The 72,089-nt window shown below is 47.5% G+C and overlaps 1 protein-coding gene and 1 long non-coding RNA gene across 2 annotated transcripts in view; one reads left to right on the top strand and one right to left on the bottom strand.

Moving 5' to 3' along the window:
* The window catches only part of COPS5 (COP9 signalosome subunit 5), an 83,597-nt gene extending 57,302 nt beyond the window's left edge, over positions 1 to 26,295 (top strand). The window contains exons 7-8 of the mRNA XM_063923865.1: positions 23,186 to 23,334; positions 25,993 to 26,295. Of these exons, the coding sequence (XP_063779935.1) occupies positions 23,186 to 23,334; positions 25,993 to 26,077 (234 nt within the window). The 3' untranslated portion in view covers positions 26,078 to 26,295. The remainder of the gene's footprint in view (positions 1 to 23,185; positions 23,335 to 25,992) is intronic.
* Positions 26,296 to 41,961: 15,666 nt separating this feature from the next.
* Positions 41,962 to 55,909, bottom strand: LOC134929345 (uncharacterized). The gene is made up of 3 exons (XR_010178494.1): positions 55,701 to 55,909; positions 54,992 to 55,104; positions 41,962 to 42,260 (listed from the first exon to the last, which is right to left on the bottom strand). It is a non-coding gene; the product is annotated as an uncharacterized LOC134929345 (long non-coding RNA).
* Positions 55,910 to 72,089: the final 16,180 nt, after the last annotated feature.

The raw sequence follows: 72,089 nt of genomic DNA, 5'->3' as shown, positions 1-72,089 counted from the left end.
TATATTGATGTATTTTAACCCCTGCCATTTTTACACAAAAAAGCGGGAGATAAGGACGGAGCCTATCTCCTCGGCACACAAGCGCCATTTTCCCTCACAGTTCCGCTGGAAGGACGGCTCCCTGACTCTCCCCTGCAGTCCTGCTTCAGAATCAGGGTAAAAAAGAGAAGGGGGGGCACTATTGGCAGCAAATGACAATATAAACAGCAGCTATAAGGGAATAACACTTATATAAGGTTATCCCTGTATATATATATATATATATAGCGCTGGGTGTGTGCTGGCAGACTCTCCCTCTGTCTCTCCAAAGGGCTCGTGGGGTCCTGTCCTCTATCAGAGCATTCCCGGTGTGTGTGCTGTGTGTCGGTATGTGTGTGTCGACATGTATGAGGAGGAAAATGATGTGGAGGCGGAGCAATTGCCTGCGTTAGTGATGTCACCCCCTAGGGAGTCGACACCTGACTGGATGATCGTGTTCAAACAATTAAGTGATAATGTCAACACATTGCAAAAAAACTGTTGACGACATGAGGCAGCCGGCAAATCAATTAGTGCCTGTCCAGGCGTCTCAGACACCGTCAGGGGCCCTAAAACGCCCGTTACCTCAGTGGGTCGATCCAGACACAGATACGGAGTCTAGTGTCGACGGTGATGAGTCGAACGTAATGTCCAGTAGGGCCACACGTTACATGATCACGGCAATGAAGGAAGCATTGCACATTTCTGACACTACAAATACCACTAAGAAGGGTATTATGTGGGGGGTGAAAAAACTACCAATAGTTTTTCCTGAGTCAGATGAATTGAATGAGGTATGTGATAAAGCGTGGGTTTCTCCCGACAAAAAACTGCTAATTTCTAATAAATTATTGGCACTATATCCTTTCCCATCAGAGGTTAGGACACGTTGGGAAACACCCCCTAGGGTAGATAAGGCGCTCACACGTTTATCTAAACAAGTAGCGTTACCGTCTCCTGATACGGCCACCCTCAAAGAACCAGCTGATAGAAGGCTGAAAAATATCCTAAAAAGTATATACACACATACTGGTGTTATACTGCGACCAGCAATCGCTTCAGCCTGGATGTGCAGTGCTGGAGTCGCGTGGTCGGATTCCCTGACTGAAAATATTGATACCCTGGATAGGGACAATATATTGTTAACTATAGAGCATTTGAAGGATGCATTACTATATATGCGTGATGCACAGAGGGATATTTGCACCCTGGCATCAAGAGTAAGTGCTATGTCCATCTCTGCCAGAAGAACGTTATGGACGCGTCAGTGGTCAGGGGATGCGGATTCCAAACGACATATGGAAGTATTGCCGTATAAAGGGGAGGAGTTATTTGGGGCTGGTCTTTCGGACCTGGTGGCCACGGCAACGGCTGGAAAGTCCACCTTCTTACCCCAGGTCACTTCACATCAACAGAAAAAGACACCGTCTTTTCAAACTCAGTCCTTTCGTTCCCATAAATACAAGCGAGCAAAAGGCCATTCCTTTCTGCCCCGGGGCAGAGGAAGGGGAAAAAGACTGCACCATGCAGCCGCTTCCCAGGATCAGAAGCCTTCCCCTGCTTCTGCCAAGTCTTCAGCATGACGCTGGGGCTTTACAAGCAGACTCAGGCTTGGTGGGGGCCCGTCTCAAGAATTTCAACGCGCAGTGGGCTCACTCGCAAGTGGATCCCTGGATTCTACAGGTAGTATCGCAGGGGTACAAACTGGAATTCGAGGCGTTTCCCCCCTCGCCGGTTCCTGAAGTCTGCTCTGCCAAAAGTCTCCCTCCGACAGGGAGGCAGTTCTGGAAGCCATTCACAAGCTGTATTCCCAGCAGGTGATAATCAAGGTACCCCTCCTACAACAAGGAAAGGGGTATTATTCCACGCTGTTTGTGGTACCGAAGCCGGACGGCTCGGTGAGACCAATTTTAAATCTGAAATCCTTGAACACTTACATAAAAAGGTTCAAATTCAAGATGGAATCACTCAGAGCGGTGATAGCGAACCTGGAAGAAGGGGACTATATGGTGTCTCTGGACATCAAAGATGCTTATCTCCACGTCCCAATCTACCCTTCTCACCAAGGGTATCTCAGGTTTGTAGTACAAGACTGTCATTATCAGTTTCAGACGCTGCCGTTTGGGTTGTCCACGGCACCTCGGGTCTTTACCAAGGTAATGGCCGAAATGATGATTCTTCTTCGAAGAAAAGGCGTATTAATTATCCCTTACTTGGACGATCTCCTGATAAGGGCAAGGTCCAGGGAACAGTTAGAAGTCTGAGTAGCACTATCTCAGATAGTGTTACGTCAGCACGGGTGGATCCTAAATATTCCAAAATCGCAGCTGATTCCAACGACACGTCTTCTGTTCCTAGGAATGATTCTGGACACAGTCCAGAAGAAGGTTTTTCTCCCGGAGGAGAAGGCCAAGGAGTTATCCGAGCTAGTCAGGAACCTCCTAAAACCAGCCCAGGTGTCAGTGCATCAGTGCACGAGGGTCCTGGGAAAAATGGTGGCTTCTTGCGAAGCAATTCCATTCGGAAGATTCCATGCAAGAACGTTTCAGTAGGATCTACTGGACAAATGGTCCGGTTCGCATCTTCAGATGCAGCAGCGGATAACCCTGTCACCAAAGACAAGGGTGTCTCTCCTGTGGTGGTTGCAGAGTGCTCATCTTCTAGAGGGCCGCAGATTCGGTATTCAGGATTGGATCCTGGTGACCACGGATGCAAGCCTGAGAGGCTGGGGAGCAGTCACACAGGGAAAAAACTTCCAGGGCTTGTGGTCAAGCATGGAAACATCTCTTCATATAAACATTCTGGAACTACGGGCCATTTACAATGCCCTAAGTCAAGCGAAACCCCTGCTTCAGGGTCAGGCGGTATTGATCCAATCGGACAACATCACGTCAGTCGCCCACGTAAACAGACAGGGCGGCACGAGAAGCAGGAGGGCAATGGCAGAGGCTGCAAGGATTCTTCGCTGGGCGGAAAATCATGTGATAGCTCTGTCAGCAGTGTTCATTCCGGGAGTGGACAACTGGGAAGCAGACTTCCTCAGCAGACACGACCTTCACCCGGGAGAGTGGGGACTTCACCCAGAAGTCTTCCACCTGATTGTAAACCGTTGGGAAAAACCAAAGGTGGACATGATGGCGTCACGTCTAAACAAAAAATTAGACAGATATTGCGCCAGGTCAAGGGACCCTCAGGCAATAGCGGTGGACGCTCTGGTGACATCGTGGGTGTACCAGTCAGTGTATGTGTTCCCTCATCTGCCTCTCATACCAAAAGTACTGAGAATCATAAGAAGGAGAGGAGTAAGAACGATACTCGTGGTTCCGGATTGGCCAAGAAGGACTTGGTACCCGGAACTTCAGGAGATGCTCACGGAAGACCCGTGGCCTCTACCTCTAAGAAAGGACCTGCTCCAGCAGGGGCCTTGTCTGTTCCAAGACTTACCGCGGCTGCGTTTGACGGCTGAACGCCGGATCCTGAAGGAAAAAGGCATTCCAGATGAAGTCATCCCTACCCTGGTCAAAGCCAGGAAGGATGTAACCGCAAAACATTATCACCGCATTTGGCGAAAATATGTTGCGTGGTGTGAGGCCAAGAAGGCCCCTACAGAGGAATTTCAACTGGGTCGTTTCCTCCATTTCCTGCAAACAGGACTGTCTATGGGCCTAAAATTAGGGTCATTAAGGTTCAAATTTCGGCCCTGTCGATTTTCTTCCAGAAAGAACTGGCTTCAGTACCTGAAGTTCAGACATTTGTAAAAGGGGTACTGCATATACAACCTCCTTTTGTGCCTCCAGTGGCACCTTGGGATCTCAATGTTGTTTTGAGGTTCCTTAAGTCACATTGGTTTGAACCACTCACCACTGTGGACTTAAAATATCTCACATGGAAGGTGACGATGCTGTTAGCCCTGGCTTCAGCCAGGCGTGTGTCAGAATTGGCGGCTTTATCATATAAAAGCCCTTACTTAATTTTTCATTCTGACAGGGCAGAATTGAGGACTCGTCCTCAATTTCTCCCTAAGGTGGTTTCTGCTTTTCACATGAACCAACCTATTGTGGTGCCTGCGGCTACTAGGGACTTGGAGGACTCCAAGTTACTTGACGTTGTCAGGGCCCTGAAAATATATGTTTCCAGGACGGCTGGAGTCAGAAAGTCTGACTCGCTGTTTATCCTGTATGCACCCAACAAGCTGGGTGCTCCTGCTTCTAAGCAGACTATTGCTCGTTGGATTTGTAGTACAATTCAACTTGCACATTCTGTGGCAGGCCTGCCACAGCCTAAATCTGTAAAAGCCCATTCCACAAGGAAAGTGGGCTCATCTTGGGCGGCTGCCCGAGGGGTCTCGGCTTTACAACTTTGCCGAGCAGCTACTTGGTCAGGGGCAAACACGTTTGCTAAATTCTACAAATTTGATACCCTGGCTCAGGAGGACCTGGAGTTCTCTCATTCGGTGCTGCAGAGTCATCCGCACTCTCCCGCCCGTTTGGGAGCTTTGGTATAATCCCCATGGTCCTTACGGAGTCCCAGCATCCACTAGGACGTCAGAGAAAATAAGAATTTACTTACCGATAATTCTATTTCTCATAGTCCGTAGTGGATGCTGGGCGCCCATCCCAAGTGCGGATTGTCTGCAATACTTGTTCATAGTTATTGTTAACAAAATCGGGTTATTGTTGTTGTGAGCCATCTTTTCAGAGGCTCCTTCGTTGTTATCATACTGTTAACTGGGTTCAGATCACGAGTTGTACGGTGTGATTGGTGTGGCTGGTATGAGTCTTACCCGGGATTCAATATCCTTCCTTATTATGTACGCTCGTCCGGGCACAGTATCCTAACTGAGGCTTGGAGGAGGGTCATAGGGGGAGGAGCCAGTGCACACCACCTGATCCTAAAGCTTTTATTCTTGTGCCCTGTCTCCTGCGGAGCCGCTATTCCCCATGGTCCTTACGGAGTCCCAGCATCCACTACGGACTATGAGAAATAGAATTATCGGTAAGTAAATTCTTATTTTCCCCAGTGTCTATAATAACTTGCCCCCGCCACCCCCCTCCTTCCACTGTGTGTATAACTGCCGCCCCCCTTTCCCTGTGTGTATAAGTAATAACTCTCCCTCCTTCCCCTGTGCTATACCTGTTGCAAAGTGCATAATGTGTTTTACCTGGTGCAATGTGTATAATGTGCTCTGCCTGGTGCAATGTGTATAATGTGCTCTGCCTGGCGCAATGTGTATAATGTGCTCTGCCTGGCGCAATGTGTATAATGTGCTCTGCCTGGCGCAATGTGTATAATGTGCTCTGCCTGGCGCAGTGTGTATAGGAGGATCTATGTGGTGCAGTGTGTATAGGAGGTTCTGCCTGGCGCAGTGTGTATAGGAGGTTCTGTCTGGTGGAATGTGTATAAGCGGCACTACTGTGTGGTGGAATGTGAATTGGCACTATTATGTGGCCACACCCCTTCCCCACGAAGCCACGTCCCTACATTTTTGCTGTGCGCTTTTGGCACGCACTGTCCATTCTTTCGGATTAAGGAGTGGGAACGCCAATTCACTTTCTGCCAAAGGGTGCCAAAATGTCTAGTTACAGCTCTGGTACAGGGTGTCCTGTATGCTACACAGTCCAGCAGCATTGTCACTCCATTCTCCCTCCCCCTTCCTCCCCCATGCAACACTTTTGTAGTTTCCAAATCAACTCTGTGTTTTTATGTTTGAATCATTCATAAGATTATTAAGAACCACAATCTCATTATCCATTGATGGCACGACTATCTCCTCTAGCCCCCAAGTACGCTGTCTTGGTGTAATCCTTGACTCCTCCCTCTCCTTCAAACCACCCATTCAGCACCTCTCACAAACCCGTCATTTTCATCTCAAAAACATTTCCAGGATCAGACCTTTTCTCACCCAGGATGCCACTAAGATCATTATTCACTCACTGATTATTTCCAGACTGGACTACTGTAATCTCCTCCTAACTGGCCTCCCTGACAATTACCTCTCTCCACTCCAATCTTTCCTCAATGCTGCTGCCAGGCTCATCTTCCTCACCAAACGCACTACGTCCACCTCCTCTCTCCTACAAGCCCTTCACTGGCTTCCCTTCCCTTTCAGAATCCAATTCAAACTTCTCACACTCACTTACAAAGCCCTCACCCACTCCTCTCCCATTTACATCTCTGGCCTTATCTCCCTTTACTCTCCCACCCGACCTCTTCGCTCTGCTAATGCATGCGACTCTCCTGTCTTCTGATTACTCCCCCCCCCCCCCCCCCCCCACTCCTATCTTCAAGATTTTTTCACGTGCTGCTCCCTTTCTCTGGAATTCTTTACCTCTCCCCCTCGCTCTCCACCTCTCTACAAAACTTCAAATGGGCTCTTAAGACCCACTTCTTTACCAAACCCAGCCTCCCCTTAGAATGTAAGCTCTCACGAGCAGGGCCCTCTTTCCTCATGTGCTTATCTTTTTCTTACTTTAATAATCCTCAACTGCCCAAAACCCGCAGTTTTTTGGCCCCCTTGGAACTTCTCTGTCGTTTACTGGTGTAGTTATGCTTAGTTACCCTGTACTTGTCCTATATTGTCTTCAACTGTAAGTCACTGTTTTCCTGTTTTGATTGTGTACGGTATATGTACTCTGTCATTGGGCGCTGCGGAACCCTTGTGGCACCATATAAATAAAGGATAATAATAATAACCTTAATTTCGATGGGACCCAGAAAAGAATAGGTAGGACCCCAATGTTTAAAAATGAGGGGTCCATGTGACCCACTTTTTTTTCGGCTCAGCGTGATCACCAGTCTTGTAGGCTGTTCAGAGTGGTGATGCATTGCACCATATACTGTAAGATAATACATATACTTTGTGTGCATTACATTTTCTCTGTAACAGCAGCCTCTTCCTCCACCCACCTACCTGTACTGTACAGATTAGCACAATGGGGTATAGACAGGTCCAAAGGAGCCAGTGCACTTTAAATTTCTTCAACTGGGTGTGCTGGCTCCTCCCCTCTATGCCTCCTCCTACAGCTCAGTTTAGAAAAAAGTGCCATCAGGAGAGGATGCACACTCTGCAAGCTCCAGAGTTTTTTCTTCAATTTCTTTTAAAGTTTTATTTCTCTTACGTCCTAGAGGATGCTGGGGACTCCAAAAGGACCATGGGGTATAGACGGGATCCGCAGGAGCTTGGGCACACTACAAAGACTTTAACTGGGTGTGAACTGGCTCCTCCCTCTATGCCCCTCCTCCAGACCTCAGTTAGACTTTGTGCCCAGGAGTGACTGGACACACTCCAGAGAAACTCTGTAGAGCTCCCCTAGTAAGACTTTTGTTAGGTTTTTTATTTTCAGGGAGACCTGCTGGTTACAGGCTCCCTGCATCGTGGGAGTGAGGGGAGAGAAGTCAGACCTACTTTTTCTTAGTTTAAGGGCTCTGCTTCTTAGGCTACTGGACACCATTAGCTCCAGAGGGTTCCATCACTTGGTGCGCCTAGCTGCTTGTTCCCGGAGCCGCGCCGTCAACCCCCTCACAGAAGACAGAAGCCGGGTGAGTATTAGGAGAACAGAAGGCTTCAGTGACGGCAGAAGACTTCAGTAACGGAAGGTACAGTGCAGCGCTCCATGCTCCCACACAGATCACCAACGGCACTTGCAGGGCGCTAGGGGGGAGCACCCTGGGCAGCAGTTACCGGGGTTCATTTCTGGCGAAAAAGCACAGTATACGGGTTGGGACGCCGTATACATTACCCCCGCCAGTGTGCAAGTTTAAATTTTAGCGGGCTACAGCGCGCCGGGAAGTGGTGGGGCTTGGCCGCACATTGCTCTCCAGCGACATTTTCTCGTATCTCTACAGAGCTGCAGGGACGCTGGCCGGACCTCCACGCTCCCGCAAGTACACAGGGAGGAAAACCAAGGGTGGGGGGGGGCACATAACTTGGTGCTTTCATTTATGTTTATCAGCGCTGATCATATATACTAAGTTTTTTTTGGTGTATGTGCGCTGGGGTGTGAGCTGGCATACTCCCTCTGTGTTCTCCCTAAGGGCTTCTCTGTGGGTCTGTCCCCGGGCTTATGGACTGGGTGTTCCTCCCCAGAGGAAGTTATGGGGGTGCAGAAAAGGATTTGGGTGTGTCTCTGTCGTCACATCCGACTGCTGATTGGATGACTATGCTGAGTACGCTGAATGCGAATGTGGCTTTATTATCTAAGAGGCTGGATAAATCTGATTCTCAGACCCAAAATGGAGACAGTCGGTGGAGGATGCTTTGTCTCAGGTACAGACAGTCTCAAGGTCAGAAAAGCGTGCTTGTGACCAGATGGCAGATACAGGTACCGATACGGACTCTGACTCCGATGTCGATTTGAATGAGACTTCTTTGCATCCATGGGTTGTCAAGAGTATTCAGTATATGATTATTGCCATTAAAGATGTTTTACGTATACGGTATATCTGAGGAACCTGCCGTTCCTGACACAAGAGTTTGTTTATTTAAAGGGAAAAGACCTGAGGTAAAATTTCCTCCCTCTCATGAGATGAATGAGCTTTGTGAATAGGCTTGGGAGTCGCCTGAAAAACGGTGGCAGATTCCCAAGCGAATTTTGATGGCATATCCTTTCCCCTCTGACGATAGGGAAAAATGGGAGTCGTCTCCGAATGTGGACAAAGCTCTTTCGCGATTGTCAAAGAAGGTGGCGCTTCCGTCTCCTGACACCGCTGCTCTCAAGGATCCGGCGGATCACAAACTGGAGACAACATTGAAGTCCATTTTCGTCAATACTGGTGCATTGCTCAGACCTGCTGTGGCGTCGGTATGGGTGAGTAGTGCTATTGCAAAGTGGGCTGAAAATTTGGCTTCTGATATGGATGCTCTTGATAAAGATAATAATCTTTTGACTCTTGGTTATATCAAGGACGCTGCAGATTACCTAAAGGATGCTGCGAGGGATGTTGGCCTCTTGGGGTCAAGAGCCAATGCCATGTCGATTTCGGCCAGGAGGGCCCTGTGGGTTCACCAATGGAATGCTGATGCCGACTCCAAGAAGAATATGGAAGCTCTCCCTTTTAAAGGTAGTGTCTTGTTCGGTGATGGCCTGGCTGACCTGGTGTCGACCGCTACGGCGGGTAAGTCCTCTTTTCTTCCCTATGTTCCCCCACAGCAGAAAAAGGCACCCCATCAGCAGATGCAGTCCTTTCGGCCTAATAAATACAAAAGAGGTAAGGGCTCGTCCTTCCTCTCTTCAAAGGGTAGAGGTAGGGGAAGGAAGTCGCCTGCAGTGTCAGGCACCCAGGACCAAAAGTCCTCCCCTGCCTCTACCAAGTCCACCGCATGACGCTGGGGCTCCCCTGGGGGAGTCCCTGCCGGTGGGGGGCCGTCTCCAATTCTCCAGTCAGGTCTGGGTTCGTTCCGCTCTGGATCCTTGGGTCTTAGACATAGTGTCCCAAGGGTACAGACTGAAGTTTCAGGAGATGCCCCCCAACCGTTTTTTCGTGTCAGCCTTGCCAACTTCTCTTCCCGAAAGAGAGTTGGTAAGGGATGCGATACAAAAGTGGTGTCGGTTCCCCCGTCAAATCGGGGGAAAGGGTTCTATTCGAGCCTCTTTGTGGTGCCGAAGCCGGACGGTTCGGTCAGACCGATTCTGAACCTAAAATCCCTCAATCTATACTTGAAAACTTTCAAGTTCAAGATGGAGTCTCTTCGAGCGGGGATCTCCAGCCTCGAGGGGGGAGATTTTATGGCGTCAGTCGACATAAAGGATGCTTACTTGCACATCCCGATATTCCCTCCTCATCAAGCCTTCCTGAGGTTCGCGGTACAGGAGTGTCATTACCAATTTCAGGCGTTGCCGTTTGGGCTTTCCACGGCCCCGAGGGTTTTCACCAAGGTAATGGCAGAGATGATGGTCCTCCTGCGCAAGCAAGGGGTCACAATTATCCCGTACTTGGACGTTCTCCTGATAAAGGCGAGGTCCAAGGAGCAGTTGTTAAGAAATGTGGATCTCTCCCTGTCTGTTCTGCGACATCACGGTTGGATACTAAATTTGCCAAAGTCTCAGTTGATCCCGACCACTCGGCTGCCCTTCCTGGGCATGGTCCTGGACACGGAGATACAGAGAGTGTTTCTTCCAGAGGTCAAAGCTCTGGAATTCCAGACCATGGTCAGGGAGCTCCTGAGGCCGACGAGTGTGTCGATTCATCAATGCACTCGGGTACTAGGGAAGATGGTATCTGCTTACGAAGCCATTCCGTTTGGCAGGTTTCATGCCCGGGTGTTTCAGTGGGATCTACTGAAAAAATGGTCCGGGTCTCACCTGCACATGCACCGGCTCTTCCAGAGCCAGGATAGCTCTCCTGTGGTGGCTGCAAGGCTCTCACCTTTTAGAGGGACGCCGATTCGGAATACAGGACTGGGTCCTGCTGACAACAGATGCAAGTCTCCGATGCTGGGGCACAGTCACGCAAGGAAGAAATTTCCAGGGAAAGTGGTCAAGCCAGGAATCTTGTCTCCACATAAATGTTCTCGAGTTGAGAGCCATTTACAACAGCCTGCTGCAAGCAAAGAACCTTCTTCAGGGTATCCCTGTCCTAATCCAGTCGGACAACATAACAGCAGTGGCGTACGTAAACCGCCAAGGCGGAACAAGGAGCAGGGTGGCTATGGAGGAGGCCACAAGAATCCTTCGCTGGGCGGAACAGCACGTGTGCGGTCTGTCAGCAGTCTATCTCCCGGGAGTAGACGACTGGGAAGCAGACTTCCTCAGCAGACACGATCTCCATCCGGGAGAGTGGGCTCTTCATCAAGAGGTATTTGCAGAAGTGACAAAGCGTTGGGGACTTCCTCTGATAGACATGATGGCGTCTCGCCTCAACAAGAAGCTTCAGAGGTATTGTTCCAGGTCGAGGGACCCCCAGGCCAGCGCAGTGGACGCCCTGGTTACTCCGTGGGTGTTTCCGTCGGTGTATGTGTTCCCTCCACTCCCTCTCATTCCGAAGGTGCTGAGGATCGTTCGACGAACAGGGGTTCAGGCGATACTCGTCATTCCAGATTGGCCACGGAGGGCCTGGTATCCGGATCTTCAAGAATTACTAGTGGAAGATCCCTGGCCGTTTCCTCTACGAGAGGACCTGTTGTTTCAGGGGCCCTGCATGTTTCCGGACTTACCGCGGATGCGTTTGACGGCGTGGAAGTTGAGCGCCAAATCTTAGCTCGGAAGGGTATTCCAGGGGAGGTCATTCCCACTCTCCTTAAAGCTAGGAAGGAAGTTACGGCAAAACATTATCACCGTATTTGGAGGAAATATATTTCATGGTGTGAGACTAAAGCAGCTCCGGTGGAGGAGTTTCACTTGGGTCGGTTTCTCCATGTTTTGCAGGCAGGCGTAGATGCAGGCCTGAAATTGGGTTCCATAAAAGTGCAGATTTCTGCTTTATCTATTTTCTTTCAGAAAGAGTTGGCCGTCCTTCCCGAGGTTCAGACTTTGTGAAGGGAGTGTTGCATATCCACCCTCCATTTGTGCCGCCGGTGACGCCGTGGGATCTTGAAGTTGTCTTGAAATTCCTAATGTCTCACTGGTTTGAACCTTTGCGTAAGGTTGAGTTAAAGTTTCTCACTTGGAAAGTGGTCATGCTTTTGGCTCTGGCGTCGGCCAGGCGAGTGTCAGAATTGGCGGCCTTGTCTCACAAGAGCCCGTATTTGATTTTCCATTCGGATAGAGCGGAATTGAGGACTCGTCAACAATTTCTGCCGAAGGTGGTTTCTTCGTTCCACATCAACCAACCTATTGTGGTGCCTGTGGCTATGGATGTTGTGGCGGTTCCAAAGTCCCTTGATGTTGTAAGAGCTTTGAAAATTTATGTCGCCAGAACGGCTCGTACCAGGAAAACAGAAGCTTTGTTTGTCCTGTATGCTTCCAACAAGATTGGAAATCCTGCTTCTAAACAAACTATTGCTCGCTGGATTTGTAATACGATTCAACAGGCTCATTCTTCGGCTGGGCTACCGTTGCCGAAGTCGGTAAAGGTCCATTCTACTAGGAAGGTGGGCTCTTCTTGGGCGGCTGCCCGAGGGGTCTCGGCACTTCAGCTTTGCCGAGCAGCTACGTGGTCGGGTTCAAACACATTTGCTAAGTTTTACAAGTTTGATACCCTGGCTGATGAGGACCTCATGTTTGCTCAATCGGTGCTGCAGAGTTGTCCGCATTCTCCCGCCCGGTCTGGAGCTTTGGCATAGACCCCATGGTCCTTTTGGAGTCCCCAGCATCCTCTAGGACGTAAGAGAAAATAGGATTTTAATACCTACCGGTAAATCCTTTTCTCCTAGTCCGTAGAGGATGCTGGGCGCCCGTCCCAGTGCGGACTGTTACTTGCAGTTGTAGTATTACTGGTTGTATTTGTTTACACATGGGTTTTGTATTTGTTTATTCAGCTTGTTGCTGTTGTTAGTTCATACGGTTATCTGGTTTCATACTACTCCAGTTGTATGGTATGTTGTGGTGTGGGCTGGTATGTTTCTCACCCTTTGTTTAAACAAAAATCCTTTCCTCGAAATGTCAGTCTCTCCTGGGCACAGTTCCTATAACTGAGGTCTGGAGGAGGGGCATAGAGGGAGGAGCCAGTTCACACCCAGTTTAAGTCTTTATAGTGTGCCCAAGCTCCTGCGGATCCCGTCTATACCCCATGGTCATTTTGGAGTCCCCAGCATCCTCTACGGACTAGGAGAAAAGGATTTACCGGTAGGTATTAAAATCCTATTTTTTTTTTCTGCTTCACAATGGTAAAACAGAAGTTATGCTGTGTATGTAATGCTAGATTTTCTCCTAGTTCATCTGGCTCAGTATCATGTAGTCAGTGATCTCAGAATGCTGATATCACTGTGGGGGAGAGTCCAGAGCCCTCCTGGTTGGGGGCTATCAAAACTATGATGTCTGATATGTCATCTCAGCTCACTGCAAATGCCAATAATACCCCTATTACACTTGCAGAAAAATCCCGGGATATTGCACGTGAACGCGCATCATCCCGGGATTTTTGTGAGTGTGACTGGGTACAGGGACAATTTCCGGACGAGCGTCCCGGGATTTCAACCCAGATCTCGACCTGGGTTGAATCCGGGACCGTCCCGGGAAGCTGTGCAGTGTGAACGGGTATACCGGGTCAAGGCAACCCGGCACCCATTCTCTGCATAGGAGGAGGCGGTGCTTGGAGAAGATTATCTCCAAGCACCGCCTCCGGTAGCATCAGCGGTGACGTCACCGACCCGGCAATATGCCGGGTCGGCTCGCTAATGTAAAAGGGTCATTCCTGGGAATGACCCGCCCCTGTGAGTGTAAAAGGGGTATTAGACTCAGGACTGCAACAAGCAGTGGCTTGCCTAACTGCTAAACATCGTCCTCTCAGATACTGATGATGATATACAGGATGATGTGGACCCCATAAGTGGGGATTCCACCCCTACCCAGGGTATTGAACCCCTCATATTGGCTATTAGGGATGTGTTAAAGCTCCCCCTGGAGGATGCTAATACAGGTTGAGAATCCCTTATCCAAAATTCAAAATCCCACATTTTTGGATCCCCTACTGTGATAATGACACATGTATGATATATTTTGGATGGATAGATAGATTACATAGATATATAATTTAATATATCTATATAGGTATCATTATCTCAGTAGGGGAACCAAAAATATGTGATTTTCAATTTTGCATAAGGGATACTCAACCTGTACTCTGCAGTCATTTTTCCTCCCACAAGACAAACTGACAGTCACATTTCCTGATTCCAAGGAATTTGATGACTTATTTTTTATCTGGATTCTTCCAGGCTATTTTAAATATCAGGTGTCAAAGCGGTTTTTGCATACATTCATTCCCCTTTGCCCCTTAAGGCAGAAAATTCTGGGAAGAGTCTCCAGCAGTAGATGTCTGTCTCTCGCCTTTCTAAAAAGGCGGTACTCCCTGCTCCGGGCTCCTTTATAGTAAAGGACCCGGCAGATAGGAAAATTGAGACCACTCTAAAATCTATTTACATTGCTGCAGGTGTTGCTTAAAGGCCGGTCATTGCAGGTTGCTGGATGACACATGCAATTCATTCCTGGGCTAATCAAATTAAGGAAGGTCTCTCGGGTGATATGACCTTAGTTAATACTGTTAATTTCCTGAATCACATTCAGGACATGGCAAGAGTCCTCTGTGACTCCCTTAAAGAGATTGGCAATATTAATGCTAGGACCACAGCCATGGCTGAGTCTGCGCGCAGAGCCATATGGTTGTCGGTGGATTGCTGATGCGGACTCAAAACGTAATGTGGAATATCTTCCCTTCACAGGTGAATGGCTCTTTGGAGGTGAATTGGACGCATGGATTTCCAAAGCTACTGCTGGGAAATCCATGTTTCTCCCTTCGGGGGCTCCACCTGCTAGACGTACCTACCTGGGACCGTCGACTCAGTCCTTTCGGTCCTCCAGATTTCGATCTAGGGCCAGAGGGGCCTCCAACGCAGCTAGAGGCTCCAGAGGAAAACCTTAGAAACCAGCCGTTGCCGGATCTCAGGACCAGAACACCAGTTCTACTGCCGCAAAGCCTTCGGCATGACTGTGCCCTCCTACCCCGAGGGAATATCGTGGTGGGAGCTCGGTTACATCAGTACAGCAACATCTGGGACGGTTCCTGCCATGATGCTTGGGTAAGGGACCTTATCTCTCAGGGTTACAAGCTGGAGTTCGACGGTGCTCCTCCCCAACGATTTTTTAAATCAAGCTTACCAGCTTTGGAAAATATGCGTGGCACGCTACTACTGGCCATAAATGAGTTGGTCCAGTCTTAGGTCATTGTTCCAGTGCCCCTACTACAAGGAGGACTGGGTTACTACTCCAGTCTGTTCGTAGTGCCAAAACTAGACTGGTCTGTGAGACCCATTCTGAATCTGAAGTCCTTGAATCCTTACCTGAAGGTTTTCAAATTCAAGATGGAATCTTTAAGAGCGGTAATCACAGGCCCGTACCAACAGGAATTCCTAGTGTCCCTGGATATCAAAGACGCTTATCTACATATCCCATTTTGGCCTCCTCATCAGGCCTATCTGAGGTTTGCCCTACTGAACGATCACTACCAGTTTCTCTAACGTCCTAGAGGATGCTGGGGACTCCGTAAGGACCATGAGGAATAGACTGGCTCCGCTGGAGATAGGGCACTTTAAGGTGGGCACTGTACATGTATATAACAGAGCCCCCGCCATTTTTTAGTAAGTTTGAGCGGGACAGAAGCCCGCCGCCGAGGGGGCGGGGCTTCTCCCTCAGCACTCACAAGCGCCATTTTCTCTCCACAGCACCGCTGAGAGGAAGCTTCCCGGACTCTACCCTGCTTGGCACACGGTGTAAGGGGGTTTTAAAGTAGAGGGGGGGCACATTATTGGCGTTTACACATTAAGCAGCGCTACTGGGTAAACATTTTGTGTGTTTCTCCTGGGTCATATAGCGCTGGGGTGTGTGCTGGCATACTCTCTCTCTGTCTCTCCAAGGGGCCTTCAGAAAAGAGATTCCCTGTGTGTGTGAAGTGTGTCGATACGTGTGTGTCGATATGTTTGACGAGGAAGGCTCACCTAAGGAGGAGGGGGAGTGCATGATTGTCAGGTTGCCGTCGGCAATGCCGACACCGGACTGGGTGGTTAGGTGGAATGTCTTGAATGCAAATGTAAATTTACTGCATAAACGGTTAGACAAGGCTGAAGCTAGGGATCAGTCAGGTAGCCAGTCCATGCCTGTCCCTGTGGCACCAGGACCGTCGGGGTCTCAAAAACGCACCATATCCCAGATCACTGACATAGATACCGACACAGATACTGACTCTAGTGTCGACTATGAGGATGCAAAATTGCAACCAAAGGTGGCAAAAGGCATTCGTTACATGATTATGGCCATTAAAGAGGTTTTGCATATCACTGAGGAACCCCCTGTCCCTGACACGAGGGTACACATGTATAAAGGGAAAAAGCCTGAGGTCACTTTTCCGTCCTCATTTGAGCCAAGCGAATCTGGGAATCTCCAGATAGGAGACTACAAGTTCCCAAAAGGATTCTTATGGCGTATCCCTTTCCACAAAAGGACAGGATACGATGGGAATCTTCGCCTAAGGTAGACAAGGCGCTGACACGCCTATCCAAGAAGGTAGCACTGCCTTCTCAGGATACGGCTTCCCTCAAGGATCCTGCTGATCATAAGCAGGAGGTTACCATGAAGCACATTTACACACATTCCGGTACTATCGTTAGACCGGCTATGGCATCGGCCTGGGTTTGTAGTGCTGTCGCAGCATGGACAGATTCCTTATCTACGGAACTTGACACCCTAGATAAGGATACCATTCTAATGACCCTAGAGCATATCAAAGATGCTGCTTTATATATGAGGGATGCTCAAAGAGACATTTGTTTACTAAGCTCCAGAATAAATGCTATGTCTATTTCTGCTAGGCGACTCTTGTGGACCCGACAGTGGACGGGGGATGCCGACTCAAAGCGGCATATGGAGCCATTGCCTTACAAGGGGGAGGAGTTGTTTGGAGAAGGCCTCTCGGACCTTGTCTCTACTGCTACGGCCGGTAAATCGAATTTCTTACCTTATGTCCCCCCGCAGCATACCAAAAAGGCACCTCATTATCAAATGCAGTCCTTTTGTTCCAATAAAAGCAAGAAGGTACGGGGATCGTCCTTCCTTGCCAGATGAAAATGCAAGGGAAAAAAGCTGCATGCAGCTAGTTCCCAGGAGCAGAAGTCCTCCCCTACATCTGCAAAGTCCACCGCATGACGCTAGGGCTTCCCGCGTCTTCGCTTTTTCAGCCAGGTCTGGGTTCACTCACAGGTGGATCCCTGGGCTATAGAGATTGTTTCTCAGGGATACAGGCTGGAATTCGAAGACGTGCCTCCTCGCCGGTTTTTCAAATCGGCTCTGCCAGCTTCCCCGTCAGAGAGGGAGTTAGTGTTGTCTGCAATTCAAAAATTGTATCTTCAACAGGTGATAGTCAAAGTTCCTCTTATCCAGCAAGGAAAGGGGTATTACTCAACCCTGTTTGTGGTCCCGAAACCGGACGGTTCGGTCAGGCCCATTTTGAATCTAAAATCCCTGAACTTGTACTTGAAAAAGTTAAAGTTCAAGATGGAATCGCTCAGAGCGGTCATCGCCAGCCTGGAGGGGGGGGGTTGGATGGTGTCCCTGGACATAAAGGATGCATACCTTCATGTTCCGATTTTCCCTCCTCACCAGGCGTTCCTGAGATTTGCAGTACTGGACTGTCATTACCAATTTCAGACGTTGCCGTTTGGGCTTTCCACAGCCCCAAGAATTTTCACCAAGGTAATGGCGGAAATGATGGTGCTCCTGCGCAAGCAGGGGGTCACAATTATCCCATACTTGGACGATCTCCTCATAAAGGCGAGATCTCGGGAGAAGTTGCTGGACAGCGTGTCGCTGTCGGTGAGAATGTTGCAAAGGCACGGCTGGATTCTCAATATACCGAAGTCCCAGCTAGTCCCTACAACGCGTCTGACCTTTCTGGGCCTGATTCTAGACACAGACCAGAAAAAGGTTTTTCTTCCGATGGAAAAGGCTCAGGAGCTCATAGCCCTGGTCAGGAACCTATTAAAGCTAAAAAAGGTTTCAGTGCATCACTGCACGCGTGTCCTGGGGCAGATGGTGGCATCATACGAGGCCATCCCCTTCGGAAGGTTCCATGCGAGGTCCTTTCAATGGGAACTACTGGACAAATGGTCCGGGTCCCATTTACAAATAAATCAAAGGATCACCCTGTCTTCCAGAGCCAGAGGATCTCTCCTGTGGTGGCTGCACAGTGCTCACCTCCTAGAAGGCCGCAGGTTCGGAATTCAGGACTGGATCCTGGTGACCACGGACGCAAGCCTCCGGGGTTGGGGAGCAGTCACACTGGGAAGAAATTTCCAAGGTCTCTGGTCAAATCTAGAGACTTGTCTCCACATCAACGTCCTGGAGTTGAGAGCCATATACAACGCCCTACGCCAAGCGGAGGCATTGCTTCGGAACAACCGGTTCTGATTCAGTCGGACAATGTCACAGCAGTGGCTCATGTAAACCGCCATGGCGGCACAAGGAGCAGAGTGGCCATGGCAGAAACGACCAGGATTCTTCGCTGGGCGGAAGTCAATGTAAGCGCCCTAGCGGCAGTATTCATCCCTGGGGTGGACAACTGGGAAGCGGACTTCCTCAGCAGACACGACCTGCATCCGGGAGAGTGGGGACTTCATCTAGAAGTCTTCGCACAGATCGTGGGTCAGTGGGGACTGCCTCAGATAGACATGATGGCGTCCCGTCTCAAGAAAAAGTTAAAGCGGTATTGCGCCAGGTCAAGAGACCCTCAGGCGGTAGCGGTGGACGCTCTAGTGACACCTTGGGTGTTCAGGTCGGTCTATGTGTTCCCTCCTCTTTCTCTCATACCCAAGGTGTTGAGAATAATAAGACTAAGCAGAGTCAGGACAATCCTCATTGTTCCAGATTGGCCACGAAGGACTTGGTATCCGGATCTGCAAGAGTTGCTCACAGAAGATCCGGGGCCTCTTCCTCTAAGACAGGACCTGCTGCAGCAGGGGCCCTGTCTGTTCCAAGACATACCGCGGCTGCGTTTGACAGCATGGCGGTTGAACGCCGGATCCTAGCGGAAAAAGGTATTCCGGAGGAGGTCATCCCTATGCTAATAAAAGCTAGGAAGGACGTGACATTGAAACATTATCACCGTATATGGCGAAAATATGTTTCTTGGTGTGAGGCCAGGGCTGCTCCTACGGAGGAGTTCCATTTGGGTCGTCTGCTTCACTTCCTGCAATCAGGAGTGGATTTGGGCCTAAAATTAGGGTCCATAAAGTTCCAAATTTCGGCCTTGTCCATTTTCTTTCAAAAAGAATTGGCTTCTCTTCCTGAAGTACAGACATTCGTGAAGGGGGTGCTGCATATTCAGCCTCCTTTTGTACCTCCGGTGGCGCCGTGGGATCTTAATGTGGTATTAAGTTTCCTCAGGTCACCTTGGTTTGAGCCACTCAAAACAGTGGAGTTGAAATATCTCACTTGGAAAGTGGTCATGTTGTTGGCCTTGGCTTCGGCAAGGCGTGTTTTGGAATTGGCAGCTTTATCACATAAAAGCCCCTACCTGTTTTTTCACGTGGATAGGGCAGAGTTGAGGACGCGTCCTCCGTTTCTGCCAAAAGTGGTCTCATCTTTTCAAATGAACCAACCTATTGTCGTTCCTGTGGCTACACGGGACTTGGATGTGGTCAGGGCTTTGAAGATTTATGTGACCAGAACAGCTAGGATCAGGAAGACTGAAGCTCTGTTTGTTCTGTATGCAGCCAACAAAGTTGGCGCTCCTGCTTCAAAGCAGACTATTACTCGCTGGATCTGTAACACGATTCAGCAGGCGCATTCTACGGCGGGATTGCCATTGCCTAAATCGCTTAGGGCCCATTCCACTAGGAAGGTGGGCTCTTCTTGGGCGGCTGCCCGAGGGGTCTCGGCACTACAACTATGCCGAGCTGCTACTTGGTCGGGGTCAAACACCTTTGCAAAGTTCTATAAGTTTGATACCCTGGCTGAGGAGGACCTCCTGTTTGCTCAATTGGTGCTGCAGAGTCATCCGCACTCTCCCGCCCGTTTGGGAGCTTTGGTATAATCCCCATGGTCCTTACGGAGTCCCCAGCATTCTCTAGGACGTTAGAGAAAATAAGATTTTACTTACCGGTAAATCTATTTCTCGTAGTCCGTAGAGGATGCTGGGCGCCCATCCCAAGTGCGGACTTCTTCTGCAAGACTTGTATATAGTTATTGCTTACATAAGGGTTATGTTATAGTTTCATCGGTTTGAACCGAGACTATGTTGTTGTTCATGCTGTTAACTTGGTAGTTTATCACAGGTTATACGGTATGATTGGTGTGGCTGGTATGAATCTTGCCCTTGGATTAACTAAAATCCTTTCCTCGTACTGTCCGTCTCCTCTGGGCACAGTTTCCCTAACTGAGGTCTGGAGGAGGGGCATAGAGGGAGGAGCCAGTGCACACCCAGAATCCAAAGTCTTTCTTAAAGTGCCCTATCTCCTGCGGAGCCCATCTATTCCCCATGGTCCTTACGGAGTCCCCAGCATCTTCTACGGACTACGAGAAATAGATTTACCGGTGAGTAAAATCTTATTTTCAGGCATTACCCTTCGGCCTGTCTACAGCTCCGAGGGTGTTCACGAAGGTGATGGCGGAAATTATGTTTCAACTCAGGGTCCAGGGGATCAATGTAATTCCATACCCGGACGATCTCTTGATAAAAGCGAGTTCCAGAGAGCTTCTGTTGCTCCACATAGATCGCACTATCCAACTTCTGTCGCACCACGGGTGGATCCTCAATCTGCAGAAGTCCCACCTGGAACCTTCTCAGCGGCTCCTGTTTCTGGATACTGTAGCACAGAAAGTGTTCCTCCCAGAGGACAAAGTGAGAACACTTCAAGAAATGGTTCGCATGGTGCTCCGACCTTCTCGAATCTCCATTCATCTTTGCATTAAATTGTTGGGAAAGGTGGTGGCTTTGTAGAAGGCGATTCAATTCGGAAGGTTTCATGCCAGACCATTCTAAATGGACATCCTGAACAAGGGGTCCGGTTCCCCTCTTCAGATGCATCAGATGATTCGACTGTCACCTCAGGCCAGACTTTCTCTCCTGTGGTGGCTACAGTCCTCCGACCTGCTGGGAGGTTGACGCTTTGGGATTCAGGATTGGATCCTCCTTACGAAGGATGCGAGTCTGAGAGGATGGGGAGATGTCACCCAAGGGGACCTACTTCCGATCAACATTCTGGAACTTCAGGCTATCTACTATGCTCTGATTCTGATAGAGGCATCCCCTCTACTCCGGGATCAGGTGGTCCAGGTGCAGTCGGACAACGCCACAGCGTTGGCATACATCAATCGACAAGGAGGGACAAAAAGCAGGGCCTGCATGCGAGAAGTGTCCAGCATACCCTCTGGACAGAAAGAAATGAAGGAGCACTGTCCGCAATCTTCATTCCGGGAGTGGACAACTGGGAAGCGGACTTCCTAAGTCGACACGACCTCCATCCGGGGGAGTGGGGACTACACCCTCAGGTATTTCAACAGATCGACAGGTGGGTATGCCCACAGGTCGAATTGATGGCCTCTCGTCTCAACAAGAAGCTTTGCTGCTATTGCTCACAAACCAAGGACCCTCAGGCGAGCGCAGTTGATGCGCTGACATAGCCTTGGCCTTACCAGCTGGTCTACCGGTTTTCTGCGATTCCGCTGATCCCAAGGGTGCTCAAGTGGATCAGACATCAAACAGTGGAAGCAATCTTGATTGGCCCCAAAGAGCGTGGTACGCGGCTCTTCTGCACATGTTCGTAGAGGACCCTTGGCCTCTATTGACGGCATGGAAGTTGACCGGAACATCCTAGCTCACAAAGGGCTTTCCAAAAAGGTTATTGCTACTATGGTGCAAGCCAGAAAACCTGTGACGTCAAAACACTATCATCATATCTGGCGGAGATATGTCTCTTGGTGCGAGGAACGCACATATCCCTCTGCAGAATTCAACTTGGGAAATTTCCTACGGTTCCTGCAGGCTGGAGTGGATAAAGGCTTACGTCTGGGATCCATTAAGGTCCAGATTTCAGCTCTTTCCATCTTCTTCCAGAAGAAGTTCAGACCTTCTTGCAAGGGATGCTTCACATACAACCTCCATTCGTGCCGCCTACGGCACCTTGGGATCTGGATGTAGTGTTGCGCTTTCTACAGTCCTCCTGGTTTGAACCTCTGATGACGGTAGAAGATAAGTACCTCACGTGGAAACAGTGATGTAACTGGCCCTGGCTTCTGCTAGGCATGTCTCAGAATTGGGGGGCCTTGTCGTGCAAAAGTCCATACTTGGTCTTTTATGAGTACAGAGAGGACTAGACAGCAGAACCTGCCGAAGGTGGTCTCCGCGTTTCATTTGAATCAACCTATTGTGATTCCATCCAGTTCTGACACTTCTGCTCCTCTGGAGGCAATGGATGCTGTGCGAGCCTTGAAAATCTATGTCAAGAGAACGGCTCGGATCAGAAAGACGGATTCCTTGTTCGTGCCCTATGATGCGCAGAAAAAGGGGTGCCCTGCTTTTAAGCAGTCCATTGCTTAGAAGCCTATGCGTCGGCAGCCTTACCTGTTCCACAGTCTCTCAAGGCCCACTCTACAAGATCGGTGGGCTCTTCCTGGGCGGCTGCCCGTGGAGTCTCGGCCCTTCAACTATGTCGAGCTGCTACCTGGTCGGGGAAGAACACCTTTGTGAAGTTCTACAAGTTTGATACCCTGGCCAAAGAGGATACCCAGTTTGGGCAGGCGGTGCTGCAGATGTCTCTGCACGTTCCCACCCGTTCTGGAAGCTTTGGGACATCCCCATCGTACTAATCTGTCCCCAATATCCCTCATGGATGCTAGAGAAAATAGGATTTTAAATACCTACCGGTAAATCCTTTTCTCGTAGTCCTGTGCGGTGACTTTCTGCAGGTTCTCTGTTATGTGTTCCTGTTCAGCTGTTGCTGTTAATGTTGCCAGATGTTGCTGGCTAAGTTTTATGTTGGTGTGCTGGTGTGAAAATATCACCACACTTGTTGTGTTCCTTCTCTCAAGTATGTAATTCTCCTACGGGCACTGTTCTACCTATAACTGAGCTGTAGGAAGAGCCAGCACACCCAGTTGAAGAAATTTAAAGTGCACTGGCTCCTTTGGACCCGTCTATACCCCACCGTACTAATCTGTCCCCAATATCCCTTATGGACTACGGGAAAAGGATTTACCGGTAGGTATTTAAAATCCTATTTTACCATACCAGCTGTTGCTACCAATAACGTGATTCACAGCAAACAGCCATGCGATTGTGACTGTTGAAATGCTGGCCATGTCAGTGAGCAGCTCAGAAGAGACCCAACACCACTGCTCATAGCGGGTCCCATATAGTTACTGAGATATTACTATATGGATACCATTTATTTATTTTTTCCAGAGAACATCATGGAAGCCTTCTGTGTTTTGTTTATCTTTTTCGGTCAAACTTAGTCTTTAATTATATATTTTAATATGTATATGGTCATCCAATGCTAATATATTTTGTTTCATACCTGTAGAATGCTGACTACACAACAGGACAAGTATTTGACTTGTCTGAAAAGCTAGAGCAATCTGAAGCCCAGCTTGGCCGTGGAAGTTTTATGCTTGGCTTAGAAACACATGATAGAAAGTCTGAAGACAAACTCGCCAAAGCTACAAGAGACAGGTATGTTATGATTGGTGTCCATGGCAAATCAGGTCGTAGCATGCATTTATTGCGTGATGTGATTGCAGTAGTTGGAGCTGACCATGTTCCAAGGCCCGGTTACAGAATTGTCTAAGGGCCTAATTCAGAATTGATCGCAGCAGCACATTTGTTAGCAGTTGGGCAAAACCAAGTGCACTGCAGGTGGGGGAGATATAACGTGTGCAGAGAGAGTTAGATTTGGGTGGGGTGTATTCAAACTGAAATCTAAATTGCAGTGTAAACATAAATCAGCCAGTATTTACCCTGCACAGAAACAAAATAAAGCAGCCAATATTTACCCTGCACAGAAACAAAATAACCCACCCAAATCTAACTCTCTCTAGGCGTTATATCTGCCCCCTCTGCCGTACACATTGTTTTGCCCAACTGCTAACAAATTTGCTGCTGCGATCAACTCTGAATTACCCCCTAAGTCACATTTCTCCCCTTGCATTGTTTGAAAATGTGTAAACTTGAACGTATAAGGATCATTTGACACTACTACTACTACTACTGTTTATAAAAGCATATGAAGGAGTTTGATTTTGACCAGGGCACAAACTGTCTGGAATTTACATGTGCTCAAAATATCTGTGCTGCAGTTTCAACCCGCAGTCCAAAAACTTGCTGGTTGGTTATTTGCCTCTGGCTAAAGTGACCCTTGTGTTGTGTAGTGGTTACTTCTGTTCCACGATATATACAGTACAAATAATGCATCGACACTGCAATCACAACAGATGCCACTCCTTTGTATGCAATACACACGGTAAAATAATGTACTTCCTGATATATAATCTATACAATACAGGGGACTATTATTGATTTCACTGCAGATTATTATTCTTGCAACCTGCGAGGTGTGCTCGCAGAAAACAGTGCTGGATACCCAATAAACATCTACTCAACTAATTGATCACAACAGTAAAATCAGTCAGAAGGTGACGGCTGCAGGCCTATGTGTGTGATCATCTTCCAAATGCACTACCTCATATGTTAATGATTGCTCGTATACGCTTTATCCATCCATGTGTGCGCAGGCAGCAGGACTGTCCTGTGTAGTTGGCTTAAACTACGTAAAAATATATGTTTAAAGTCAGTGGCAGTTGTCGTTACATGAAAGTACTGAGACGCTGCACAATATGAGGCATTGTGGGTGTGCAAGGAGAGGACCCTATTTGAGGGAATGGAGGACCCCCGTAATATTGCCCAATAATTTAAAAAAAATTCTTAATATATTTGCATATATCTAGATGGTGAACAAGAGACATCTTGTCCTCCTAACTGCGGCATCTGCCCTTCTCTGCTCTGCAATCTTCTCCCTATTGTGTCTACCTTTATCCTATCCAGGGGTACTCAACACGCTGCCCTCCAGCTGTTGTGGAACTACACATCCCAGCATACCCTGCCATAGTTGTGTTATTCAGGTATGGTAATACTGTGGCAGAGCATGCTGGGATGTGTAGTCCCACAACAGCTGGAGCACCACATGTGGAATACCCTTGCTCTCTATATAGAGTGAGATTGTGAGTATACTCCTCTCCCCTTTCTCTTCTTTACATCATTATGCTAATTACTTATTGTAATTATACATCTATGAATGCGTTTACTTGTCTTTATGTCCATTACTTGTTATCCACTTTTTTCCCCTTGCACTGCACTTCAGAATCCTTGTGATCACTAAAAAAAATAAGTGGCGAGCGCCTTTCATTCCAATATATTGGTTAGTACATGGGACTTCAACCTGCGGCCCTCCATTTGCTGTGGAATTCTACACCCCAGCATGCCCTGCCTTAGTTTTAGCGTGCCTTAATGGCAAAACTGTGGAAGGGTATGCTGGGATGTGTAGTTCCGTAGCAGCTGGAGGGGCCACGGGTGTCTGTATACAGCTGTGTACAGTGCAGAGAGCACAGCAGGGAAAAGATTGAAAAATTCCTTTAAGGCTTGGGTACACAATTGGCTCTGTGCACCCACTATATCGTCCGATCCAGTGGATCGGACGATTTATCGTTCACATCATCCAGTGTGTATTCACTATATCGTTAACAATGAGCACTACCGCGGGTCGTTAACAATATCTTAAGTTTACACTTGAAATCTAAAGCTATTGTACAAGACTGGATGTGGCCGGGTAACGTCATACAATATAGCAAACAATATAGTTCAGTGTGTATGAACGATATTGTTGCGGGAGGGAAAAGTTGCACAATGTCACGTCTGATGTGCATCAGTAAAGGGCCCCATACACTAGAGCGATAATGCCCGATTTCAGCCCAATTCGGGCATTCGGCCCAATATATTGGGTGAAATCGGGCATTTTTGAGGTGTCTCTGGGCCAATCCGTTTTGCGTTCCCGTGAGCATCGGATCGGATCCTCCAGATTGAATGTGTTGCACATTCAATCAGGTCCGACCTGGGGGCATGGCTGGGATCGCCCAGGATACAGCATCCGATGTATCTTGGCCGATCCTGCCCCCGGGAGGCTACCGGGGTGATCGCCTTCGACATCAGGTCGGACAAGTGTATGCGGCCCTTAAGTGTCTACCCAGCCTGATACGCATTTTTCCAAATCTTTATAATTGCACTGTGACACCTATTGTTCCATTGTTTAGTAATGCTTTGTACTGTTGTATTTTTCAGCTGCAAGACCACAATTGAAGCAATCCATGGCTTGATGTCACAAGTGATTAAGGATAAACTGTTTAACCAGATTAACACGTTTTAGACTTTTAACCCTTTATGTTATTTCGCTTGTTCTGATGTTTCATGTATTAATAAGTTGCTTCTTTTATGCAGAAGCTGTAAAAGTCATAAGGTAGCACTTCTTTCCTTTTGTCTCAAGAACTGAAAGCATATGACATGTATTGCAACTTCTCAGCAATAACTCAATGTTGTAAATTTGGTTACTTTCTGGGTGAATTAAACCTCAGTGAAACTGTTCAAGACTTTGATTACTTTATTTGAAATATAACTTTATTTGGCAAACCTCTTGTTTAATGGTCTGTAGAAGCATCTGGAAAATTGATTTACTAAATTAATTTACAGAGATTATCTATAAACACGTAGTTTTCTGCAGTTCCCACACAACTGTCTACATGATTTAATTACATTATGTCCGTTTCTTTGAAACGTTGATATCAAATGATGTAATATTACATTTAATCTTATAATAGGATTTTAATTACAGGTAAATCCTTTTCTCGTAGTCCGTAGAGGATGCTGGGGTCCACATTTGTACCATGGGGGTATAGACGGGTCCACTAGGAGCCACTGGCACTTTAAGAGTTTGAGAGTGTGGGCTGGCTCCTCCCTCTATGTCCCTCCTACCAGACTCCGTCTCGAAACAGTGCCTGAGGAGATGGACAACTTTGAGACAAAGGATTTTACACAGATAGTGGCGAGATTCACACCAGCTCACACATACAAGGCAAACCAAGCTAACTCGCTTGAAACATCAGCAACGGCTGAACAATATTACTTAACCAAGTAACAAAACCGTACTAAACCAGAGCCCTTACAACATCCAAGGACTTTGATGAAATTGAGGAGTCCGTAGCAACTGGCACCACAATAGGTTGGTTGATATGAAATGCCGACACAACCTTCGGAAGGAACTGACGTGTCCGGAGCTCAGCTCTATCTTCATGGAAGATCAAGTAGGGGCTCTTACAAGACAAAGCCCCCAGTTCTGACACACTTCTAGCAGAAGCTAAGGCCAACAAAGTGACAGCCTTCCATGTGAGAAACTTGACCTCAACCTCCTGTAGAGGCTCGAACCAATCCGATTGGAGAAACTGCAGCACCACGTTAAGATCCCATGGTGCCCTAGGCAGCACAAAGGGAGGCTGGATGTGCAGAACCCCTTTTCAAAAAGGTCTGAACCTCAGGGAGGGAAGCTACTGTTTCTGGAAGAAAATGGATAGGGCCAAAATCTGGACCTTTACGGATCCCAACCTCAGGCCCATATCCACACCTGCTTGCAGGAAAAGGAGAAACCGTCCCAGTTGAATCTCCACCGTAGGAAACTTCTTGGATTCACACCAAGATGCATATTTTTTTACAAATACGATGGTAATGTTTAGACGTTACTCCTTTCCTAGCCTGTATCAGGGTAGGAATAACCTTGATCGGAATGCCCTTCCGAGCTCATATCTGGCGTTCAACCTCCGTGCCATCAAACGTAACCGCAGTAAATCTTTATAAGCGAACGGCCCCTGCTGCAGCAGGTCCTCCCGAAGAGGAAGAGGCCTCGGCTCTACTAGCAGTAGATCCAGAAGATCCGCGTACCAAGCCCTTCTTGGCCAGTCCGGAGCAATGAAGATTGCCTGAACTCTTGTTCTCCTTATGAGTTTTAGAACTCTTGGAAAGAGTGGAAGTGGAGGAAACACGTACACCAACTGGAACACCCATGGAGTCACTAAGGTGTCCACCGCCACGGCTTGCGGGTCCCTCGACCTGGAACAATACCGCCGAAGCTTCCTGTTGAGACGAGAGGCCATCATGTCTATTTGAGGTACACCCCGAAGATCTGTTACCTCTGTGAACCCCTCCGGATGGAGATAGTCTGCTGAGGAAGTCCGCTTCCCAGTTATCTACTCCCGGTATGAAGATTGCTGACAGCGCCAACGTGTGTTTTTTCTGCCCAGAGGATGATTCTCGTTACCTCTGACATTGCAGCTCTGCTCTTCGTTCCGCCCTGTCGGTTTATGTAAGCCACTATTGTTACATTGTCCGACTGCACTTGAATGGCTCGACTTCGCAGAAGATGGGCCGCTTGGAGAAGACCGTTGTAGATGGCTCTTAGTTCCAGAATGTTTATTGGTAGGCTGGATTCCAGGCTTGACCACCTTCCTTGGAAGGTTTCCCCCTGAGTGACTGCGCCCCAGCCCCGGAGACTTGCATCCATGGTTAGAAGGATCCAGTCCTGAATCCCGAACCTGCGGCCCTCCAGAAGGTGAGGTAGTTGTAGCCACCAGAGGAGTGAAATCCTGGCTTTTGGCGACAGACGTATTCTCTGGTGCATGTGTAGATGAGATCTTGACCACTTGTCCAGGAGATCCAGTTAGAAGGGCTGAGCATGAAACTTTCCGTATTGTAGAGCCTTGTAAGAGGCCACCATCTTCCCCAGAAGGCGAATGCACTGATGAACCCGAAACCCGGGCTGGCTTCAGGACATCCCGGCCATTGTTTGTATCACCAATGCTTTTTCCCCCGGAAGACACACCCTCTGCACGTCTGTGTCGAGGATCATTCCCAGAAAAGACAACCTCCTGGTCGGCTCCAAATGTGATTTTGGAAAAATCAGGATCTAACGGTGTTCCCTGAGCATATGAGTCGTGAGAACAATGGACTGCAACAACATCTCCCTGGACGCTACCTTTATCAGCAGATCGGCCAGATATGGGATTATGTTCACCCCCTGTATGCGGAGGAGAACCATCATCTCTGCCATCACCTTGGTGAACACCCTAGGTGCTGTGGAGAGGCCGAACGGTAGTGCCCCAAATCGGAATGTGGAGGTACGCATCCTTGATATCCAGGGATATCAGAAACTCTCCCTCCTCCAGACATGAAATCACTGCTCTGAGAGACTCCATTTTGAATTTCAAAATTTGACCGAACCATCTGGTGTCGGAACCACGAAAAGGTTTGAATAATGACCCTTGTTTTGCATATGAGGTGAAACTGGGACAATGACCTGTGATTTTCCCAATTTTAGGATGGCTTCCTGTAGGATAGCACTGTCTGTCGGCAAAGCTGGCAAGCCTGATTTGAAGAATCTGTGAGGCGGGAGTTCTTGAAACTCCAGTCTTTATCGCTGGGACACAATATCCTGTACCCATGGATCCAGGCCAGATGACACCCAGGCGTGGCTGAAACGTCTGAGTCTCGCACCCACCAGCCCGTCCTCCAGGCTTTGAGGTCCACCATCATGTTGAGGATTTTGAGGAACCAGAAGCAGGTCTTTGGTCCTGGGAGCCTGCTTGTGCAGGCTTTTGGGATTTTGCCCGACCACCTCTAAAGAAAGTGGTAGAAGTCTTGGGCTTTTTTGTCTTCGAGGTCCGAAAGGACTGCTGCACAGCTGAAGAAACGGTTTCTTCATAGAAGGAGTAGCAGAGGGAAGGAAAGGTGACTTACCCGCGGTTGCCGTGGAAATCCAAGCATCCAACGCTGCCCCAAATAGAGCCTGACCTGTGTAGGGTAGGTTCTCCACACTTCTCCTGGATTCCGCGTCTGCAGACCATTCGCGTAGCCAGAGTCCCCTGCAAGCTGATACCGACATGGAGGATATCCGTGCAGTCAGCGTACCCAGGTCTTTCATGGATTCCACCATGAACCCCGCAGAATCCTGTATGTGACGTAAAAACAATTCAATGTCACTTGTATCCATTGCATCCAAATCCTCTAGTAATCTGCCTGACCACTTTACTATGGCTTTAAAAATCCATGCGCAGGCAATAGTGGGCTTTAAGGCCACTCCTGAAGTAGTGTATATGGATTTGAGCGTAGTGTCAATCTTACGATCAGCCGGTTCTTTCAACGCGGTAGAACCAGGGACAGGTAAAACCACCTTTTCAGACAGTCTGGAGACAGATGCGTTAACAATTGGTGGGTTTTCCCATTTTTTCCTATCTTCCTCAGGGAAGGGAAATGCAACCAGAACTCGTTTTGGGATCTGGAATTTTTTCTCCGGGTTTTCCCAGGCTTTTTCAAATATAGCGTTTCATTCTTTAGACGTGGGAAAGGTTAGCGGGGCTTTCTTATTATCAGTGAAGTAAGCCTCCACAACCTGCTACGGTGTAGTGTCATTAATGTTTAACACATCTCTAATGGCCTCAATCATGAGCTGCACCCCCTTTGCAAGGGAGGCCTCCCCCCTCAGTATATCCCCATCACCGTCCCCTGTATCAGAGTCAGTATCCGTGTTGACTTGCATTTTTTGGGCAAGAGCACACTTTTGGGGGCATATACCAGGGGATTTAGACGAGGTAGTGGGAGTTGAATATGACACAACCTCTACAGATTGTTTTAAAACCTGTGTTTCAGTCTCATAATGAGCTCTCCTAGATGAAATCTGGGATATCATCCCATTAATAGAAGCCACCCACTGGGGTTCGGATTCAGAAGGCTGAGACAGTATATTGCATTCCTGAGTACATGGAATAGACTCCTCTGGAGAAGATACATACTCTGCAGCACAAGACACAGAGTCCCAGGACATTGTAATGTGAGATATATAACATACATACACACACACACAGGAAAATGTCAGACACAGTTTCGCCCAAGTACCTTCAGAGAGAGACAGAGTTCAGGAGCCAGCACACACAGCGCCCTGTAGGCAGTTATAATAATAAGAGGCTGGCGCTGACTGAGAAACCTTAATAGATTACTTAGTTAATGGTGTAACTAAAACACTCCTCCCCCCCACCCTTCTACACCCCCTGTTCCCGTACAGGATAGCTGGAGTGATGTGGAGGGTCAGCGCTCCCTGTCAGCGTTTGTGTTTGATCTGCAAGGAGAAAATGGTGCTGAAGAGTGCTGGATCCGCTCTGAGGAGAAGCTCCGCCCCCTTGTAATGGCACGTCTTCCTGCACTTTTAAATCTTTATACTGGCCGGAGGTAATAAACGCTGGCAGTAGACAGAGTTCCTGAAAGCTAGTGACCAGTTTGTAGGGTATAGCGCTGACCCAGGGCGCCCCTCACAGCGCCGCACTGTCTGCCTCTGAGCCCTCCGGAGTGTAGCGTCAGCGTTGCGCTCCTACCCTGATGCCGCTATTCTCACCAGCTCCCCGCTTGTCGGGTCACCGGTGTCCTACTCACCACCGTGATCTTCTGGCTCTGTTAGGGGGTGGTGGCATGCTGCAGGAGCGAGCGGTCGCCTCTGGGGCTTGCGATCATCACCCTCAGGAGCTCAGTGTCCTGTCAACGGAGATAGTGGCCATTAACCTCAAGGGTTGGACACTACTCCCCCCTAAGTCCCACGAAGCAGGGAGGCTGTTGCCAGCAGCCTCCCTGTGCCTAACATCTCTTAAAAAAATTAAAAAAAAAACTAGAAAAGCTCTAGGAGCTCCCCTAGCTGTGACCGGCTCCACCGGGCACATTTTCTAAACTGAGTCTGGTAGGAGGGGCATAGAGGGAGGAGCCAGCGCACACTGTTAAACTTTTAAAGTGCCCATGGTTCCTGGTGGACCCGTCTATAACCCATGGTACTAATTTGGACCCCAGCATCCTCTAGGATGTAAGAGAAATTAGGTTCACACTTGTCCAGTCATACTTCAGATGTGATTTTACTTTTGGTCACACAAGGTACCAGTCCCGAGCAAAGTGCCGATTCGTGTGCAGACACCTACAATTTAACTTGCAATACACAAAACTCATCTGTCTAAAATATGCTGAAAAGACACAAGGCGGCTCTGCTACTGACAAGATTGTGCACAAGCATTGGCTGAAACTAGGTGCAGATTTCACATGTTCATTATTATACCATCACATCTGATGAATATTCGGAAGCCCATAAAACCTGATATTCAGCTGCGACATGTTTTCAGATAAAACTTGACCAGTGGTGCGTACACACTCTTAATGTCAGGGCCATCTTAACATATAGGCACACTGGGCCTCGCTGTTCTAGTGGCCTTCAAGCAGTTGTGCGCTAGGCCGGGGGCACCTGTCCCCTGGGCTGGTGCCGCCAAAGCTATTTAGGAGGCAGGTAGAGAATGCTGCTCCAGTCACTCTGTGAATTATACCCAATCAAAGCAGCCAGGCAGCTTTCTCTACCTTCCTGCCAGTCTGCAGCCAGACAGTGAATGGCTGTCAGCATGCTGATTGGCGGATGGCTGTAGCTATCCACCAATCAGTGTTGACAGTCACTCACTGTATGGAAGCATGTGAAGAGATGGTGTGGGACCACCGGAGGGGTAGGTTATGACTTATTCCTGTGAATGGGTAGGTGGGGGCCCTAGCACATTGCTTTGTCCTGTGCCTACAATCCTGTTAAGACAGTCCTGCTTAAGGTATCTCATGAATAGGTCGTGAATCTAAAGAACTGTTCGCTGATTGTACACAGCTTTACAGTGGGCTAGTGATGCTAAAGAATACATATTATGACATTACATCTCTTTCTCTGACGTCCTAGTGGATGCTGGGAACTCCGTAAGGACCATGGGGAATAGCGGCTCCGCAGGAGACTGGGCACAAAAGTAAAAGCATTAGGACTACCTGGTGTGCACTGGCTCCTCCCCCTCTGACCCTCCTCCAAGCCTCAGTTAGATTTTTGTGCCCGGCCGAGAAGGGTGCACACTAGGGGCTCTCCTGATCTTCTTAGTGAAAAGTTTAGTTTTAGGTTTTTTATTTTCAGTGAGACCTGCTGGCAACAGGCTCACTGCATCGAGGGACTAAGGGGAGAAGAAGCGAACTCACCTGCGTGCAGAGTGGATTGGGCTTCTTAGGCTACTGGACACCATTAGCTCCAGAGGGACCGAACACAGGCCCAGCCTCGGAGCTCGGTCCCGGAGCCGCGCCGCCGGCCCCCTTACAGAGCCAGAAGCAAGAAAAGGTCCGGAAAAATCGGCGGCAGAAGACATCAGTCTTCAACAAGGTAGCGCACAGCACTGCAGCTGTGCGCCATTGTTACTCAGGCACACTTCACACTCCGGTCACTGAGGGTGCAGGGCGCTAGGGGGGGGCGCCCTGAGCAGCAATGTAAAACACCTTGGCTGGCATAAATACACCACATATAACCCCCAGGGCTATATGGGTGTATTTTAACCCCTGCCAGATTCCACAGAAAAACGGAAGAAAAGGCCGCCGAGAAGGGGGCGGAGCCTATCTCCTCAGCACACTGGCGCCATTTTCTCTCACAGCTCCGTTGGAGGGAAGCTCCCTGGCTCTCCCCTGCAGTTACTACACTACAGAAAGGGGTTAAAAAAGAGAGGGGGGCACTAATTAGGCGCAGTATAACAATACAGCAGCTATAAGGGGAAAAACACTTATATAAGGTTATCCCTATATATATATATATATATATATATATAGCGCTCTGGTGTGTGCTGGCATACTCTCCCTCTGTCTCCCCAAAGGGCTAGTGGGGTCCTGTCCTCTATTAGAGCATTCCCTGTGTGTGTGTCGGTACGTTGTGTCGACATGTATGAGGAGGAAAATGAGGTGGAGGCGGAGCAATTGCCTGTAACAGAGATGTCACCCCCTAGGGAGTCGACACCTGAGTGGATGAGCTTATGGAAGGAATTATGTGACAGTGTCAGCTCTTTACAAAAGATTGATGACATGAGACGGCCGGCGACTCAGTCTGTGCCTGTCCAGGTGTCTCAAAAGCCATCTGGGGCTCTAAAACGCCCGTTACCGCAGATGGCAGATACAGACGCCGACACGGATACTGACTCCAGTGTCGACGATTAAGAGACAAATGTGACTTCCAGTAGGGCCACACGTTACATGATTGAGGCTATGGAAAATGTTTTTTACACATTTCTGATAATACCAGTACCACTAAAAAGGGTATTATGTTGGGTGAGAAAAAACTGCCTGTAGTTTTTCCTGCATCTGAGGAATTAAATGAAGTGTGTGATGATGCGTGGGTTTCCCCCGATAAAAAAGTTATTGGCATCATACCCCTTCCCGCCAGAGGATAGGGCACGTTGGGAAACACCCTTTAGGGTGAATAAAGCGCTCACACGCTTGTCTAAACAGGTGGCACTACCGTCCCCGGATACGGCCGCCTTTAAGGTACCTACTGACAGAAAGTAGTAAAATATCCTAAAATGTATATACACTCACACGGGTGTGATACTGCGACCAGCAATCGCCTCAGCCTGGATGTGCAGTGCTGGGGTGGCTTGGTCGGATTCCCTGACTGACAATGTTGATATCCTAGATAGGGACAGTATATTACTAACTATAGAGCATTTAAAAGATGCATTTCTATATATGCGTGATGCACAGAGGGATATTTGCCGACTGGCATCAAGAGTAAGTGCGCTGTCCATTTCTGCCAGAAGAAGGTTATGGACAAGACAGTGGTCAGGTGATGCTGATCCCAATAGGCATATGGAAGTATCGCCTTATAAAAGGGAAGAGTTATTTGGGGTAGGTCTAACAGACCTGGTGGCCACGGCAACGGCTGGAAAATCCACATTTTTACCTCAGGTAGCTTCTCAACCTAAGAAGACGCCGTATTATCAGGCCCAGTCCTTTCGGCCCCATAAAGCGGGCAAAAGGCGCCTCATTTCTGCCCCATGGCAGAGGGAGAGGAAAAAGGCTGCAGCAAACAGCCAATTCCCACAAAAGCCCTCTCCCGCCTCCGCAAAGTCCTCAGCATGACGCTGGGGCCTTACAAGCGGTCTCAGGCACGGTGGGGGCCCGTCTCAAGAAATTCGAGACGTCTTCCCCTCGCCGTTTCATGAAGTCTGCTTTACCGACGTCTCCCTCAGACAGGGAGACAGTATTGCAAGCCATTCACAGGCTGTATTCCCAGCAGGTGATAATCAAGGTAGCCCTCCTGCAACAGGGAAAGGGGTACTATTCCACACTATTGGTGGTACCGAAGCCGGACGGCTCGGTGAGACCAATTTTAAATGTAAAATCCTTGAACACTTACATACAAAGGTTCAAATTCAAGATGGAGTCACTCAGAGCAGTGATTGCAAACCTGGAAGAAGTGGACTATATGGTCTCTCTGGACATCAAAGATGCTTACCTACATGTCCCAATTTACCCTTCTCCAAGGGTACCTCAGGTTTGTGGTACAGAACTGTCACTATCAGTTTCAGACGCTGCCGTTTGGATTGTCCACGGCACCACGGGTCTTTACCAAGGTAATGGCCGAAATGATGATACTCCTTCGAAAGAAGGGAGTTTTTAGTTATCCCTTACTTGGACGATCTCCTGATAAGGGCAAGATCCAGGGAACAGTTGGAAGTCGGGGTAGCACTATCTCAGATAGTGCTGCGGTAGCACGGTTGGATTCTCAATATTCCAAAATCGCAGCTGATCCTGACGACACGCCTTCTATTCCTAGGGATGATCCTGGACACAGTCCAGAAAAAGGTGTTTTCTCCCGGAGGAGAAAGCCAGGGAGTTATCCGAACTAGTCAGAAACCTCCTAAAACCAGGCCAAGTGTCAGTGCATCAGTGCACAAGGGTCCTGGGAAAAATGGTGGCTTCCTACGAAGCAATTCCATTCGGCAGATTCCACGCAAGAACTTTCCAGTGGGACCTGCTGGACAAATGGTCCGGATTGCATCTTCAGATGCATCAGCGGATAACCCTGTCACCAAAGACAAGGGTGTCTCTCCTGTGGTGGTTGCAGAGTGCTCATCTTCTAGAGGGCCGCAGATTCGGCATTCAGGACTGGGTCCTGGTGACCACGGATGCCAGCCTGCGAGGCTGGAGAGCAGTCACACAGGGAAGAAATTTCCAGGACTTGTGGTCAAGCCTGGAGACATCACTTCACATAAATATTTTGGAGCTAAGGGCCATTTACAATGCCCTAAGCCAAGCAAGACCTCTGCTTCAAGGTCAGCCGGTGCTGATCCAGTCGGACAACATCACGGCAGTCGCCCACGTAAACAGACAGGGCGGCACAAGAAGCAGGAGGGCAATGGCAGAAGCTGCAAGGATTTTTCGCTGGGCGGAAAATCATGTGAGAGCACTGTCAGCAGTGTTCATTCCGGGAGTGGACAACTGGGAAGCAGACTTCCTCAGCAGGCACGACCTCCACCCGGGAGAGTGGGGACTTCACCCAGAAGTCTTCCACATGATTGTAAACCATTGGGAAAAACCAAAGGTGGACATGATGGCGTCCCGCCTAAACAAAAAATTGGACAGGTATTGCGCCAGGTCAAGGGACCCTCAGGCAATAGCTGTGGACGCTCTGGTAACACCGTGGGTGTACCAGTCAGTGTATGTGTTCCCTCCTCTTCCTCTCATACCAAAAGTACTGAGAATTATAAGACGGAGGGGAGTAAGAACTATACTCATGGCTCCGGATTGGCCAAGAAGGACTTGGTACCCGGAACTTCAAGAGATGCTCACGGAGGACCCGTGGCCTCTACCTCTAAGAAGGGACCTGCTCCAGCAAGGACCCTGTCTATTCCGAAACTTACCGCGGCTGCGTTTGACGGCAGGGCGGTTGAACGCCGGATCCTGAAGGAAAAAGGCATTCCGGATGAAGTCATCCCTACCCTGATCAAGCCAGGAAGGATGTAACCGCAAAGCATTATCACCGCATTTGGCGAAAATATGTTGCGGGGTGCGAGGCCAGTAAGGCCCCGATGGAGGAATTTTCAACTAGGTCGATTCCTGCATTTCCTGTAAACAGGAGTGTCTATGGGCCTAAAATTGGGGTCCATTAAGGTTCAAATTTCGGCCCTGTCAATTTTCTTCCAGAAAGAACTAGCTTCAGTTCCTGAAGTTCAGACGCTTGTAAAAGGGGTACTGCATATACAGCCTCCTTTTGTGCCTCCAGTGGCACCTTGGGATCTCAATGTAGTTTTGGGGTTCCTAAAGTCACATTGGTTTGAACCACTTGAATCTGTGGAGTTAAAATATCTCACATGGAAAGTGGTCATGTTGTTGGCCCTGGCCTCGGCCAGGCGCGTGTCAGAATTGGCGGGCTTTATCCTGTAAAAGCCCTTATCTGATCTTCCATTCAGACAGGGCGGAATTGAGGACTCGTCCTCAATTTCTCCCTAAGGTGGTTTCAGCGTTTCACTTGAACCAGCCTATTGTGGTACCTGCGGCTACTAGGGACTTGGAGGACTCCAAGTTGCTGGACGTAGTCAGGGCCCTGAAAATATGTTTCCAGGACGGCTGGAGTCAGGAAATCTGACTCGCTCTTTATCCTGTATCCACCCAACAAGCTGGGTGCTCCTGCTTCTAAGCAGACTATTGCTCGTTGGATTCGTAGTACAATTCAGCTTGCACATTCTGTGGCAGGCCTGCCACAGCCAAAATCTGTAAAAGCCCATTCCACAAGGAAGGTGGGCTCATCTTGGGCGGCTGCCCGAGGGGTCTCGGCTTTACAACTTTGCAGAGCAGCTACTTGGTCAGGGGCAAACACGTTTGCTAAATTCTACACATTTGATACCCTGGCTGAGGAGGACCTGGAGTTCTCTCATTCGGTGCTGCAGAGTCATCCGCACTCTCCCGCCCGTTTGGGAGCTTTGGTATAATCCCCATGGTCCTTACGGAGTTCCCAGCATCCACTAGGACGTCGGAGAAAATAAGAATTTACTTACCGATAATTCTATTTCTCGTAGTCCGTAGTGGATGCTGGGCGCCCATCCCAAGTGCGGATTGTCTGCAATACTTGTACATAGTTATTGTTACAAAAATCGGGTTATTATTGTTGTGAGCCATCTTTTCAGAGGCTCCTCTGTTATCATGCTGTTAACTGGGTTCAGATCACAGGTTGTACGGTGTGATTGGTGTGGCTGGTATGAGTCTTACCCGGGATTCAAAATCCTTCCTTATTGTGTACGCTCGTCCGGGCACAGTATCCTAACTGAGGCTTGGAGGAGGGTCATAGGGGGAGGAGCCAGTGCACACCAGGTAGTCCTAAAGCTTTTACTTTTGTGCCCGGTCTCCTGCGGAGCCGCTATTCCCCATGGTCCTTACGGAGTTCCCAGCATCCACTACGGACTACGAGAAATAGAATTATCGGTAAGTAAATTCTTATTTTAAGTAATTCAGTTCACTAGGGAAGTAAGCGGGATCCAGGAAATCTCTTAGAAATTCAAGAGAAAGTAGGCAACTATGAAATAAACCGAAGAGGAGGGGACCTGTGTGCACACTGCGTGAGGGTCCCCTTCTCGCTGTAGTGCAGTAGACTCTGCGCATGCACAGGTTTCCAGAAACATGGAGCCCACCATGTTCCCAGTGACTAATCTCTATTGCACATGTGCAGGACTCTGGAAACATGGCACCCTCCATGTTCCTGGCGACTAATCTCTATTGCACAGGTCTCTGGAAACATGGTACCCACCATGTTCCCAGAGACAAAGCTCTACTCCGCATACGCGAATCCCTGGCAAAATGGGTGCTGTACCATATGCCGAGTGATGCCTGCTGGAGCAGCAGTGCCTATGCGGAACTCTGGAGAGGTCAGTAATTGGACTTGGGTGCAGGGTATGCAGTGTGGGCCCCCTCTGTACTCAGGGATCCGTGTGCACTGCACACACTGCCCCCATTACAGATACACCTATGCTTACCTGATTGGCTGCTTTGTGCTACATAAACATTGCTGGTTTCACATGTTATTAACTAGGCCCCTTACTTCACTGTAAACTCAACACTGTTTATAAGGCTGTTTCAGTTTATCAGCCATATATGTATAATATGCATAATCTGCAGCACACTTATTCTTCACAATGGATGAAACATTGTTAACATGTACAATCTACAAATGTTGAAGTCATTACAAGGTATGATTTATAACATGCCAAGCGATTCCCAGTCCCAGAAGAATCGCTTTATACAAAGAAAGTGCTTATAAAATCTCAGTCTGGGGTATTGTTGTTTTGAGAAAGCAGACAGTAGAGTGCTATGTAACCATATCACACATTATCCTACTGTATGCTCCACAGAGTGCAAATAAACACAGCATAACAAAAGCCAACCAAGACTTTAACCCGTAAACTTTTTTTTTTTAATTGACAGATTGTCACTTGAGTGATAAGTTACAGGAGTGAGAATTATGCATGTGCGCAGGAATCCATTGATAGGGCTCTGTTCTGCTTTGTATCTGAATATAGTGATGTCACTTACCAGAAAACAATAGACCCAATGACTGGTTTCTCCTCACTGAGGCACCACTGCCAAGGGAAGGACAAGTTGAAGGCTGAGAAAAGGTTATGGTTTGCCTCAGTACTTAACCCCTACACTGCCAGTAACGTTACTCTTTTATCCAGGACCTCTTTTCTGCCTTTTCAAGACCACCAACCCTAATATATATTGATCAGAAAAAAAAATACTCTAAACATAAACAAATGTGAACGTTTTGTTTTTTTTCCTGTCAGTGCTCTTGTTACGTAGTCGCGCAGTCACCCATCATCATTATTCCTCTCTCGTTTCTCTTTTTCAATAGCATCTGTATGTAACCTGGCAGTGTCAAACAGGGAGAGATCCTTTTTTGTTAAGGGTGGAAATTGATTTTATTCTGATTTTCCTCTCAGAATCTCTATTGCATATTTTCACCTATTAATAAAGTTTTGAAGATGTCTTTAGGCCTAATTCAGATCTGATCGCAGCAGCAAATTTGTTCGCTAATGGGCAAAACCATGGGCACTGCAGGTGTGGCAGATGTAACATGTGCAGAGAGAGTTAGATGTTGGTGGGTTATATTGTTTCCGTGCAGGGTAAATACTGGCTGCTTTATTTTTACACTGCAATTTAGATTTCAGTTTGAACACACCCCACCCAAATCTCTCTCTCTGCACATGTTACATCTGCAGTGCACATGGTTTTGCCCAACTGCTAACAAAGGGGGTAATTCTGAGTTGATTGCTAGATAAAATGTTTGCAGCGCAGCGATTAAGTGAAAAACCTGCACTTCTGCGAATGCGTATGCAGCGCAATGCGCACGTGCGATGTACTTTCACAACATCCAATGTAGTTTTACACAAGATCTAGCGAGGCTTTTCATTCGCAATGTCCGCCGCAGAGTGATTGATATGAACATTGACATGTTTCTGGGTGTCAACTGACCGTGTTCAGGGAGTGTTCAGAAAAACGCAGGCATGGCGGGGAGAACGCAGGGCGTGTTTGTGACATCAAATCCGGAACTGAACAGTCTGAAGTGATCGCAAGCGCTGAGTAGGTCTGGAGCTACTCTGAAACTGCACAATTTTTTTTTTTAGAGCCGCTCTGCGATCCTTTCGTTCACACTTCTGCTAAGCTAAAATACACTCCCAGTGGGCAGCGGCATAGCGTTTGCACGGCTGCTAAAAACTGCTAGCGAGCGATCAACTCGGAATGACCACCAAAGTTGCTGCTGCGATCAACTCTGAATTAGGTCCTTTGTTTCAGGTACCAGTTTAAGCTGGGTTCACCTTAATGATGGATCGCTAGCTGCCCAACAAGCCAACCGATCCAACAATTTAGTAACACCCCTTTCAGACTGCCACCTATGAACATGGGTTATTGATCTCTTAGCGCCGTGTCACCAATCACGCAATATGCCGGATTGCAGACAGCGGGGCGCCTGAGGTGGGTCACACACTGGGAGCTCCCGTGTCAGGATCCCGGGTGCGACCGCTCTGAAAGGGGTATAAGTGTTATGCAAAAATGATAATGTGCAAACACGCCAACACTCCGCCCGACACGCCTAGCCACAGAAACCAGTAGTGACATCATTGTCAGCGCTTCCACACAAGTGGAAGGTCCAGCTGATATATCATTCATCGGCTGTACAAAAGATATATTGGCAAGTGTGTACCCAGCTTACGCTGCTTGTCAATTTCACTGAAAGAAACACAAAAAGTTTCATAAAAATCAAGAGGGTTATTAATTATATCATTTTACAATTATAGACGTAGACATCATAACAGCTCATTGAAACAATGCTTCATTCCTCCTGAAAAGCTATTGGGGGGCAATTGCTTTGCCGGGGGCTATCCAAATAGCCCCGATAAGCCGATGCAAGCCACGGCTTATTAGGGATATTGGGGGTCATTCTGAGTTGTTCACTCGTTGCCGATTTTCGCAAAGAAGCGCTAAGTATTTTAGCACAAAACTTAGTAGATTTACTCACGGCCGAACGAAGAATTTTCATTGTTGAAGTGATCGGAGTGTGATTGACAGGAAGTGGGTGTTTCTGGGCGGAAACTGGCCGTTTTCTGGGAGTGTGCGGAAAAACGCAGGCATGCCAGGATAAAACGCAGGAGTGTCTGGAGAAACGGGGGAGTGGCTGGCCGAACGCAGGGTGTGTTTGTGACGTCAAACCAGGAACGAAAGGGGCTGAGCTGATCGCAGTGTAGGAGTAAGTCTCGAGCTACTCAGAAACTGCTAAGAAATTTCTATTCGCAATTCTGCTAATCTTTTGTTCGCAATTCTGCTATGCTAAGATACACTCCCAGAGGGCGGCGGCCTAGCGTGTGCAATGCTGCTAAAATCTGCTAGCGAGCGAACAACTCGGAATGAGGGCCATTGTTTCACCTGCCTCAGGCATGCAAAATCAAATCCAAGACAGCAGTCCTGTTTTCATGCGAAAACAGGGCTGCAGCTGGCAAAAACACACCGGTTTCACTGACCCTGTGTGCTTGTTTGTTTTTTAATCAAATTGGATAGCCTGTAAAAAAAAAAAAATATTGGTAAAACATCAGGAAAAAAATGCAAAAACATTTTTTCACACCCTATGTTTTATCGTGGGTAATTAGATACCCCCTATTGTCTCATATACAGGTGAAACTCAGAAAATTAGAATATCGTGCAAAAGTTCATTTATTTCATTAATTCAACTTAAAAAGTGAAACTAATATGTTATATAGACTCATTACATGCAAAGTGAGATATTTCAAGCCTTTATTTGTTATAATTTTGATGATTGTGGCTTACAGCTTAAGCAAACCCCAAATCCAATATCTCAGACAATTTGAATATTACATAAAATCAATTAAAAAAAGGATTTTAAATACAGAAATGTTGGCCCTCTGAAAAGTATAATCATGCATATGTACTCAGTACTTGGTTTGGGCCCCTTTTGCATGAATTACTGTCTCAATGCGGTGTGGCATGGATTCTATCAGCCTGTGGCACTGCTGAGGTGTTATGGAAGACCAGGATGCTTCAATAGCGGCCTTCAGCTCTTCTGCGTTGTTCGGTTTCATGTGTGTCATCTTTCTCTTGTATACCTGCATGCCTTTGCTATTTAATACTATAAAGCAAAGAAACTGAAAAACAGATAAATTATTGCTTATTGTCCAAAGATATTATAAAATGGCTTGGGCAGATTTGTTGGTACATTTTAGAAGCTAAACAATTTGGAAGCTGCTCAATCATACCTGGAGATAATTATATATCAGGTGCTGGAAGGGGGAGGGGTCACAGACAAACAACATGATAAGTTGACAACTCATGATAAAGGCTATTACTAAAACACTTCCAGTGAATGGGAGCAGCATTTGGAAGGCATGCTGTTCCTTGTAGTGCCAATGGGAGATCCTGGGGGTGGTTCCCGGGTAAGTTAGCTCTCTGTCTGGAAGTGTTTTAGTAAGAGCCTTTATCATGAGGCCTACTGTGACAAATTACATGGCCCTATGTGGGCACTGCTATTATGTAGGTTAGGACTGCTGTATCAGAGAAGCCGTGAAGTGGCCAGCAGCTAAACATGTGTTTGCAAACATTTGTGACTAATTCTCTGAATTTTATTACCAGATAGGTTCAGGGATGGTTACAGGTAATTTTCAGTGTGCGGAAGGGAATTTAGGGGTGGGGATTTGTACCTTGTAGAAGATATAATAAACAGTTGGATAATAGTGATATTTCAAAATAATTGCATCCTTAAACTGATATCCAGTCTCTAGGTTGACCACACTTAGGTAGACAGTCACTAGGTCGACCACTATTGGTCGACATGCATTAGGTCAACAGGATTTCTAGGTCGACATGACAAAAGGTTGACATGAGTTTTTCACAATTTTTTTAACTTTTTCATACTTTACGATCCATTTGGACTCCAACTGGGAATGGTAACCTGTGCCGAGCGCAGCGGAGCGAGGCACCTTGCCCGAAGCACGGCGAGCGAACACGGTGCACTAATTGGGGTTCCCGGTCACTCCATGAAGAAAACAACACACAAAAAAGAAGAAAAAAAAGCATGTCGACCTTTTGTCATGTTGACCTTGCTCATGTCGACATAATGCTTGTTTCGACTTAGTTACTGTCGACTTATAGTGGTCAACCTAGACACTGTCGACCTAAGTGTGGTCGACCCTATGAATCACACCCCTTAAACTAGAATCACACGTCTTCAATCTTCTAATCAGTCATTCAGCATATTTAAATGGAGAAAAGTAATTGCTATCCTGTGTGCACCACATTGAACATGGGGCCTAATTCAGACCTGATATCTCCTCTGCAAATTTGCAAATTCTGCGATCAGATAGTCGCCGCCCATAGAGAGTGAAAACCCGCCCCGTGCAAGTGTGTGAATGCATGCGTACGCCATGCAAAAACTTCTCCAGACAGCAGACAGCTGCAAATCCGTTCACAACTCACTCACCATCTAATGATTTTTCCAGTGTGTGCAGTCTGTGCGTAGCCCAGGACTTACTCCTACAGTGACATAGAATCAGGCTGTTTGGGGCCGGAGCTGACGTCACACACCCTCCCAGAAAACACTTGGGAACGCCTGCGTTTTTCCTGACACTCCCAGAAAACGGCCAGTTACCACCCACAAACATCCGCTTCCTCTCAATCACCTTGCGTGCGCCTAGTGATCGAAATGTTTGCACCATTCTGTCGCTGTTCAAAGATAAGAACACCATGCTAACTGCAAGACTTGGAGGAGGCTCACTCAGTTATGTTTTGAGGTTGCTGTGCTGCATGTGGCACGTGGTGAATCTGTGCATGGCACAATGATATACGAAGACTGTCAAGGCATGCTGGAGAGAAGCATACTGCCCAGTCTCAGAAAGCTCAACAGGATAATGACCAAAACACGCAGCTAAAAGCACCTACGAATGAATGAGAACAAAACATTGGACTATACAGAAGTGGCTTCTATGAGTCCTGATCTGAATCCTATAGAACATCTATGGAGAGAGCTGAAACATGCAGGAGGCACCCATCAAACCTGAGACACCTGGAGCATTTTGCAAATACCCCTTTTACATAGCACAAATAACCCGGTATCGACCTGATATATTGGTGGAAATGGGTCACTGTGCAGCAGGGATGTGCAGTCAGGGGAGGCAGTGCCTCTCCTGTCATAATGATTGCAATAATACCAAGTTATTTATAACAGAGTCTGTGATAAATATCTTTTTTTATTATTTTAACCATTTCCCCCCCTAGAAAATCCCTGCATTTTAGGGTGGGAGGCACTGGGAGAGGTGCCTCCTGCTGCTACCATTAAAGTCCAGGCAGCGGGGTGCGGGCAGGGGGGAGGGCATGGGGCAGGGTGAAGTAATGGGCTGTAAAAGCCCATTGAAAATGTATGGTGAAGTGACACCTATACTGGTGCCTCAATGACAGGGGCGTGCATTCAAACCACATGAATGCACGCACCTGTCAGTCCCGCAGATGTGATTGGGCCAGCGGATCCGATGGCCAGCGGGCACATGCGGCGGCGCGACGTGGCGGGCATCATGGCGGCAGGACCCGGCAGGGAAAGGGTGGCTTGCTGCAGACCTGGATCCAAGAGGATCTAGCCCCTGCCAGCCACTCTGCAGAGTTCGGGAGCGGAGAACAGCTTCCAATTTAAAAAATGGTGCCTCAGCGCCATTTTTGAAATTCAAGATGGCCGCCACGAGTCAATCACGGCTCACCGCGTCATCGCTCTGCCCCCTCTGGTTGACTTATAAGTTAGCGCGAGGAAGCGGCTGTCAGTCCGATGGCGGAGGAGGAGCTCCTGAAGCAAGAAGACGCCGTGGAAGTCCTGGATGGGCTGCAGCCATGCAAAAGAGCTTAATGGCCGCCGCCCACCAGGTGAAGCCAGAAGACGCCGTGGAAGTCCTGGATGGGCGGCGGCCATGCAAAAGAGCTGCCCAAAGGCTGCTGCCCCCCAGGTGAAGAACATGTACAATAAACTTTTTTTTTTAAATGTGTTGTGTGTTTATTTTAATATTTACAGGAGGACTACAGGTGCCAGCAGGCACTTTATGTCCGGGCTGCTGGCACTTGTGGTTCTCTAAGTGCCAGCATGCTGGGGCAGGCTTGCTGGGACCTGTAAGCCCCCTGTAAAGAACAATATTAGCATGGCATGAACCCCGCACCCACCGCCACCAGGGATGCGGGGCATAGCACTGTTTAATGCTATGGCAGGGGGACCCCATACCGAGTGTCTCCCCTGCTATGGCATTACTCCCCCTGGCTGGTTCTGCCTGGTGATGGTTTTTCTTAAATAGGGGAAGCCCCATTTTTCAAAAAAAATATATATTAAAGGGGGGGGGGGGGGGGGGGGGGCGCGCTAGTGATTCATCCAGTGCCTACCCAGCCACAGACCTCACCGCTCGTCACTACTGTGCGGTGTGAGAGGGCCCATGGAGAATTATAATATACTGTAGTAAACGATATCGCTCAGGGTAAAAAGGAGTGATATCGTTGACTTATTACATAGTGTTTACGCACCTAAAAGTACACCTGCCATAAACCATATGTGACAACTGCTATATGTTGTGATGCGTGTGACGTGGTATATTGGATAATATTATTTTTACATGCAGCTTTGTAGAGCTTACATTATGGGTGCACGGTCAGCAAGAAGATGTGCAATGTGCAGGCTATAGCCAGTGCTGGTGGTGTATTGCTGCAGAGTGATATTTTAAGGTATTTTGTCACTCGGTAGACACCATAAAGTCGACACTGTCTGAATGTTGACATTCACAATGTTGACATTTCAGAATTTCAACACAGTGAATATACACAGACAGAATATCGACACGAGTCACTGTTAGGGTTTGATTAGCGTTAGGCTGCAATTAGGGTAAGACTTAGATTTAGGTTTGCATATAAAATCCTATTATCAGCATTCTGGCATAGTCAACATTGGGGGTAATTCCAAGTTGATCGCAGCAGGAATTTTGTTAGCAGTTGGGTAAAACCATGGGGGTAATTCCAAGTTGATCGCAGCAGGAATTTTGTTAGCAGTTGGGCAAAACCATGTGCACTGCAGGGGAGGCAGATATAACATGTGCAGAGAGAGTTAGATTTGGGTGTGGTGTGTTCAATCTGCAATCTAATTTGCAGTGTAAAAATAAAGCAGCCAGTATTTACCCTGCACAGAAATAAAATAACCCACCCAAATCTAACTCTCTCTGCAAATGTTATATCTGCCACACCTGCAGTGCACATGGTTTTGCCCAACTGCTAAAAAAGTTCCTGCTGCGATCAACTTGGAATGACCCCCCATGTGCACTGCAGGGGAGGCAGATATAACATGTGCAGAGAGAGTTAGATTTGGGTGTGGTAAGTTCAATCTGCAATCTAAATTGCAGTGCAAAAATAAAGCACCCAAATCTAACTCTCTCTGCACATGTTATAGCTGCCTCCCCTGCAGTGCACATGGTTTTGCCCAATTGCTAACAAACTTGCTGCTGCGATCAACTCAGAATTACCCCCATTATGTCAGTGTCGATATTTGTTACATGTCAACCTTGCTGAATGACCATGTCAACATTATACTGTGGACGTCATGAATATTGACCAGGTATACCACACCCATTTTTCAAGTGTACTTTGATACAAATAGAGTCAAATGTGAAGGCTACTGGATATCTACACGTTATTGCCAGCCAGGCACATCCCCTCATGACAGCCGCGTCCATTGTGCTCACAGGTCTGCAAACAAAAATCTGTGAGTCTGGGGCGAGATCGGGGCATCCAACTGCACTGCACTCTGTTCGCTCCTAATTCAATTAACCCCATAAAGCAGAGGTTCTCAAAGCGGTCCTCAAGGCACCCCAATAGTCCAGGTTTTAAATGTATCCATGCTTGGCCACAGGTGACTTAATTAGCACCTCAGTCAATTTGATTTAACCCTCTGTGCTGAGCCATGGATCTACCTAAAACCTGGATCGTCGGGGTGCCTAGAGGACCTCTGCCATAAAGTATAACCTCAATATATTTTAGGGGGAGCAGAAAAGAAATAGCAACCAACCCTGGTGTTTATAAGCAGCTCAGGGGAAAGTCAAATAAGAGTATCATTGACATGAACCTTATAGTTGCCAAAGTAAATACCAATCATTGGTCTTAAAGATTTAAAAAAATATTGATGTGAATATGTAAAGGTAAATGATCAATATAAAGATCCCATTTCAACATATGAGACAACAGCACGAAAAGCATGGCTACATCTTGCATTGTCATGACTCTTCAGGCTGGCGGAGGCACCATTATGGTTTAGGCATCTGGGACCTTTTATTCATGTGCACAGTTAGTAGAACCCATGCCTAGAAGATTTCACGTTGCAATACTGCTAAAAGGCGGCCGAAGAACGTACTAACCCAGTGGTCATAATACATTAGCCACTCATTGCATTTTTTTGGGCTAAAGCTTGGTCTTTATCAAAATGGAGGTGGTAGAAATGTTACTCTCCAATAGTTTAGTTTTGTTGCCAATTTGATATTTCAACTTAAGAGGCCTATTCATTATTTTAATTATCAGGGGCCGGATTAACCCCGATAATTACATTTATCTAGCCGCGAGCGCTGGAGTAATTCAACATTGCCAGTCGAAATGCTGTCACTTCTTTGAATGCCGACACCGGCATCCAGAGTAGTGTCACAAGCCTGGGGCCGGAATCCCGAACATCGGGATCCTGAATGATCGTGTACCGGGCTGCAGGAGATGTAAGCCGGCGGGTGGGGGAGGCCAGGTTTAGGTGGCGGGGGGGAGAATTAGGGTTAGACTGCGGGGAGGGAGGGTTAGGGTGAGGCACCCCCAGGAAGGGCTAGGGTTACGCTGCTTGAAGGGAAGGGAGTTTTGTACCTATTTTGATCAAACATTTAAACTTGCAGTCCATCGCCAAGGGACCCCAATTTTCTGCATATGTTAAAGATAGATAGACAGTGGTACAAGTAGAAAAAATGTCTTGAAGGTACTGTGTGCGCGCGCCGAAATGGGTGTGGCCAAATGCCATGTGGGGCGTGGCCAATGAAATGAGGGCATGGTACACATATGGGGGGTGGGCAGATACACATATGACCCCAACAGTGCCAGATATACATTGCCCCACAGTGCCAGATACACATTGCCCCACAGTGCTAGATACACAAATGCCCACAGAGGGCCAGATATACTTTGCCCCACAGTGCCAGATACTTTGCCCCACAGTGCCAGATATGCCCCCAGTGCCAGATACAGAAATGCCCCCAGTGCCAGATACACATGTCCCCACAGTGCCAGATATGCCCCCAGTGCCAGATACAGAAATTCCCCCAGTGCCAGATACACGTCCCCCCAGTGCCAGATACAAAAATGCCCCCACAGTGCCAGATATGCCCCCAGTGCCAAATACAGAGATGCCTTTAGTGCCAGATATGCCCCCAGTGCCAGATACAGAAATGCCCCCAGTGCCAGATACACATGTCCCCCCAGTGCAAGATATGCCCCCAGAGCCAGATACAGAAATGCCCCTACAGTGCCAGATATGCCCCCAGTGCCAGATACAGAGATGCCCCAGTGCCAGATATGCCACCAGTGCCAGATACAGAAATGCCCCCCAGTGTCAGGTATGCCCCCAGTGCCAGATAGAGATGCCCCCAGTGCCAGATATGCCCCCAGTGCCAGGTACACATGTCCTCACAGTGCCCCACCTTCCCCTGCTGCTTTCCCGCGCTGCTGCTTTTCTGTGTGTTAGGGGAGGAGAGCGCAGCGTGTGCCTCTCCTGCCCCTCAGTCTCCGGCGGCGGTGTAGGTGTCTACTTTCAATTAGGCACCGATCCATGAGCCAATCAAAGCTCGCAGTCCGGCAGCCAATCAGGAGCCTTGGCTGCCGGTTCGCGAGCTCTTATTGGCTCACGGGCCGGTGCCGAATTGAAGGTAGACACTGAGGGACAGGAGAGGCGCACACTGTGCTCTCCTCCCCTCAAGCAACAGCTGCGTGATGAGCAGCAGCTGAGGGAGGGAGCGGCGGCCCGGCAGCGGTGGGTACGGCGTACCAACAGCTAAATTCTTAAGGGTACGCCGTACCCACCCGTACCCGCACACTTGCACCGCTGTAGATAGATAAATATCATTAGTACAATATAAGTATTAAAATACATATCCATTAAAAAAAAAATATGGATTTTTGTGTGAATTAAACAGAACTGCAAGGGGTAGCCATTGACCCAGCAGTGACAGTTCTCCCATATTTGAGAGTTGTCAATACGGCCTCTTGTGATTGAGCAAAGTAGCTGAGAGTTTCTTTTTTGTTTACATAATTGATAGAAAGTTTTTTTGCTTAAAGTAGGACATCTATCACACTGCAACCTGCAATGCATAATTACCAGCATTTGAGGAGTCTATTTTCCACTTGACAATTCCCTTTTATAAAAAAAAAAATATTAATATAAAACAAATCATTTTACAGATTATCAATTGAAAAATAAAGTTAAAAAAAAATAAGATGGATAATTAAGTACTGCAATTGCTTCAGAAATTCCTGAAAAAGAAAAAAAAAGACTTTGGAAACTATCCTCAATTGTATTGATCCTAGTGCTTCAAATTCTTTTCCATTGTCGCTACAAAATTTCTTGCAAATCTTAAAATGAATGAAGCGCTAAAAGAATTCTGTAAATTAATCAGGAAATTAATTAGCACTATTCAGGACATTTGTGTTTTATGCTAGGCATGTGTAACTACTGAAACATAACACTGTCCAAGTAATAGGCCAGGCTCTTATTTATTTTATCTGGAATTATAAGCAGCAGCAGAGACCACCGCTCGACCTCTGGGGGTCTCATTTGATCATCTGCAGCACTTTTTATGAACATTTTGTGTTGCATACTTTGCCCTGTTCGGACTGTAATTTATAAATATTTTTTTTGTGTGAACCTAGTCACCATGTTTCTTTGTTGCTGGTCTGTTTGCTCAAATTCTTCTTACAACAATAAAAAATATTGTCTAATACTTTAAAGGGATGACTTGATCTGGACAAAGGGAAAAGCACATCTTCCAAATAAAGCAAATCCTCTTGGAATGATGGGTAATTTATTAATATTGTCTCAGATGTGTGCAGGTGTGCCCCTGTGAGATGATTTAAACCAGGGGTGGGGAACCTTTTTTCTACCGACGGCCATTTGGATATTTATAAATCCTTCGGGGGGCCATACAAAAATTCTCAACTTAAAAAATTACCCTGCCCCCCAGTAGGTCTGCCCCTTAGAGGCACTGTGTGTGCGCGCAGGAGGCGCGCGCGCCAAAAAAAATGGGTGTGGCCAGTTAAAATGGGACGTAATACACATATGCCCCCAATAGTGCAGTGCCAGATCCACAATTGCCCCCACAGTGCCAGGTATACAAATGCCCCTCACAGTGCCAGGTATACAGATGCCCCCGCACAGTGCCAGGTATACAAATGCCCCTCACAGTGCCAGGCATACAGATGCCCCCACAGTGCCAGGTATACAAATGCCCCCCACAGTGCCAGGTATACAAATGCCCCTCACAGTGCCAGGTATACAGATGTCCCCACAGTGCCAGGTATACAGATGCCCCCACAGTGCCAGGTATACAGATGCCTCCCACAGTGCCAGGTATACAGATGTCCCCACAGTGCCAGGTATACAGATGCCCCCACAGTGCCAGGTATACAAATGCCCCTCACAGTGCCAGGTATACAGATGCCCCCCACAGTGCCAGGTATACAGATGCCCCCCACAGTGCCAGGTATACAATTGCCCCTCACAGTGCCAGGTATACAGATGTCCCCACAGTGCCAGGTATACAGATGCCCCCCCCCCTCCCCCGTGCTGCTTATTGCTGCTTCTTTCGGCGGGACACGGAGGAGAGCGCAGAAACCAGCCGCCGGTTCGAGAGCCAATCAGAGCTCGCGGACCAGCAGCCACGGCTCCTGATTGGCTGCCTGTCCGCCAGCTCTGATTGGCTCACGAACCGGCGGCTGGTTTCTAGTCCTACACGCCGCCGCCACCACCCGACAATAGCCGCGTTCTCCTCCTGAGTCCCTGTCCTGACAGCTGAGACACGCTGCCGCCGGACTGAGCGGTGGCGTGTCTCACAGAGAAGCGGGTAGTCCGGAGCCAGAGGTTCCCCACCCCAGATTTAAACCTTACATCACTCATTTTCTCCCAATAAACTAGCTGTGCTATCTTATTGGCAACCTTTTCCCTACACAGAGGATTACCATACTATCCCTTTAAACCGGAACACACATGAATTACACAGGCACCCCGTCTTCCGGTAATATGTATTTCGTCCCAAAAAAAGTATATTTATATACATAGTCATTTTTGGTTTGAGGAGTCTGCACACTGCACGTGCCTGGTGTCCAGTGTCTGTTGTTCCTTTATTGCTCCTCTCCAATGTCAGTTTCTTTCTAGGGGGGTCATTCGGAGTTGATCGCTAGCTGCATTTGATCGCAGCGCAGCGATCAGGCTAAAAAATGGCAGTTCTGCGCATGCGGCACAATGCGCACATGCGACATACGGGCACAACGAACGATGTCGTTTTGCGCAGGGTATAGCAATGCATTTCAGTTGCACTGCTTGCCGCAGAGTGATTGACATGAAGTGGGCGTTTCTGGGTGGCAACTGACCGTTTTCAGGAAGTGTGCGGAAAAACGCAGGTGTGCCAGAAAAAACGCAGGCGTGGCTGGGTGAACGCTGGGCGGGTTTGTGACGTCAAATCCGGAACTGAATAGTCTGAAGTGATCGCAAGCGCTGAGTAGGTTTTGAGCTACTCTGAAACTACGCCAAAAATTTTTGTAGCCGCTCTGCGATACAACCGTTCGCACTTCTGCTAAGCTAACATACACTCCCAGGGGGCGGCGGCATAGCGTTTGCACGGCTGCTAAAAACTGCTAGTGAGCGATCAACTCGGAATGAGCCCCTAGGTGACTAAGCTATACAACAGTGAAAATGCAATCCAAATTCTTCACGTAATTTTTGTGTGAAGCCGGAACAAAAAATAGGATTTTAATACCTATCGGTAAATCCTTTTCTCTTAGTCCGTAGAGGATGCTGGGGACACCATAAGAACCATGGGGTATAGACCGGATCCGCAGGAGACATGGGCACTTTAAGACTTTGAAGGGGTGTGAACTGGCTCCTCCCTCTATGCCCTTCCTCCAGACTCCAGTTATAGGAACTGTGCCCAGGGAGACGGACATTTCGAGGAAATGATTTATCGTTAACTAAGGTGGGACACATACCAGCTCACACCTCAGACACGCCGTACAACATGGCATTTAACAGAAACTCCAGTCAACGGCATGAACAACGTCAGCAACAGGCTGACCATAACGTAACACAACCTGTGTGTAAACATAACTAATAACTGCAGATAGAGTCCGCACTGGGACGGGCGCCCAGCATCCTCTACGGACTAAGAGAAAAGGATTTACCGGTAGGTATTAAAATCCTATTTTCTCATACGTCCTACAGGATGCTGGGGACACCATAAGAACCATGGGGTTTATACCAAAGCTCTAGAACAGGCGGGAGAGTGCTGATGACTCTGCAGCACCGATTGAGCAAACATCAGGTCCTCATCAGCCAGGGTATCAAACTTGTAAAATTTATCAAAAGTGTTTGAACCCGACCAAGTAGATGCTCGGCAGAGTTGTAATGCCGTGACTCCGCGGGCAGCCGCCCAGGATGAGACCACTTTTCTGGTAGAGTGGGCCTTCACTGATTTCGGTAACGGCAATCCAGCCGTAGAATGAGCATGCTGAATCGTATTACAGATCCAGCGCGCAATAGTCTGCTTGGAAGCAGGCATTCCAATCTTGTTGGCAGCATACAGGATAAACAGAGCTTCCGTTTTCCTAAGTTGAGCCGTTCTGGAGACATAAATTTTCAAGGCCCTGACAACAGCGAGAGATTTTGACTCTGCGAAGGCGTCAGTAGCCACTGGTACCACAATAGGCTGGTTCATGTGGAACGATGAAACCACCTTCGGCAGAAATTGTTGACGAGTCCTCAACTCCGCTCTATCTTCATGGAAGATTAAATAAGGACTCTTGTGAGACAAAGCCGCTAACTCGGACACCAGCCTTGCGGATGCTAAGGCCAATAGCATGACCACTTTCCAAGTGAGAAATTTCAACTCAACCTTCTGTAAAGGTTCAAACCAATGTGATTGAAGAAAATGCAACACCACGTTAAGATCCCATGGTGCCACTGGGGGCACAAATGGAGGTTGGATGTGCAAAACTCCTTTCACAAAAGTCTGAACTTCTGGAAAGGAGGCCAATTGTTTTTGAAAGAAAACCGATAAGGCCGAAATTTGTACTTTAATCGAGCCTAACTGAAATAGTTGAAATTCTTCCGTAGGAGCCTTCTTGGATTCACACCAAGACACATATTTTCTCCAAATATGGTGATAATGTTTAGACGTTAGTCCTTTTCTAGCCTGAAGAAGTGTGGGAATAACTTCACTGGGAATACCCTTTCGGCTAGGATCCAGCGTTCAACCACCAAGCCGTCAAACGTAGCCGCGGTCAGTCGTGGTACACGCATGGCCCCTGCTGTAACAGATCCTCTCGTAGAGGTAGAGGCCAGGGATCTCTTATGGGTAATTCCTGAAGATCTGGATACCAAGTTCTCCTTGGCCAGTCCGGAGCAATGAGGATCACCTGAACCTTTGTTCTTCTTATGATCTTTAGCACCTTTGGAATGAGTGGAAGCGGAGGAAACACGTACACCGACTGAAACACCCATGGTGTTACCAGTGCGTCCACCGCTATTGTTTGAGGGTCCCTCGACCTGGAACAATATCTCTGAAGTTTCTTGTTTAGGCGAGACGCCATCATGTCTATTTGAGGAATTCCCCAAAGACTTGTCACTTCTGTGAAGACCTGTTGATGAAGACCCCACTCTCCTGGATGGAGATCGTGTCTGCTGAGGAAGTCTGCTTCCCAGTTGTCCACTCCTGGGCCAATATTTACTAAAAAATCGAGTTTGTCCGATTTGTGTTTTTTTTTCTAAGTCCCAACATGGGAATTCACTAAGCACCAATCTCGGCAGTGTTTGGACTATTCGTAATGGTTTGAATGACAAAGTTCAGAAATACGAATTAATAGACCATCGGTCAAACGCGGCTGTTATTTCATACAACACGGGTATTCACTATTTATTCGTATTTGGGTGTTAGTCTCTGAGTGCCCAATTGCGGTCGTATATTTTTGCGATTCGTTAAAAAAATCAGCAAAGAAATAGACCTGCTTTTTTCAGCCGTGTTTACATGTGTTGACACTTACAAATCATTCACACATGACTTATCATGCCTATAAAAGGGACACAAACTTGTCTCATCCAAAATAATTTATTGCCTTATGTTTGCTGGAGTAAATTTGGAGTTTTAAAAGTCAATACACATTTTTCAACATATATCCATTATTACACACATTAGTGTTAAAAGTTAAAATATTTGTCATTTTGTGGGTTGTGCCTCAGGTTTGTAAATATGATTACTCATTTTTTACACACACAAACATGCCACAACAATAATGTCATTCATTTTGGTTATTAAAATTTAAAAATAATAATGTCTGCACGCATGAGTTCCATGGTATTGCCAATTCTCATGGTTTATTCATTTTGTCTACTCATATTTCTGGTTAATGTTCTGAGGTGACATGGTAGGCTTGCAAACATTTGTGTCTGCCTACGCAGGCAATCTTCATTAGTGGCCTGCTGTCTAGCCCAAATGTTCCAAAACACGTGATCAGGGCCTTGTGTTACTGGTGTTGTTGGGCTGTGTTGTGGTGGTGGTGTGCTTTGCTGTGGTGGTGTACTCACAGGTGCTGGAGGGCTCATTCCTTGGCTTAATGGCTGCATTTCTAACATGATTGTCTCATCCATGTCACTGTGTTGCTGTTGTTGCGGAGGGATGCTGTTACCAGGACTAGAAGCTGTAATTATAAAAAAATATCCGTTATCCATATGTTTGATAAATTATAACAAATCACTAAACATGGAACACATGTCATTGACTGGTGCTTTCAGATATCCTGCCTAGTAACATCATCACTAAAAACTTAAATACATACATATGCCTGTTTGTGGCTAATGTGTCTGGTTACTTCATTGTGAAAGCAAACACATTAGTTTTATTGTAGATCAGACATACTCCACCATAAAAACACATTGTAATCCATAATGTGTTACCTTATAGTTTTTCAAAAACAAACATAGTAATGTTTTTATATGTATTTGGCAATGTTAGGTCAAACACACATGTGAAAATTTGTTAAACAACCTTACTATTTCCAAAAATTACACATGAGTTTCTGTTGCAGCATCTTACACACAATGTGCTACTGTATGGCTGAAGTGGACATACATATCTTTACAGGATGTGGACAAGGCCATTTTGCTAGGATTCCATTTCATGTTTTATTGACTTCGGTAAGTATATCATATTTTGATGTGTTTTGACTTAATGCGTTTAAGTTAAAGTTTTATTACGATCTGAAATTTATTAATTTTATTTCAGTTTGATACTCACAATAAAGATGAGGGGAGTGTGGTTCACGTCTTGGAGGTGTGTCCAAAATTTGGAGTGGGGGGACCGAACATACTGTCGATAATCTTCGTGGCGGGGTAGCCTGCTGTGGTTGGCCCTGGACATCAGACCTTGCTTTCTTTGGTGCGACATGTTTTTTTTGGTGGTGTGTTACAGAAGTCCGACTTCTGCTGCTCCAGACTTCTTTTGATGGACCTAGTATTGAAAGTTAAATTTTGTTATGGCCATTCCTTTACAAACATACCCTATACTACAATGGACACTTTACCTGCTTCCGCAGCGTCATCATCATCAGATGTCATGGGAGTTACTGTAGGACGACCAGTACTGCTTTTTTCCAACACTGTAAAACCAAAATAAAAAATCATGTAATCATGCTATTGTTGATACAGCCACCCATTATGCTTATAAACATTATTTTTATTTTTTAAATGCTTGTTTGTTTTTTTCATTTAAAAAAACATAAGGACCGTAAACCAAAAAAACACTACATAAAACAATAAAGATTGTCCAATAGCCATATGCACTATGGAAAGTGCAACACAAGAAAACATGTACAGGATACAGACATAGGACACAAGTCAAAATACATACACTAACAACCAAAAACACACACATCTTCATTTTGTAATGAAAGGAAAAATATTACATATGCAATATAGAAATTGCTCTGTGATGTGGCACTCCAAACACACATTACCACTAAATGAGGCAACCAAAAATAAACCCCCCCAAAAAATATATATAAAAAAAATAAATTAGACTGCAGTGTTGTGTCAGGGTACAAATACAGACTCAAACTGAACAAACATAGTGTTTTTTTATTTATTTATTATTATTACAGTCAGTAATAATGACATTACACATGTAAGTGGTTTCCAAACCACTTTCCACTACTCCAGCCTCTAACATGACAACCACTGTTTTAGCAACATTGCACATGGATAACCTAAATATAACACATAGTCCAAATTAAAAACTTAAAAATGTGCAAAAGGAATACATTATTGCTGGACAATTCAATGGCACACCAAGTCCAAACTACACATGGAAAATATACCAAAAAAAACCACATGACATACAATAAAGTAAGATGTTACATTGCCTTTTGTAGAAAACATTACCAAAAACAATGTATTTGCTGACACACACTTGAAGATGGGAGTAATATGCAACGTCACATGACACACATTTGAAAAAAAAAGAAAAGGTCATAGAATGTTAATGCAAATTCACATGCTCACCATTCTTCCTGGGCCTATCTGAATCCCGGACATGGGTTGCAGAGACTACTTCAGGAGGTATTACACTCCGCATGGGCTCCTCATACTCCAGATATCTTGCAACATAGGGCTAGCCACCACCGGTTTTTCGAGCTGACTTCGCCTCCTTGGCCATTTTGGACTTGACACGTCGCTTTATGTCATAGTACCGTTTGCGGCACGTGTCCTCCGTCCGCTTGACCACCCCCTCACTATTGACAGCAGCAACAACTTTCGCCCACAACACCGTCTTCTTCCGTGTTGGCACCTTGGCGGACTCAGGCCCAAATAGCTGCCGCTCATACTTCATCAGCTCCCGCACCAATGCCACATTTTCAGCATAACTAAACTTGACATTCCGGCCAGTCTTAGTAGTGGAGCGTGGCTGCGGAGCACTCTGACTGTCACTATCACTGTCACTTGAGGCTGCTGAAGCAACCTCACCTACCTCCTCCACCTCTCTAACCTCACTCACACTCACCTCCTCCACCTGACCGACCTCCTCCCCCTCACTCACACCCTCCACCTCACCCACCTCTGAGTCACACATAATTGTGTGTCTAAACACTTAACACAGAAACATAAAAAGACAAACAACACACTGCTCCACTACCACTGCACAAATCACACACACACACACACACGCACGCACGCACGCACGCACACACACACACACAAACACTGACAAGGGACTATAAATAAAAAATACTTGGACCAAAAATTAGACAAAACCACAAAAAACAAGACTACAAGATTGACAAGACTACTTTCAAACACAATACTACACTCAGAAATCGCCCAAAAAACTCCTCACCAAACCAACTACTCACCAACTTCCACAGCACAACCTCCCTCCTCACCACTAACTAAACCCACGAGGTGCGGACGGTTTGGGGCGTATTTATATGGTTGCGCACAGACACTCTTACCATCTGAAACACAACCAATCACGAACGAGGATGAAAAACAAAAACTAAAAGTGAAAATGCGGCCGCGGAGAAAAAAAAAACCCTGCCGCGTTTATCTTAGAAAAAAAACCAAGCAAAAACAACAAAAACACGTACGCAAATGACAATGACGGCCGTAAATGTGCCAAAAAAAAACGACTGGCATCGAAATCGGAAAACACGAAAACAATAAAGACAACTGCTTCGTAACTTGGCGTATATAGTTTCAAAAAGTTGCATGAAAATGCACCCGATACAAAACGAGTTTAAACACTACACAAACCGACTCAAACACGAATATTAGTAAATATTGGCTCTGGAATGAAGATTGCTGACAGGGCGCTTGTATGTCTTTCCGCCCAGCGGAGAACTTTTGTGGCCTCTGCCATTGCCGCCCTGCTCTTTGTTCCGCCCTGGCCGTTTATGTGCGCTACTGCTGTTATATTGTCCGATTGTATTAGGACAGGCCGGTTGCGAAGAAGACGTTCCGCTTGAAGAAGGCCATTGTAAATGGCCCTTAACTCCAGAACGTTTATGTGTAGACAAACTTCTTGGCTTGACCATTTTCCCTGGAAGGTTTCCCCCTGTGTGACTGCTCCCCAGCCTCAGAGACTCGCATCCGTGGTTACTAGGATCCAGCACTGGATCCCGAACCTGCGTCCCTCTAGGAGGTGAGAGCTGTGCAGCCACCACAGGAGTGAGATTCTGTTCTTGGAGGATAGAATTATTTTCCGGTGTATGTGCAGATGGGATCCGGACCACTTGTCCAATAGGTCCCACTGAAACACTCTGGCATGGAACCTGCCAAACTGAATGGCCTCGTAGGCCTGAATTGATACTCTCGCTGGTTTCAGAATTTGTTTGACCAAACTGAATTTCCAGAGCCTTCTCTTCTGGAAGAAAAACTCTGTAATTCCGTGTCCAGAATCATTCCCAAAAACAACAGCCGTTTCGTCGGATTCAACTGTGACTTCGGCAGGTTTAGGAGTTAACCATGTTGTTGCAGAACTGTCAGGGAGAGCGCAATGTCCTGCTCCAGCTTGTCTTTGGATCTCGCCTTTTTCAGGAGATCGTCCAGGTAAGGGATAATTGTGACTCCTTGCCTGCGAAGGAGAACTATCATTTCCGGCATTACCTTGATGAAAATCCTCGGAGCCGTGGACAGACCAAACGGCAACGTCTGAAATTGGTAATGACAATCCTGAGTAGCAAACCTCAGGTAAGCTTGATGCGGAGGATATATGGGGATGTGTAAGTAGGCATCCTTTATGTCGACCGACACCATGAAATCCCCTTCCTCGAGACTGGAGATCACTGCTCGGAGAGATTCCATCTTGAATTTTCTTAGGTAAAGATTGAGGGACTTTAGGTTCAGAATTGGTCTGACCGAGCCGTCCGGCTTCGGAACCACAAACAGGCTTGAATAAAAGCCTTCTCCCTGTTGTGCCGGGGGAACCCTGACAATGACTTGATTCAGACACAACCTTTGTATTGCATCGCACACTAGCTCCCTGTTCGGAAGAGAAGCTGGTAAGGCTGATTTGAAAAAAACGTTGAGGGGGGACGTCTTGAAACTCCAGTTTGTACCCCTGGGATACTATTTCTAAAATCCACGGGTCTAGGGCCGAAAGAGCCCAGAATTGACCGAAGAGCTTGAGACGTCCCCCCACCGGTGCGGTCTCCCGCAGAGGAGCCCCAGCGTCATGCGGTGGATTTGGCAGAAGCCGGGGAGGACTTCTGCTCCTGAGAACCTGCCACGGCCTGAGATCTTTTACCTTTTCCTCTTCCTCTATTAGCAAGGAAGGAATAACCTCGGCCTTTTTTGTATTTATTTGGCCGAAAGGACTGCATCTGCAAGTGGTGATGACGACTTACCCGTGGTAGCCGTAGATACCAGATCAGCGAGACCTTCACCAAACAATACACCACCTTTAAACGGTAGAGACTCCATAGCTTTCTTAGAGTCAGCATCAGCATTCCATTGATGAATCCACAATGCTCTCCTATATGAGACTGCCATGGCATTGGCCCTTGCTCCCAAGAGGCCAATATCTCTCGCCGCCTCCTTTAGGTAGGCTGCAGCGTCCCTGATATAACCCAGCGTTAAAAGGATGGTATCCCTATCCAGGGTATCCTTATCAGATGACAAGTTATCTGCCTACTTTTCGATAGCACTACTCACCCACGCAGATGCAATAGCTGGTCTGAGTAGTGTACCTGTGGTGACGTAAATGGATTTTAGCATATTTTCCTGTCTACGATCCGCAGGATCCTTAAGGGCTGCCGTGTCAGGAGACAGTAAAGCCACCTTTTTAGACAACCGAGATAGCACCTTGTCCACAATGGGAGGTGACTCCCACTTTTCTCTATCCCCAGAGGGAAACGGATACGCCATTTGAATCCTTTTGGGAATCAGAAACTTTTTGTCAGGATTTTCCCACATTTTTTCAAAAAGGGCATTCAGTTCATGAGAGGGAGTAAACATTACCTCAGGTTTCTTTCCCTTAAACATACAGACCCTAGTATCAGGAACAGCAGGGTCCTTGGAGATATGCAACACGTCTTTTATTGCCACAATCATGTACTGAATGCTCTTTGCCAATTTTGGGTCTAATCTGGTATCACTATAGTCGATACTGGAGTCAGTTTCCGTGTCGGTATCTGTGTCTGCTAACTGAGCAAACGAACGTTTATGTGACCCCGAGGGGGTCTGGACCTGTGATACACATCCTCCACAGATTTTTTCCATACCTGGTTCTGAGACTCAGATTTATCTAATCTCTTATTAATAAGAGCCACATTAGCATTCAACACATTTACCCAGTCAGGAGTCGGCGGTGCCGACAGGGTCACTCCCACAGCCGTTTCTGCCCCTAACACAGTCTCCTCCTGGGAAGAGCACTCCGCCTCAGACATGCCGACACACCTGTACCGACACCCACAGACACACTGGGCCAAAAGCGGGACAGACCCACAGTAAAGCCTGTCAGAGAAACACAGAGGGAGTTTTCCAGCTCACAACCCAGCGCCTGATCCGGTTCTGAAACCTTAATATATAATGCCTCAGACCCTATAGCGCTTTATAATAACTTATTTAAGCACCAAATTTGCTGTGCCCCCCCGTTTTGCACCGTTACTTGTTATAGCAGTGATGAGGAAGGACCAGCGTCTCTGCAGTTCTGGAGAGAAAATGACGCCGATGAGAGCTGTGAGGGCTAAGCTCCGCCCCCTTCATGGCGCGCTTCAGCCCGCTATTTTTTTAAACTAATAATGCTGGCGGGGGTAAGAATTTAGTGCCAAGGCACTCCAATTTCACTTTGCCAGCCTGAATAGAGGATTTTTATGCTGCCCAGGGCGCCCCCCCCCCCCCCCCCGCGCGCCCTGAACCCTGTAGTGCCGCTGTGTGTGGGAGCATGGCGCCATCACTGAAGTCTTCTATCTTCTTCTACTCACCTGTCTTCTGACTTCTGGCTCTGCAAGGGGGGTGACGGCGGGCTCTGGGAGTGAACCCCTAGGCGTACCTAGTGTTCCAAACCCTCAGGAGCTAATGGTGTCCTGTAGCCAAGAAGCTGAGCCTTTACACTCACTAGACGTAGGTCTGACTTCTCTCCCCTAAGTCCCACGATGCAGGGAGACTGTTGCCAGCAGTGCTCCCTGAACATAAAAAACCTAACATAAAGTCTTTTCCGAGAAACTCAGTAGAGCTCCTCAGTGTGCATCCAGTCTGCCTGGGCACAGATTCTAAACTGGAGAATGGAGGAGAGGCATAGAGGGAGGAGCCAGTTCACACCCATTCAAAGTCTTAAAGTGCCCATGTCTCCTGCGGATCCCGTCTATACCCCATGGTTCTTATGGTGTCCCCAGCATCCTCTAGGACGTATTAGAAATTCTGATTTATTTTTTTTGTCTTCATAGTTCCTACAGTACCAAGGAGCAAATTTTACCAAAAACATATCTATGTACAAATACAACTATTATAACTTTATTAGAAGTATAGATAGACATCTCTCTGTATACTATATTTTAATGCGCATGCATATTGATCTTATTGTTAAAACAATATGTGTATGTATGTGTGTGTAAACATGTTTTACATTTTTGCACAGTCCATCTATCATTTCACTGAGAAACGCTCTGTTTATCTTAGATCACTTTACCTTAGGGCTTGTACATCAGTACACAGGCATTAATGTATTAAATAGGAAGTGGTGTTATGTGCATAAATCAAAGAAAACACACTCACTAATAATTACATCCATCTGAGCTAATGTATCCATTTACACTGTTTAGTAAAGTAGGTGTATAATTTATACTGCAAAGACTATAGGGGAAAAGAAGCTAAAAATTGAGGGAATATACCTAAATCAAAACAAATGCGTTTGTGGACCATGAATGAATGTAGTTAAAGAAACATTGGGGGTCATTCCGAGTTGTTCGCTCGTTGCCGATTTTCGCAACGGAGCGATTAAGGCAAAAATGCGCATGGTACGGAGTGTGCATGTGCTAAGTATTTTAGCACAAAACTTTGTAGTATTAACTCACGTCCGAACTAAGAATTTTCATCGTTGAAGTGATCGGAGTGTGATTGACAGGATGTGGGTGTTTCTGGGCGGAAACTGACCGTTTTCTGGGAGTGTGCGGAAAAACGCAGGCATGCCAGGATAAAACGCAGGAGTGTCTGGAGAAACGGGGGAGTGGCTGGCCGAACGCAGGGCGTGTATGTGATGTCAAACCAGGAACGAAACGGGCTGAGCTGATCGCAGTGTAGGAGTAAGTCTGGAGCTACTCAGAAACTGCTAAGAATTATTTAATCGCAATTCTGCTACTCTTTTGTTCGCTATTCTGCTAAACTAAGATACACTCCCAGAGGGCGGCGTCCTAGCGTCTGCAATGCTGCTAAAAATAAGATTTTACTTACCGGTAAATCTATTTCTCGTAGTCCGTAGTGGATGCTGGGTTCTCCGTAAGGACCATGGGGAATAGACAGGCTCCGCAGGAGACAGGGCACTTTAAGAAAGAATTTGGATACTGGTGTGCTCTGGCTCCTCCCTCTATGTCCCTCCTCCAGACCTCAGTTAGAGAAACTGTGCCCGGAAGAGCTGACAGTACAAGGAAAGGATTTTGGAATCCAGGGCAAGACTCATACCAGTCACACCAATCACACCGTATAACTTGTGATAAACTTACCCAGTTAACAGTATGAACAACAACGGAGCATCAGATCAACCCTGATGCAACCAAACATAACCCTTATTTAAGCAATAACTATATACAAGTATTGCAGAAGAAGTCCGCACTAGGGACGGGCGCCCAGCATCCACTACGGACTACGAGAAATAGATTTACCGGTAAGTAAAATCTTATTTTCTCTAACGTCCTAGTGGATGCTGGGGACTCCGTAAGGACCATGGGGATTATTCCAAAGCTCCCAAACGGGCGGGAGAGTGCGGATGACTCTGCAGCACCGAATGAGCAAACACAAGGTCCTCATCAGCCAGGGTTTCAAACTTGTAGAACTTTGCAAAAGTGTTTGAACCTGACCAAGTAGCCGCTCGGCAAAGCTGTAATGCCGAGACCCCTCGGGCAGCCACCCAAGAAGAGCCCACCTTCCTTGTGGAGTGGGCTTTTACTGATTTTGGAAACGGCAATGCAGCCGTAGAATGAGCCTGCTGAATCGTGTTACAGATCCAGCGAGCAATAGTTTGCTTTGAAGCAGGAGCACCCAGCTTGTTGGGTGCATACAGGATAAACAACGACTCAGTCTTCCTGACTCTAGCCGTTCTGGCTACATAAACCTTCAAAGCCCTGACCACATCTAGTAACTTGGAATCCTCCAAGTCACGAGTAGCCACAGGCACCACAATAGGTTGGTTCATATGAAAAGATTACACCACTTTTGGCAGAAATTGTGGACGGGTCCGCAATTCTGCCCTGTCCATATGGAAAACCAGATAGCGGCTTTTATGTGACAAAGCCGCTAATTCTGACACACGCCTAGCTGAAGCCAAGGCTAATAGCATGACCACCTTCCAGGTGAGAAATTTTAATTCCACGGTTTTGAGAGGCTCAAACCAGTGTGACTTCAGGAAACTCAACACCACGTTAAGATCCCAGGGTGCCACTGGAGGCACAAAAGGAGGCTGAATTTGCAGCACTCCCATCACAAACGTCTGGACTTCAGGAAGAGAAGCCAGTTCTTTTTGAAATAAAATGGATAGGGCCGAAATCTGGACCTTAATGGAACCCAATTTTAGGCCCAAAGTCACTCCCGACTGTAGGAAGTGAAGGAAACGGCCCAGCTGGAATTCCTCCATAGGGGCATTCCTGGCCTCACACCAAGCAACATATTTCTTTTTCATCCACTAGGGGTCACTGGAGTACTCTTGGGATATGGACGGCTTCCACCGGAAGAAGGCACTGAATAAATTAATTTTTGAGACTACTCCTCCCCTCCATATCCTGCAGCACTTCAGTGTTTTTTCTGTGCTCGACACAGTTAGAAGGCATAGTGGAGCTCATCCACAAAGTATTGGAATTTTTTTCTAAGTTTTTTTTTTCTTCAATTTCCACGTCCTTTCCCCCCTTCTAACAGGCGTGGGTCAGGGACAGTGGAAGCGGCTGAGTAGCCGTGAGTGTCGGACCTCTCTGTAAAGAGCTCCCTCACTCCACTTGCAGGCTGCCTGCAGGAAAGCTGGACGGAGCTTGGATGAAGGCCCCGTCATAGACTTTTGTCACGGTCCAGGTATGTTGGGTTGGGGCGGTCAGCGCTTGCTGCCGCTCCACTGTTGGGGATTGTTGGGTACTCACCGCTGCCCGGAGCGCGTGTACATGGGCCGCTTCACGGTCCATGCGGCGCGCTCTCACTCTCCGGCTCCCAGCATCCTAAAAGACCGCTGCTCCCTGCGCAGCAGCAGCGCTGCTTGGCTACACAGACACGCCGTTATGCTGTGTGTGGCGGGCGGGAGCACGTGTGCATGGGCCGCTCCACGGCTCCATGCAGCACGCTCTCTGCTTCCGCCATCCGCCCGCAGCAGCCGAGGAGTTCCGTTGTCCGGGGTCTACAGACAGGCCGCTCACACGGCCCTTTGCAAAACTTCCACAGGCCCAGACCCGGTGCTGTACACGGAGGTCGTGGGAGTGGGGGGGGGGGAGACTTTAACAGTATTTGGCAGTGCAAGAAATGCTTAATATGTTTAAATGTTCTCCTGTCTGTTCCAGGTTTCCTATTTTTACATCTCGGCTAAGAGTGGTACTAGAGGAATTTTGGGGTCAGTTTTCATATTTCTGGCAGGCACTGCACTTGCCTAGAATATACCAGGAACTTTGGTGTTATTACTGAGTCGTGCAGTCTGTCTGTGTGGAGTTTGTATTGTCTGTCTTCATAATGAGTAAGACACCAGCAAAATCTAAGAAACATTTGTCATGTCATGTCTGTAAGAGTGTGTTGCCTGATGGATCCACCACATGTACAGCATGTGTTGTTAATACAGCCATAAATACGATTTCCATTCCAGAAGTAAAGGCATCTCAGGACCCGCCATGGGCTTTACTTGCAGATGTATTAGTTGGTTTACAATCAGAACTGGCCGCCTCTCGTGAAGAAAGAGAGGCGGCAAGATCTGAGTTTAAGATGAGACCATTTGAGTTACCTGGGGAGTCTCAAACTGGTCATAAGTCCACCTTGAGTGGAAAAGATAAGTTTCCTTTTCCTACTAATTTTCCTGTCTCTGGGATACTAGACCTCACTGAACAGGAGTACGAGGAGGGCGAAATAGAACAACAGTCAGAAGGTGACGACTTTGACAGCCCAGGTATTGACAATCTCATCAGAGCAGTTCGTCAGTCGCTGGAGTTTACGGAAACTGAGGAGCCACTGACGAATGATGAGGTAGTCTTTACTAAACGACAGAGATCTCCGATGTGTTTCCCTATCTCGGAATCTCTTAATAAAATGTTACTGGAGTCACGGAAAAATCCGGACAAACGGTTTTCTATTCCTCGTAGATTTAAATCGAGTTACCCGTTTCCAGAGGCCATGACAGCTACATGGGAGAACCCACCTTTGGTGGATTCATCCGTATCTAAACTTACGAGGAAGTTAACCATACCAGTCCCAACTGCTACTACGCTTAAAGACCCTGCAGATCGTAAAATAGAGGCTATGCTAAGGTCCATGTACACAGCATCTGGAGTGCTGTTAAGACCTGGGTTGGTTGGCATTTGGGTTACTAAAGCTTTAATGGTATGGATAAAGGAGCTCAAGTCGGCTCTGCAAGATGATCATCTTATACTTCTCGCGGATCAAATCTGGGAAGCTGCTGAATATCTATGTACAGCTTCTACTGACGTCTGTCAGCTTACTTCTCGCCTGTCCTCATCGCTAGTCACAGTACGACGAGCACTTTGGCTGCGTTCGTGGCAGGCGGAGACGGAGGTTAAAAAAGGTATAGAGGCATTGCCTTATGATGGCGAGAAACTTTTTGGTCCTGAATTGGACAAATGGATTTCTGAGGCTACTGGAGGGAAGTCTGTTTTTCTTCCATCGCCTACAACTATACCTAAACGGAAATATTCTGGTCCGGCGTTCAAATCCTTTAGAACTCAGCCCTTTCGTGGGCAGGGAGGAGCAGTCACGCCGGGCAGAAGAGGTCGGGGACGTAGTGCCCGACAATCCAATGCACGTCGTCAAGACACCAAGACCACTAACAAACCAGTGGCATGACGGGCTCCCAGCCCATCTCGGATCTCCAATTGTGGGAGCACGCCTTCAGAGCTTTCAGGGGGCGTGGCTGCAGACGTCCACAGATGGGTGGATCCGCAATTTAGTATTAGAAGGTTACAAAATAGAGTTCGATTATCTTCCGACAGGAAGATTTTTCACGACAGGACTGCCTGTGTCGGACGACAAGAAAGCAGTTCTGCAGGTTGCCATTCAGTCTCTGCTGAATGCTGCAGTGATAATTCCGGTCCCTGTGCAGGAACAGGGGCAGGGTTATTATTCCAGTCTGTTTCTGGTACCAAAACCAGATGGCTCAGTCAGGCCAATATTGAACCTAAAAGGTCTCAATCATTACGTCACTTACCACAGATTCAAGATGGAATCTCTCAGGTCAGTAATTGCAGGGTTAGAGCCACAGGAATTCATGATTGCACTAGATCTCAAGGATGCGTATTTGCACATTCCGATTTGGCCACCTCACCAGAGTTTCTTAAGGTTTGCGATAAGACGAGACCATTACCAATTTCAGGCTCTACCGTTTGGGCTCTCATCGGCGCCTCGGGTATTCACCAAGGTAATGTCCGTGATGACAGCTCATCTCAGGTCCCTAGGGGTAATAATTGTTCCGTATTTAGACGATCTACTCATAAAGGCTCCGTCGCAACAATTGCTTCTCCAACATGCCTTACTAACGTACAATGTACTAGTTCAGCACGGTTGGATAGTCAGTTTAAAGAAATCACATCTAATTCCGTGTCAACGACTTCAATTCCTAGGGATGATTCTCGATACAGTAAAACAAAGGGTTTACCTGCCACAACAGAAAGTACAGGGCATTCGTCATCTGGTGCAATTAGTGCTCAAGCCACGCACAGTCTCAGTACATTTGTGCATTCGCCTTCTAGGCACAATGGTGGCGGCTTTCGAAGCACTTCAGTTCGGAAGATTTCACTCACGTCCGTTTCAACTGGAGGTGTTAGCACAGTGGTCGGGATCACATCTGCAGCTGCACCACAGGGTGAGGTTGTCACCACAAGTCAGGGTGTCTCTTCTCTGGTGGTTAAAAATACACAATCTATCTGCAGGGAGACGATTCGGCGTCGCGAATTGGATAATTCTGACAACAGACGCAAGTCTCAGAGGTTGGGGAGCTGTAGTTCAGAGTTATCGGCTCCAGGGCCTCTGGGCGGATCACGAAAGATCGCTATCCATAAATGTTCTGGAACTCAGGGCGATTTACAATGCTCTAAGACAAGCGGTGTACATGTTTCGTTTTCAGACTGTTCAGGTGCAGTCAGACAACGCGACGGCAGTCGCATATATAAACAAACAAGGAGGAACGAGAAGCCGCATGGCTATGCGGGAAGTAGCTCGGATCCTCAGATGGGCCGAATATCACCAGGTGATATTATCGGCAGTGTTCATTCCTGGAGTGGACAACTGGGAGGCAGATTTTCTCAGTCGTCGGGATTTTCATCCAGGAGAGTGGGCATTGAATCCAGAAGTATTTCAGATGTTGATCCAGAAGTGGGGTTACCCTCAGGTGGATCTAATGGCATCCCGCCACAATCATCAGGTGTCAAGATATGTGTCCAGAACAAGAGATCCAGGGGCAGTGGCGGTGGATGCTCTCACAGCCACGTGGCCATACAGCCTTGTGTATCTGTTTCCACCGTTTCCGCTGCTCCCGTTGGTGCTAAAACGGATCAAGAGAGGGTTCGTCACAGTCATTCTAATAGCGCCTCATTGGCCTCGGAGGGCTTGGTTCTCGGATCTCCTCGGGTTACTCGCAGACGATCCGTGGCCACTCCCACTACGTCCGGACCTGTTACAACAGGGTCCGTTCCTTTACCCCGATTTAGCGCGGCTGCGTTTGACGGGGTGGCTGTTGAAAAGGCCATCTTAAGGAAAGAGGGCATTCCTGAGTCTGTTATACCAACCATGGTACGAGCTAGGAAGCCGGTTACGGCAGCTCATTATTATAGAATTTGGCGTACTTATATAGGTTGGTGTGAAGCTCGGAAATTTCCGACATCGTTTTTTAAATTATCCCGTCTTTTGTTATTTTTACAAATGGGGTTAGATGGAGGACTACGTCTTTCCACATTAAAGGTGCAGGTATCTGCGTTGTCAATTTATTTTCAAAGGAAATTGGCCTCGTTGCAGTCAATACATACGTTTCTACAGGGTGTAAAGAGGATACAGCCTCCTTTCATTCCACCTACAGCACCATGGGACTTGAATCTGGTTTTAGATTTCTTACAGTCCGATTACTTTGAACCCTTACAACAAGTGGATATTAAATTTCTCACTTGGAAAACGATTTTTCTTTTAGCCTTAGCTTCGGCTAAGCGTGTTTCAGATTTGGGTGCCTTGTCATGCAAGTCACCGTATTTAATTTTTCATGATGACAGAGCGGAACTTCGGACGAATCCCGCTTTTCTACCAAAGGTAGTGTCGTCTTTTCACATCAATCAACCAATAGTAGTTCCTGTGTTAACAGGAGACTCTGGAACGTTGGATGTGGTTCGCGCATTGCGTATCTATGTTTCCCGAACGTCTACTGTGCGTAAGACAGATACGTTGTTTGTTCTCTATGACGCAGCTAAGAGGGGTTGGCCAGCCTCTAAGCAGACCTTATCCAGATGGATCAAACTGACTATACGTCAGGCTTACCTTTATGCTAAGTTACAGCCACCTACTTCAGTAACAGCTCATTCCACACGTTCTGTGGGGACGTCATGGGCAGCGAGTCGTGGGGCTTCTACGACACAGCTTTGCCGTGCGGCTACTTGGTCGTCAGTGCACACGTTTGTGCGCTTTTACAGGTTTGATACGTTCGCGGCAGCAGCATCTAGCTTTGGCCGTTTAGTGTTACAGGTGCCAAACAGCTCTCCCGCCACGGAGGAGACTTTGGTACATCCCAAGAGTACTCCAGTGACCCCTAGTGGATGAAAAAGAAAATAGGATTTTGGTACCTACCAGGTAAATCCTTTTCTTTGAATCCATAGGGGGCACTGGACGCCCACCCAGAGCAGTTTACCTGTTTTAGGAGTCCAGTGGTTCTTATGGTAACACACTTTCACGACTAGTTTAAATTTAACAAGGGTTAATCAGTTATGGTGTCAACTGTTTAGTTGTCTGTTACGTTGTGTCAACTTTATTGTTGTCTGTGAGACTATATGTAATTCTCCTTTTGTCAATCTCTCTATCGATCCTGTTCGGCTCAGTAAAAAACACTGAAGTGCTGCAGGATATGGAGGGGAGGAGTAGTCTCAAAAATTAATTTATTCAGTGCCTTCTTCCGGTGGAAGCCGTCCATATCCCAAGAGTACTCCAGTGCCCCCTATGGATTCAAAGAAAAGGATTTACCTGGTAGGTACCAAAATCCTATTTTTCGCCATATACGGTGATAATGTTTAGCCATCACGTCCTTCCTAGCCTTTATCAGCGTAGGAATAACCTCATCCGGAATGCCTTTTTCTGCTAAGATCCGGCGTTCAACCGCCATGCCGTCAAATGCAGCCGCGGTAAGTCTTGGAACAGACAGGGTCCCTGTTGCAACAGGTCCTGTCTTAGAGGCAGTGGCCATGGGTCCTCTGTGAGCATTTCTTGCAACTCTGGATACCAAGTCCTTCTTGGCCAATCCGGAACAATGAGTATTGTTCTCACTCCTCTTTTTCTTATGATTCTCAGCACCTTGGGTATGAGAGGAAGAGGAGGGAATACATAAACCGACTGGAACACCCACGGTGTCACTAGTGCGTCTACAGCTATCGCCTGAGGGTCTCTTGACCTGGCGCAATACCTCTGTAGCTTTTTGTTGAGGCGGGATGCCATCATGTCCACCTGTGGCAGTTCCCACCGACTTGCAATCTGCGCGAAGACTTCTTGATGAAGTCCCCACTCTCCCGGGTGGAGGTCGTGCCTGCTGAGGAAGTCTGCTTCCCGGTTGTCCACTCCCGGAATGAACACTGCTGACAGTGCTCTTACGTGATTCTCCGCCCAGCGAAGAACTCTGGTGGCTTCCGCCATCGCACCCTGCTCCTTGTGCCGCCTTGGCGGTTTACATGAGCCACTGCGGTGATGTTGTCTGACTGAATCAGCACCGATTGGTCGCGAAGCAGGGTCTCCGCTTGACTTAGGGCGTTGTATATGGCCCTTAGTTCCAGGATATTGATGTGAAGGCAAGTCTCCTGACTTGACCACAGACCTTGGAAATTTCTTCCCTGTGTGACTGCCCCCCACCCTCGGAGGCTTGCATCCGTGGTCACCAGGACCCAGTCCTGAATGCCGAACCTGCGGCCCTCGAGAAGGTGAGCACTCTGCAGCCACCACAGAAGAGACACCCTGGCCCTGGGGGATAGGGTGATCAGCCGATGCATCTGTAGATGTGATCCGGACCACTTGTCCAACAGATCCCATTGAAAGGTCCTCGCATGGAACCTGCCGAAGGGAATGGCCTCGTACGATGCCATCATCTTTCCCAGGACTCGCGTGCAGTGATGCACCGACACCTGTTTTGGTTTTAAGAGGTCTCTGACCAGTGTCATGAGTTCCTGCGCCTTCTCCGTCGGGAGAAAAACCTTCTTCTGGTCTGTGTCCAGAATCATGCCCAGGAAGGGCAGACGCGTCGTAGGAATCAGCTGCGACTTTGGAATATTTAGAATCCAGCCGTGCTGTTGTAACACTTCCCGAGAGTGTGCTACGCTGATCAGCAACTGCTCTCTGGACCTTGCCTTTATGAGGAGATCGTCCAAGTATGGGATAATTGTGATCCCCTGCTTTCGCAGGAGCACCATCATTTCCGCCATTACCTTGGTAAATATTCTTGGTGCCGTGGAGAGACCAAACGGCAACGTCTGGAATTGGTAATGACAATCTTGTATCACAAATCTGAGGTACGCCTGATGAGGTGGATAAATGGGGACATGAAGGTATGCATCCTTTATGTCCAGAGACACCATAAAATCCCCCCCTTCTAGGCTTGCGATGACCGCTCTGAGCGATTCCATCTTGAACTTGAACCTTTTCAGGTATATGTTCAGGGATTTTAAATTCAATATGGGTCTGACCGAACCGTCCGGTTTCGGTACCACAAACATGGTCGAATAATAACCCTTTCCTTGTTGAAGGACGGGAACCTTGACCACCACCTGCTGAAGATACAATTTGTGAATTGCAGCTAACACTATTTCCCTCTCTAAGGGGAAAGCTGGCAGGGCCGATTGGAGGTATCGGTGAGGGGGCATCTCCTCGAATTCCAACTTGTATCCCTGAGACACAATCTCTATAGCCCAGTGATCCACCTGGGAGTGTACCCACTTGTGGCTGAAATTTCGGAGACGCGCCCCCACCGGGCCTAGCTCCGCCTGTGGAGCCCCAGCGTCATGCGGTGGATTTAGTGGAAGCCGGGGAGGACTTCTGTTCCTGGGAACTAGCT

This window comes from Pseudophryne corroboree, chromosome 5 (genome assembly GCF_028390025.1).
Source record: "Pseudophryne corroboree isolate aPseCor3 chromosome 5, aPseCor3.hap2, whole genome shotgun sequence".
Taxonomy (NCBI): Eukaryota; Metazoa; Chordata; class Amphibia; order Anura; family Myobatrachidae; genus Pseudophryne; species Pseudophryne corroboree.
The sequence above is the reverse complement of the archived record's forward strand: the minus strand, read 5'-3'. Positions and strand labels throughout refer to the sequence as shown.